Raw genomic sequence first — 72,089 nt, 5'->3', positions numbered from 1 at the left:
TTAATTTACAAAAGTCACTACATCTTTAAATAAGACCAATATCGATTCACAAAATCATATCTTAAATATATTTGCTCGATTGGATTTGGAACCAAATATGAAAGCTTCCACTTCGTACTGATCATTGTAGAAACCAAGACACTACACTAAAATAAACAAGCACCCAATGATGATCAAACACACATAAAAGATGCACACCTTAATCTCACATTCAATTCTAAGTATTCCAAAATCCACCATTTACAATATCATATCAAAACCTATATTATCACAATAGAGAAAAACTAAACCTCAGTATATTCCAAAAGCAAATTTTCAAGTATTTACTCACGCTCACCAGCATTGAACCTCACATCACATCTATCCCCCATCTAGCCTTACACCTAGGGATGCCGACCCAACCCAAAAATTTTACATCCTTTACCGACCCGACCTGAAAAATATATACCCTCCATACAACCCGACTTTTTGAGATAAAATCCAAACCCGATCCGACCCGACCCGAAATAATAAAAATATTATTTTTATTCAATAAAAATAGTGATTTAATTAAAATAATAATATATAGAGGGGTATTATTGTAATTATTCTTAAATATATAAGATAAAATTATATTTGTTTCGGGTCGGGTATTTTTCACCCTAAACCTGAATTTGACCCAACCCAAACATCACCTTTAAAAAAACTCGACCTGAACCCGATTTGTTTATAAAAAAATCTGACTCGATCGGGTCGAGTCGGAACCTATCGGATTTGAGTCTCATGCCTATCCCTACTTACACGTCCTTTAATAACATCATTTTTATCACTCGGAGTTTATTACATCTCATTTACATCTTTTTCCCACATCATGGACCACCTCTCCTTTGTTTATAGGGACCTTCCCCAGCCTTGACAATTTCTTCACTACTTCCCATTGATCGTCTTCCACCGGAGCGTGACCTTCACGGGTCAATAACTAGATGCGTAGGACTAGGGGTGGCATTATTAATAAAAACACCTATTTATTATTTTATTCAAACCCAAACAACATTAAGTGAAAAAATACTCCCAAATTGCCCATATAAGATGACTCTAGCGTTATGTGAAAAGCTAGCTCAAGCCTCGCGTTTTACGAAAAGTAGGTCAGATCTTGTGTTTTACTAAAAACGAGTTTTATGCATTTATTGTGCCCTTTATCCAAAAACTAAATGAAGTTATCAGAAAAGTTGATAGATCTCGCGTTTTGCATAACGCGAGGTCTGACCTCACTTTTTACATAATTCGAAGTCATCATATTCGTACTGTTTGAGGGTTTTTTCCTAATTAATATTGTTTGGGGTTCTTTTTGTAATAAAATAATAAATGTGGTTTTTATATAATAATGCTCTTATGACGTCGTTTTACAGTCAAATAAATTTCTTAATCTCGAAAAATATAAAATATAGTAATAGTGAGAAAAAAGGTCGATCCACAGTGACTTGGAACATCTGTTGATGTAGAAAGATTTTGATTTTTGGTGTTAGGAGAAAAAGTAAATTAAAATAAAAAAGCTTTTAATTGGAAGGAAATGGATAAAATAAAATAAAGAATTTAGTCTTAGTAATTTGAAAATAAATTAAAAATTGATATGAAAAGTCAATGTGGTAAAAACAGCCTCAATCTTCGCTTTGCTTCAATTTCCATCGATCATTGAATAAGATTTTCACTTCAGATTCATGTCGGTTACAGTCTACAGGGCCCAACCCTGTAACTTGTTTCTCTCTTTGGTAAATCGACAATCCAAAATCTATCTTTGAATTTTAGTCCTTTTGTGGACTAACCACGACTATCATCGCTAGCGCCAACCCAGTTTAAAGATTTGGAAAAACCCTACTCGGACTATGCTATCACAATGATAATAAAATCCGATCTCAATTTCCTTGGACCGCCGCTAAGTGTATACACATGAAGTCGAATGTGCTACAAGCCAACCCTTCCTCCCAACTTTAAATCGAAACAACTATCAAGCTAGCAAGCTCTTTTTTAATTCAAAGCGTTTGGATTTTTAAAGGAAATGTCGATTGCCAATCCAATTTTGCATAAAATTGAGAATGAAACACGAAGGGTATTAGGTTTTTTTTTTAATTCTCTCAATTAGGATTGAGTCATTGCTCCAGCCTTTGGCTTATGAGAAAATTAGCTAAGTATGATAGAAATCATACTTTGCATTTTTAAAAGAAAATAAAATAAAAGTAAAATGTAAAAATGTAAAAGAAAAAAAAAGGAAAACTTTTTATAAAAAGAAGAAAACAAAGAACAAAGTAATTCGAGAAATCGGATATATGTTTGGTGCTTACCCCAAGGGGACATTTATAGTTCTCTAAAACCTTAAAAATAAAGGAAGAATTACAAATATAATTCTTGAAAATATTAAAAGTAAATCCTAAAAATAAAATATAATTCCTAATTTGAATTTAAAAATTGTGGTTGTTTCATTCATCCTTTTAGAAACGCTTATTAGACCTTCTACAAGCTGTTGACTGGACGCCATGTTAGTCGTCTTCATGCTCAGAGTCATGCCCACTGTAGCACCCCAATTTGGGGTTAAATTTTAGAAATTATAAAATAAATTATTTGATTTAATTGGTATTTTGGAAGAAATTGAGGATTAATGTAAAATTTCAAAGTTGGCATACCATTTTATAAGGTGCATGAAATTTAGTGGCTAAACTCATGGTTTGCCCATTTTTCTTTTGGAGAGAATTATAAACCTCTCCCCCGTGTATTTCTGTAGAAAAATTTTCATTTTTCCTCTCCTCGGTTAATATTTTTAACTCCGATCTATGCACCGTTTGACGAACCGAAACCACTATCGTGTTCGTTGTCGACCGATGATCAAAACCCCTCAAACCTCTCATCGTGAATCGGCGCCGTTCATTGTTAATTTCAATCGGAAGTATCATCGGTTTTAACTCAATTTTCGTTGGTTTTTCATCGTTTCACGTCGATCCGACCATCTGTTTTCGACACCTCCTGCACCATCATGTTCCTTGGATCGTTTCGAGTCCACTGGTGTCCTCCGTGTCTCCGTCATCGCCGACATGTGGAGGGGTGAGGAAGTCAAAGTTTTCGATGTTTCGAAATCGAGCTCTCCACCGTTCAAAATTTTGAACCGAGCTTTGTAAGTGTCTCAAAATGCCTTGAAATAATTTTTAGAATTTTTTCGGGAATTTTTCAAACACCGTAACACTGTTCACACACCCCACGTGCCACCCCCGAGAGTGGGCTTCGTCTGGCAGCAGAAAAAAAAAGAAAAAAAATCGGTTTGAACCGATTTGACTGATCCGGTCCGACCCGACCCGATCTGACTGATCGACTTGACCCGTTGACTCATTGACCATCATTAACCATTGACGGTTGACCGCGTTGACCAGAACTTTGACCGGCGTTGACCGGCCATTGAACCGCCGTTGACTTTTTTTGGATATACATATTCTAACATTTTTTGACATACTGAGTCCGTTTTGGGGGTCTATTTCGCCAAATTCGAACCAGATAAGTTGTTTTTCATTGATTTATCAACCGATTTGATATATATTTTGGAATTAAACAATGTTTTTGATGAAATTTTTATTGTTATGCATTTGAGGAATTATTGGAAGTTGAAATAAAGATCAAAGGCATTCAAATGGAATTTTTTGGTCGATTAATATGACACAGAAATCGAGGTAATACATTACTACATTTTCATGCTTTATGGAACATGTTGGTATTGGTAAATGCATGAATGAACATATTTGGTCTCATTTGGATATTTAATTAATTCATACACACAATATTTGTGATTAGTGATAAAGGAATTAGAATGGATTTGTAACATATAATTTATTTCATCAAAGGTTAAATGTTAAAGGTACTTGGATGAGAAATTATTAGAATACTCTGGTAGGGTAAAATTATGAAAATACCCTTATGTTGTAAAATGACAAGATTTGTCCCTAGAAGTTGGTTAATAACTCTGAAAAGACATATTGATCCGATAAAACTACAAATGTGCATAAGAAATGCTAGTTTTGCTTGGAAAATTTGGATAACTGGTTTTTAACCCTAAGAGGGTTTGTGCAAGATGTTAGAAGTATGTTAAGAGAATGTTCGGGAAAGCAATTAACTTTACGATCACCAAATTATATTATATTTGTTAAGAGTTTAATACCGGAAGTTATCTGATTACGAAATTATAAAAATACACTTGAGAGGTAAAAATAGTCCAAATTGACCCTGAATGGAAAGTACTCAAGAAGTCATGCCTAAATAGATGAATTATTGGTTTCATCGTTAAGTTCACATGTTTATATAGAAAATTCCTGATAATCCGTAAATCTCCGAATTATGAGTAAATATCTTAGGAATAATTTATCGAGGATGATCTTTTGACAGAATTGTTTGAAAGGACTGAAGTAAATGATAAATTTGAATTACATAATAAGACCGGATGGAAGGAAAAGATTGAAATACCCTAGATCTATAAAATGACCAAAATGCCCTTATGGCCTAGATTAGTAAATGTCTTGGATTAATTAAGGAATCCAAATAAACATGGGTGTTGTACTACCTTAAAAGTATGGAACACAACTTAATTGAGCCGATCAACCCTAATGATATGTTAGTACCTGAACAAATAACTAAAATAGACTTAACTGCTAAATGAGCTCAGTAACCTCAATGATTGAGGATTAAGTAAGTGATTTAGATAAGTCTAGAAACTCTGATGAGTTTATAAGATGTATTGTCCTTATGGGTCATGAACTACAAATCAAGCACGCCAGTATGTCATGATATCGTGGAAGCATGGAAATTAAATAAAGACCATTGGAAGATCTATTCAGCGATGATTCTGAAGATGATCTATGGACAAGAATTTGTGGTATTAAAGAGTAAATACCCTAAAATAAAAATGAATTGACCAGTCGACAAGCATTTGTTCTGGGAGCTATTCATCTCAAGTTATTCGATAATCCGATCAATCAACCGTTTTTTATGAAATTTTTATTGTTATGCATTTGAGGAATTATTGGAAGTTGAATTAAAGATCGAGGGCATTCAAATGGAATTTTTTATGGTTGATCCATATGGAACAGAAATCGAGGTAATACATTACTACCTTTTCATGCTTTATAGAACATGTCGATATTTGTAAATGTATGAAGTAACATGTTTGGTCTCATTTGGATATTTAATTAATTCATACACTCGATATGAATGCGGTAAAAATTTGGTAACTAAACACAGTTCGGATGATTATTATAAGAAATTGAGGGATTGTTAGAATTAAATTACGAGTTCTGTGATTAGTGATAAAGGAATTAGCATGGATATGTAACATATAATTTATTTCATCAAAAGTTAAAAGTTAAAGGTACTTGGATGAGAAATTATGAGAATACTCTGGTAGGGTAAAATTATGAAAATACCCTTATGTTGTAAAATGACAAGATTTGTCCCTGGAAGTTGGTTAATAACTCTAAAAAGACATATTGATCCGATAAAACTACAGATGTGCATAAGAAATGTTAGTTTTGCTTGAAATTTGTGGATAACTGGTTTTTAACCCCAAGAGGGTTTGTGCAAGATGTTAGAAGTTTGTTAAGAGAATGTTCAGAAAAATAATTAACTTTAGGATCACCAAATTATATTATATTTTTTAAGAGTTTAATACCAAAATTTATCTGATTTTGAAATTACAAAAATACCCTTGAGAGTTAAAAATAGTTCGAATTGACCCTGAATGGGAATATACTCAAAAAGTCATGACTAAATAGATGAATTATTGGTTTCATCGTTAAGTTCAGACGTTTATATAAAAAATTCCTGATAATCCGTAAATCTTCAAATTATGAGTAAATATTTGAGGAATAATTTATCGAGGATGCTCTTTTGACAGAATTGATCGAAAGGACTGAAGTAAATGATAAATTTGAATTACATAATAAGATCGGACGGAATGAAAGAATTGAAATACCCTAGATCTATAAAATGACCAAAATACCCTTACAACCTAGATTAGTAAATGTCTTGGATTAATTAAGGAATCCAAATAAACATGGGCGTTGTACTACCTTAAAAGTATGGAACATAACTTAAGCGAGCCGATGAACCCTAATGATATGTTAGTACATGGACAACATATATATATGACTTGAATACATGTTCGTCTTCTCAAGTTGGTTCGATGATAATCTTGGAAGTACTCAGCTCAGCTCAACTCTAGATCGCATTCGGTACTAAAAATTGGATATTCGTTAGACAAATCTACCACAAAGACCAAATTGAACTGAACGGAAGTACAATATGTATCCGAAATTCAAAAACGTCTGAATTACGCTGAAAAACCCCGAAGTAACTAGAATGGACTTGACTGCTAAATGAACTAAGTAACCTCAATGAATGAGGATTAAGTAAGTGATTTGGATAAGTCTGGAAACTCTGATGAGTCTATAAGATGTATTGTCCTTATGGGTCATGAACTACAAATCAAGCACACCAGTATTTCATGAAATCGTGGAAGCGTGGAAATGAAATAGAGACCATTGGAAAATCTATTTAGCGATGATTCTGAAGATGATCTATGAACAAGAATTTGTGGTATTAAATAGTAATTACCCTGGAATGACAATGAATTGACCAGTCGACAAGCATTTGTGCTGGAGCTATTCATCTCGAGTTATTCGAGTATTCGATCAATCAACATAGTTGTAAAAGGATTCTGAATACCCTTCTGATTACATACATGTTCCGAAAAATGTCTGAATAAGATATGTTCCTGATAATTCATATTCTGAATAACTGATGATTCTGTCAGTTAATAAACTCTTCCAATAGTGATTCTAACTTCCGACATTCTATCGGTAAACTGAAGATCTATGTTTCTTTACCGATACGATTATTCAGTATCTCTGAATAACATTTGGAAACTCTAGTGTGTTCCTTAATCACATGAATATTTTATCTGATTTATGATTTGAATTATGTTCTGATTTTTTATATGAATTTTGTTCTGATTTCTGATTTGGATTCTGTTATGATATCTTATTTGAATTCAGTTTTGATTTCTGATATCTCCGTTTACTGATGGAAAATAAATGTTTTAATTGGGGGGTTTATTGTTGGAGGAAGAATATATGCAGGCTCCTCGACTTTGTGCTCAGGGTCTTACTGTTGTGCCGGGGTTGTATGGTTTTGGGGAACCTACACATTGATGTGTTCGGTTGGGGGATTTACTATGGTTTTTGATAAATGTTTTATTTGGGGGTATTGTTGGAGGAAGAACATATGCATGCTCCTTGGCTTTGTGCTCAGGACCTTACTATTGTGCCGGGGTTGTATGGTTATGGGGAACCTACCAGTATGGATGTGTACGGTTGAGAGAATTACTATGATTTTTTAATTTTAAAAATATGTTTTAAAAAGATCTTTATCTTTTCACTGGTTTTGCGGGAACACACTAGATAACCTATTATGATCTCCTGGACCTAGACATTCGAAATATTTCCATCTGAACTGAATACTGTCTATTACTACCTGAGATATCAATGGGATCTCAGCTCAGCCTAAAAAATCTGTAAATATCTTAATTAATAAGGAAATATATATGTTTATTTGTATCTGCGTGTTGTTCAACATCATCTGGTAGTTCTGTATTACTAAGCTTTCCGAAGCTCACTTTATTACTCAACAGTTCAGGTTAAAAGAATTGTACCTGTGTAGCTATCGACTCCAGTAAGGGAGTTCTTCTGGCGTTGTTCGCAGAGTATAGTACATGTGATTAGGGGCATGTAATTGTATTTTGTTTTAAATAAGAGTCTGAAAATCTATTTTATTTTTGAATACTGATAATTGATTTTATAAGTTTACATGTTCTGATAAAAAGTTTTAAATTTTCTAAGATTTTACAGTGGGTCGCTCCGGTGGCCCTAATGTGACATTCCAAATCGGATCGTGTTACCCGTATCGGTCTGAGGGGGTTATATTAGTGGCATCAAAGCTATGATTGAGTAAAACTTTTCAAGATAGACCGGTCGGTCAAGTCTTATTAGTACATGCCCCTAGACTACAATCGTACTTCTCTGAGCCGGAACTCTAAGGTTGAGTCCCTATCTGTAATGAGCAAACCTAAGTTTTCATCCGTTAGGACTCTATCGTTTTATAAAGAAATACCAGTAACGTCTATCTAAATTCTGTAAAGTACCACACAATCCATGTGAGAGTTACTCATCTGAGAAATTCTGACCCGACTCCAGAAATGAAATTGGGATATGCTACTGCTTTATGAGCCTATTTTCATAATCAACACTAAATTGATTCCTCAAGGAAAATTTTTTTTGGAATCTTTTATTGAAATGAGGAAAAGTTCTGATAAGAATGTATGCTCAACTAGTTAAGGATTAGTGGAGGATCTGTGTTTCTATAAAAACTACTTGAAGATATGGAAGAATTGATGGAATTTTCATTTTTACAATTATGTGACATGAATGAATTTCGAGGATGAAATTTTTTTAAGGAAGGGAGAATTGTAACACCCCAATTTGGGGTTAAATTTTAGAAATTATAAAGTATTGAATTTAATTGGTATTTTGGAAGAAATTGAGGATTAAATTGTAAAATTTCAAAGTTTGCATACCATTTTATAAGGTACATGAAATTCAGTGGCTAAACTAATGGTTTGCCTATTTTTCATTCGGAGAGAATTATAAACCTCTCCCCCGTGTATTTCTGCAGAAAAATTTCCATTTTTCCTCTCCCCGGTCAATGATTTTGAACTCCGATCTATGCTCTGTCCGGCCTCCGTTTGATGAACCAAACCCACCATCGTGTTCGTTATCAACCGATAATCAAAATCCCTTAAACCTCTCGTCGTGAATCGGCGTCATTCGTTGTTAATTTCAATCGGAAGTATCATCAGTTTTAACTTAATTTTTGTTGGTTTTTCATCGATTCACGTCGATACGACCATCCATTTTCGACACCTCCCGCACCATCATGTTCCTTGCATCATTCTGAGTCCAATGGTGTCCTCTGTGTCTCCGTCGTCACTGGCGCGTGGAGGGGTGAGAAAGTCAAAGTTTTCAATGTTTCATAATTGAGCACTCCACTGTTCAAAATTTTGAATCGAGCTTGGTAAGTGTCTAAAAATGCCTTAAAATAATTTTTAGAAAATGTTCGGGAATTTTTCGGACACCGTAACACTGTTCACACTCCCCACGCGTTACCTCCCGAGAGTGAGCTTCGTCTGACAGCAAAAAAAAGAAGAAAAAATCGGTTTGAACCGGTTTGACCAATCCGACCCGACTGACCGACCCGACTCGTTGACCAGTGTTGACCGTTGATCGCGTTGACTGTTGACCGACGTTGACTACCATTGACCAGAACTTTGACCGGCGTTGATCGCCCATTGAACGGCCGTTGACTTTTTTCAGGTATACCTATTTTGATGTTTTTTACGTCCTGAGTCCGTTTTTAAGGTCCGTTTCGCCAAATTTGAACTCAGTAAGCTTTTTTCACTGATTTATCATCCGATTCGATCCATATTTCGAAATTAAGCCCCGTTTTTTATGAAATTTTTATTGTTATGCATTTGAGGAATTATTGGAAGTTGAATTAAAAATCGAGGGCATTCGAATGGAATTTTTTATGGTCGATCAATATGGCATAAAAATCGAGGTAATACATTACTATCTTTTCATGCTTTATAGAACATGTCGGTATTGGTAAATGTATGAATGAACATGTTTGGTCTCATTTGGATATTTAATTAATTCATACACTCATTATAAATGCGGTAAAAATTTGGTAACTGAATACGGTTCGGATGATTATTATAAGAAATTGAGGGATTGTTAGAATTAAATTACGAGTTCTGTGATTAGTGATAAAGGAATTAGCATGGATATGTAACATATAATTTATTTCATCAAAGGTTAAAAGTTAAAGGTACTTGGATGAGAAATTATGAGAATACTCTGGTAGGGTAAAATTATGAAAATACCCTTATGTTGTAAAATGACAAGATTTATCCCTGTAAGTTGGTTAATAACTTTGAAAAGACATATTGATCCGATAAAACTACAAATGTGCATATGAAATGTTAGTTTTGCTTGAAAATTTTGGATAACTGGTTTTTAACCCCAAGAGGGTTTGTGTAAGATGTTAGAAGTTTGTTAAGAGAATGTTCAGGAAAACAATTAACTTTAGGATCACCAAATTATATTATCTTTGTTAAGAGTTTAATACCAAAATTTATCTGATTTTGAAATTACAAAAATACCCTTGAGAGGTAAAAATAATTCGAATTGACCCTGAATGGAAATGTACTCAAAAAGTCATGCCTAAATAGATGAATTATTGGTTTCATCGTTAAGTTCAGACGTTTATATAGGAAATTCCTAATAATCCATAAATCTTCAAATTAGGAGTAAATATCTGAGGAATAATTTATCGAGGATGCCCTTTTGACAGAATTGTTCGAAATGACTGAAGTAAATGATAAATTTGAATTACATAATAAGATCAGACGGAAGGAAAGAATAGAAATACCTTAGATCTGTAAAATGACCAAAATACCCTAATGGCCTAGATTAGTAAATGTCTTGGATTAATTAAGGAATCCAAATAAACATGGGTGTTGTACTACCTTAAAAGTATGGAACACAACTTAAGTGAGCCGATCAACCCTAATGATATGTTAGTACCTAGATAACATATATATATCACTTGAATGCATGTTCGTCTTTTCAAGTTGGTTCGATGATAATCTTGGAAGTACTCAACTCAGCTCAACTCTAGATCGCATTCGGTACTAAAAATTGGATATTCGTTAGACAAATCTACCACAAAGACCAAATTGAACCGAACGAAAGTACAATATGTATCCGAAATTCAGAAACGTCTGAATTACACTGGAAAACCCCTAAGTAACTAGAATAGACTTGACTGCTAAATGAGCTAAGTAACCTCAATGACTGAGGATTAAGTAAGTGATTTGGATAAGTCTGGAAACTCTAATGAGTTTATAAGATGTACTGTTCTTATGGGTCATGAACTACAAATCAAGCACACCAGTATTTTCATGAAATCGTGGAAGCGTGGAAATGAAATAGAGACCATTGGAAAATCTATTTAGCAATGATTCTGAAGATGATCTATGAAAAAGAATTTGTGGTATTAAAGAGTAAATACCCTGGAATGACAATGAATTGACCAGTCGACAAGAATTTATTCTGGAGCTATTCATCTCAAGTTGTTCGAGTATTCGATCAATCGACATAGTTGTAAAGGATTCTGATTACCCTTCTGATTACATACATGTTCCGAAAAATGTCTGAATAAGATATGATCATGATAATTCATATTCTGAATAACTGATGATTCTGTCAGTTAATAAACTCTTCCAATAGTGATTCTAACTTCCGACATTCTATCGGTAAACTGAAGATCTGTTTTTCTCTACCGATAAGATTATTCAGTATCTCTGAATAACATTTGGAAACTCTAGTGTGTTCCCTAATCACATGAATGTTTTATCTGATTTTTTATTTGAATTCTGTTCTGATTTTTGATGTAAATTTTGTTCTGATTTCTGATCTAGATTATATTATGATATCTTATTTGAATTCAGTTTTGATTTCTGATATCTCCATTTACTGATGGAAAAGAAATGTTTTAATTGGGGGGTTTATTGTTGGAGGAAGAATATATGCATGCTCCTCGGCTTTGTTCTAAGGGCCTTACTGTTGTGCCGGGGTTATATGGTTCTGGGGAACCTACACATTATGATGTGTTCAGTTGGGGGATTTACTATGGTTTTTGATAAATGTTTTATTTGGGGGGTATTGTTGGAGGAAGAATATATGCAGGCTCCTTGGCTTTGTGCTCAGGGCCTTACTTTTGTGCCGGAGTTGTATGGTTTTGGGGAACCTTCACATTATGGACGTGTGCGGTTGAGGGAATTACTATGATTTCTGAATTTTAAAAATATGTTTTAAAAAGATCTGTATCTTTTCACTAGTTTTGTGGGAACACAATAGAAAACCTATTCTGATCTCCTGAACCTAGACATCCGAAATATATCCATCTGAACTGAATACTATCTATTACTACCTGAGATATCAATGGGATCTCAGCTTAGCCTAAAAAAATCTGTAAATATCTGAACTAATAAGGAAATATATGTTTATCTGTATCTGCACTGGTAGTTCTGTATTACTGAGCTTTCCGAAGCTCACTCTATTACTCAACATTGCAGGTTAAAAGAATTGTACCAGTGCAGCTATCGACTCCAGTTAGGGAGTTCTTCCAGCGTTGTTTGTAAAGTTTGGTACATGTGATTAGGGGGCATGTAATTGTATTTTATTTTAAATAAGAGTCTAAAAATCTATTTTATTTCTGAATATTGATAAATGATTTTATGAGTTTACATGTTATGATAAAAAGTTTTAAATTTTTTGAGATTTTACAGTGGGTCGCTCCGGTGGCCCTAATGTGACACTCTAAATCGGATTGAGTTACCCGCATCAATCTGAGGGGGTTACACCCACTAAGCCAACCTTGGTTCCAGTAAATTTAAAAAAAAACTGCAGAATTGCACCCTTTTAGTGTAGTTTCTGGAATTCAACGTCTTGTATAAAAAATCAATAGAAACATCCAAATCAACAATAAAACCCAATCAAAAAGGAGTAATTAAATATAAAATAGTAACTAATTAAACAACTCATAAAAACCTTAACTGGTCTGAGATGAAAAATATTCTGTAGAAGCAGAAACAGAAGACGAAGATGCCAATGATGATGTTTTTGGCCCTTTGGAAATTTGACCTTCATTTTTCTCATTTTTCGCTCTCTTCCGATATTGTTAAATATAGTTTCGTTTCTCATTTGCTTCATAATTTCGAAGGTATGATAAAATGTCGAAATCAAGGTCAACAATTGTGATCTTGAAACGCATAGAGACAGATAAATGTTGCTCATTCTATTATTGAATGTATATAGTAAGCGTCCTTGACCAATTCTCTTTATGCTTCCAATGCGTATGAATTCCATGGAGCGCATCTATATCAAATATTTGCATAGGAATTGGTTGATGAGACACAAACTGGCACAACAGTCTATATGCGGCGTGCATCTCAACAATTACAAAATGAAGTAAAGACGTAATTGCTCACCACAACTCTGAACCTTTAAAAATTCTTGGTGACAGTTACCGGTAGATCTCATCGTCACGATACATAATTTTAAATTATAAACATTAATTAAATTATTAAAGTTAGTATAAAAAATTTAACTAATTTAATAAAATAATATTTATCGTATGTCGACCGACAATATCGATGCTCATTCATATATATTTTTTATTTGCACCTAACAATTTGGCCTCGGTAAATTTATGTCACAATATAAATAATATAATAAATAAAAATTTAAAAATAAGGGTGAAAATAATTTTAAACAATTACTAAAAAATAAAGTTAAAAAATTACCTTGCAACTAGAGAAAAACTCAACCGAAATTGTTGTAATTGACACAAAAAATGTGAACCGATACCTCGCCCAAGACTGTAGCAAGACTAGACAACCCACTACATTGGGTTTTTGACCCCTTTCAACTTTTGTAGCCTTGCAGAGTTCCCCATATAAAAATGCTAAAATCATCGAGCCCAACTAGGATTATGACACTCAGGAAAATTATTCAATATCGGAAGATATTGAGTGTGTGCCAAATTCTCGGATCTGCAAATATGAGAAGATATGTTATGGTTGCAAATATGACCTCATCCTCGGTAAAGTTTTTAGTCACATTAAATTCAAACTCCAACCAAGTTATCAGAATTTGGTACCCCTATAAAACCTCTAGTGGTGGCATCTTTCCCAAAACTTGTTCAACAATTTGGAATCGGTTGTAATTGTTTTGCCTCACTAGTGCCAAACCATTAATCGTAACACCGAGTTGGTAAATGACATCTTCCAACGTGATTGTTGCTTCACCATTCGAAAAATGGAAGTATGTGTTTTTTTCCTCCAAGTATCATTCATCGTTGACGAATACCCCGTTATTCTTTCGGAGTGTGTTTGAGCAAAGAAATATGGACAACATCAAGGCGTAACATCATCTCATATAGACGTTTTCAGGAATTTTTCAAAAAATACAAAATTTTCATAATTTTCTTCTTAATAATACACAATAAAAATCCTAAAACTCAAACCCTATTTATAACCCCAAACCCAACGACTATAAACAATTATATTTTTCAAAAAATCTATCGAACTCATCACGTCAAGGTGACTAGTTCCAATATGCCCATTCCTTTTGACTGTTTCTTTTGTCTGTTGCCCAAATGCTATAAACGGCTGGTTTATTGTAAATTTAGAGGAACACGTCACGTAGAGGAGAAGAGTTCCAAATTTTTTTATAATTTTAAAATTAATGAATAAATTAAAAAATATTACTCTTTATTGAGCTCAACGTGACGGGTTTCTGAAAATAAATTATAATATTGGTCCACATGAGGCTCACTTACCTAAGACCATTAAAAAAATATTTTTTTGGTAAACTTATTGCGTTGGTAACACGAATTTGTCCTGCATGATAGCTTTTGCCGTAGTTTGCAAAATAAAAAAGGAGATGACTCCTGACCTAATGGGCCAGAAAAAGCCACTTACAAATATGTTAATCCCAAAGCAAAAAGAATGCTTAAAAGCAAACGGGCATGATTAGAAGTCCATTAGCCCAGAACCTCAATAATTCTCCCAATTTCATTTTAAACGGTCTGAATAAAAACCGTAAAAATGCATATAACAATTATAGTTTATTGACAAACTAACATTATTATAACTCAACCGCGATCAATTTTCAGTGATTGAAAATGTCTATCAATATTCAATCTGAAGTTGAGATAAATCGATAAGATGATTACATAAGTGTGTACAATCCAACTAAAAATTTGAACTTTTTAGGGGAGGTTTACCCAACCCCATCAATCCTTGGCCAATTCTTGGGAAAATAAAAACAAACATTCAACATCATCATACAAAACTATAGAAAATAAATTATCTTTAATAAATGTTTCTACTAGCCTTCTTACATGAATCGCAAGTCCTCCAACCATCATCATTCAAGTGAAGAACATCACAAGACTTCCCTCCCGGCTCCCCCAAAAAGGCACTAAAATTACAGAGAGACCTTAATTCAGATTATAATACAACAAATAAACCAAACAGCTCGGATTAAGTAAATCATTCGTTAATTTCTAATCAAAGTTCACAAAATTTCCCAAATTAATCACAGGAATACACAAAAGAGGAAAAAAGTCCAGCAACTAAACTTAAATTTCATAATTAAAACCAAAAGACGGCTGCAAATGAAGTCAAACAGAGACCAAGAAAAAAAGTGAAATACGTATCGATCACAGAGCTCCGCCACCCCTCTAGTTCGCAACCATCATTTTTTCCTTGGTCTTTTTTATTTCAACTCGTTAATATTTGAATTGAAGCAAATCTTCAACGATGAAGTTTTCAGTGACGGCCAACAGTGGTCAACAAAGACATTGGTGAGTGATGATCGAAAATCTGAGATGTTGGTTGAATTCATGGGTCAAATTGATATTTTAACTAAAATTTAGAGGTTAAAATGATATTTTAACTAACATGAATTAATGACTAAGTGACTAAAATGTAACAATTGATAAAATAAGTAGCCAAAATTTAATAAATCGATAATGTAAGTGACCAAAATGTAACTTTTTAAATTTTAATGAGTAAAAGTGCATAGATATAAAAAGAAAATGATCAATCCGGTAGTTGATAAAAAATTATTTGATTCATTAAAATTCTGGAATGTGAGCTAAAAATGTGTTCATATTTCTATTTAAAAAATGTATTCATATTTGATAATATGTGAAGTATAAAAGAGATTTTTACACAAATTCATAATTCGTGTGTTAAAAGAAATATATGAGCCGCATATGGATATTGTAGACACCCGCTTTTATCTGGGTCTAAAAAATATTATTTAAAATATTATTTATTTATTATTATTATTATTATTATTATTCAAATCATATTTTATCGTTTTCCCCGAGAACAAATTTTTTTAATCTAACAAGTCCATGGGGAAACATTATGACAGCTGTTATTATCTTCCTGCAATTTTTGTTAAATGAAATAGAAGTAGAGAAAAAGACAAAGCTTGAAGCTTTAAAAAAATCCTAGCCTCTATCTCCTTCCACGCTCTTTTTTTTCTTTATAATTTGTGTCATTTTATATAAATCAAATTAAATTGTTCTTTTTTTATTTTATTTAGCTGACGGTGGTATCGATTTTGATGTTGGTTGCCGACTGTCGGTTTTTTTTTTCTCTTTGTTTCTTTTATAGTTTTTTAATAAGAATAATTTTATCTTTCTGACACGTTTATCTCTGTTTTTGTCGCACATTTATCTCTGTATTTGTGATACATTTTTCTCTCTTATTTGGTAGTTTTCAGTTGTTTGGCCTTTATTTTCGTTTATCTTTTATCTCAGGGTTGGACTTGATATCGTCACAATTGATCAATATGTCGCTTATCTATTATCATGTTGATCTTTCTTGCTTTGGACACTCGAATTGATTTGGATATGCATTTTGCATACATGAATAGTTTTCTCACGTCGTTTGACTCTAATTTGCGATTTTTCAATGGTCTTTCAGTAGTTTTATCCCCTTTTGTGGTTTATTTGCTGATGCATTCAGATTTGTTTGTATCTTTATTTTGTTCGAGCTTTTTGGTTAGATTTTTTATTCCTTTTCTTCTTTGTTCTTTGTGTGATATAGGTGGCTAATTTATGTGTCAACGGTTATAGGAAAATGTCCTAGTTATATTTTAGTTTACATTTATGGTTATACTTGTAAATTTTCATTATAATTCTAAATATTTTCCATTTTAATAAAAGTAGTTGGTTTCTAAAAAAAACATAGAAGTAGAGAAAGAGAGATAGTAGAGAAAGAATAAGAGAAAGGTATTTGGATAACAATTTTCAATGTCAATCCTCTTACAACCCTTTTCCTTATATATTGTAAAATCAAAATAGAGTAAAAACTCTAATTGATTGAGAAGAGGAAAAAAAAACTCTTTAGAATAATCTCACAAAATTGTAAAAGGGAAGAACTCTTAAGAAAGCTTTTAAATGCTTATAATTAAGCTTTGATTGTTGGATGATAAAACTCAAATACAAGTAGGGTATTTATAGGTTACAAGAAACAATCTAAACCACTCATTAAAATAAGCACTAAATAATCTAAACCATTGAAATTAAAACATGAGAAAAATACTTAATTTTCACCTAACTAAATTGATGTAAGTAATGACATCAAAACTAAATTGATGTAAGCAATGACATCAAATTAATTTAGGTGTGAACTTATTTAGGCTAATATTGAATTTTTAACACTCCCCCTCATTGTTAGCCTCCATTATTTGAATCACGCCATGCTGACGACGGAAATGTTCAAACTTTCAAACACTCAAGCTTTTTGTAAACAAGTCAGCAATTTGCTCATCTGTCTTGATTTGCCTCATCTCAATCTCTTCTTGCAAAACTTTTTCCCTAACAAAGTGGTAATGTACTTCCACATGTTTAGTTCTTGCATGAAATATAGGATTCTCCGCCAGCCGAATTGCCGATTGGTTGTCACAATACAACAAACTTGCATAATCTACTGGTTGATGTAGATTATTCATCAACTGTATCAACCATGTACTCTCTTGAGCTGCCATTGTTGCTGCTCGATACTCAGCTTCAGTGGTTGACAATGAAACCGTTGGTTGTCTTTTGCTACACCAAGAAATTGTTCCGGAGCCAAGCTTAAACACATATCCAGTTGTTGATCTCCTGGTGTCATGATCTCCTGCATAATATGCATCATAATAACCAACTAACTTGCAGTCTTCACCTTTCTTGTACAAAAGACCATAGTCAATTGTATTCTTCACATATCTCAGTATTTGTCGAACTGCTTCCAAATGAGGCTTCTTTGGATTTTGCATATACTGACTCATCACACCAACTGCATAAGAAATGTCAGGTCGGGTCAAGGTTAAGTAGATCAGACTACCTACCAATTTTCGATACATTGTTGCATCTTCCAAATCTTTTCCTTCATGTGCACACATTTTGATATTTGGTTCCATTGGCGTTGAAGTTGACTTGCATTCGATCATTCCAAACCTCTTCAACAAATCTTTAGCATATTTCTGTTGACATAGAAATATTCCTTCGTGTGTGCGATCAACCTCTTGACCAAGGAAGTGCTTAAGTTGTCCAAGTTCCTTCATCTGGAAACGAACTGATAAATTCTACTTCGTCTGAAGAATTTTTGCCTCATCATCACCGGTTATGATTAAGTCATCCACGTACACTAGTACGATAGCTAGCTTACCTTCATTGGCTTTGACAAACAAGCTAGAATCTGTAGGTGTTACTAAATAACCACTTTTCGTTAGAAATTCAACAATCTTACCATACCACGCCCTAGTGCTTGTTTTAATCTGTAGAGTGCTTTTCGCAGCTTACACACATATTCAGGATGATCTTGACTCTGAAAACCCATTGGTTGGGTCATGTAGATCTCTAGATCTAGTTCTCCATGAAGAAAAGCATTCTTCACATCCATCTGCCACAAGTTCCAGTCTTTGTTGGCTGCAAGTGCAAGTAAGTCTCGTACGGTTATAAGTTTCGCCACTAGACTAAATGTTTCATCATAGTCTAGTCCATACTGTTGAGAGAAACCACGAGCTACCAATCGCGCTTTGTACCTATCGATTGACCCATCTGGACGGCGCTTTATCTTGTAAACCCATTTGCAAGATATGGGTTTCACATCTTTTATCTTTGGTACAATATCCTAAGTTTGATTTTGCTGAAGTGCATCGATCTCTTCTTTCATAGCTGTCATCCACTCAGAACTCTTTGATGCTTCTTCGAACTTCTCAGGCTCCGTTGCTTCTTCGAACGTCTCAGGCTCCGTTGCTTCTTCAATTATGGCTGCATTGGCATATTTGGGATTTGGCCTTCGTATTCTTGTTGACCTTCGGAGTTGAGATTGTGGAATTGATTCTTCTGTTTCACTAGGCCCACCTTCTTCGTTTGGTTGTTGATACACGCCAGTTTGCCAAGGATTCTGAGTCACTCTTTGTTCGACATCGTCGCCATTTGGATCTTCTGATTCATCTGAACTTGTTTGGAGTTGTACATCATGCTCCCCCATGTTTTGTTGTAGCTTGTCTCGAAATTCTCTCGAATCTGACAACACCTCCTTCTCTGAGGACCACCAAGAAGATGTTTCATCAAATACCACATTTTGTGATGTGTAGCATCTTCCACTAATTGGATCACAACATTTCCACCCTTTTCTCTTGCTGTCATATCCCACAAAGATACATCTAACAGCTTTCTTGTCAAATTTGCTTCGTAAATGATCAGGAACAAACACATAACATACACAGCCAAATACTCGAAAGTAGCTAACTGTAGGTTTTATGTTCCATAGTTTCTCAAAGGGTGAAACAAATCCTAACCTTGGTTGAGGAAGTTTGTTGATCACAAAGGCTGCAGTCCTCATTGCTTCAGCCCAAAACCTTCCAGGTACATTCTTTGCATGTAGCATACTTCGACAAATTTCTACAAGATGCCGATTTTTTCTTTCCGCTACACCATTCTGTTGTGGCGTGTTGGCACAAGTGTACTGATGACGTATTCAGCATTCCCTTAGGTATTGAGAGAACTCATTTGATCTATATTCTCCTCCGTTGTCTGTGCGCAAGCAACATATCTTTTTTCACACTTCTCCTTCAGCTGAGTCTCTGAACTCTTTAAACTTTGAGAAAATATCAGATTTTTCTTTCATAAAGAAAACCCACACATACCTGGAGAATTCATCAATGAATGTTACCATGTACCGCATACCGCTAATTGATTGTTGCTTAACCGGTCTTAACACATCAGAGAGAACCAACTCCAACGGTTCTTTTGCTTTAAACTTCGACTCGTCATATGGTAATTGGTGTGCTTTACCATACTGGCATCCCACACAGACCGTGTTTGTTCTCACGTCTAGTTGAGGAAGCCCCTTAAGCATTGACTTTTTCACCATCAAACTTAGCTTGGAATAGCTAACGTGACCTAACCGCATGTGCCATAGATCTGATGTCTCATTTTTCCTTGTCCTGTCTACATATGCAGACTCTGCTGACATCACGTAAATTGATTCCAAACGTCGTCCCTCCATTGTTGGTGTTTCTGAGATTTTGACGTCACGATAAACCTTCACGTCTTGAGGACCAAATAAGACATAATGGCCTGATGATGTTAGTTGAGCCACAGATAGCAAATTTTTCTTCATTCCTGGGACATGGTAAACATCTTGAAGTTGCACCTGGTTAGTATTATATCGAGGCGTAACTATTGTCTTATCGATGTGAGTTATCGGTAACCTTGAGTTATCAGCTGTCACCACCACACGACCTCCATTGTACTCAGACAGGTTTTGCAACTTCTGTTTGTCACCCGTCATATGATTTGAGCAGCCAAAATCTACGATCCAATCATTCTTGTAGTCAATCCGTTCTGGTGTTGTTACCGTGAGAGCTAATTCTTCTTCCTCCGTAGAAAATAACGCTTCAGCATCCCAACCATCTTCACTATTCTCCTTTGAACTAGAAGTAGCAGTATTACTTTCAACATGCTTTTTCTTGGTCCAACAGTCTTTTGCCATGTGACCCATCTTCCCGCAGTTATAACACTTGCCATCGAACTTTCTACTATTACCGCGATTCTTGGATGTTCCCCCTGAATGAGGGCCTCATTTTCCTTGGTAATTTTTCACCTTGTCACCATCCTTTTTAGATCCATTGCCAGTATACCACTGAAAAGTGCCTCTGCTTTTGCTGGTGTAGAGCGCTTCCTCTTCACCCTTCAGCGAGACTCCTCCCATTTGCTTGGTCATGGCTTCTTGACCTACAAGTAAATTTTCGAACTCAACAAGCGATGGCTGTGTCGGCCATCCCAGTAAAATGGCAACAAACCCTCGATATTCGGATCTCAAACCATGGCCAATTATTCTTTTTATCCTGGCTTCCCAATAGCAGTTGTCGGATCTAATTTTGAAATTTCACGACATATTGACTTCACCTTGTGAAAGTATTGGGCAACCGCCATGTCGCGTTGCGCCATTGATAGAAGTTCATTCTCGAGAAGTTGCAATTTTGTATCGTTCCTATTCGAAAAGAGTGTAACAAAAGTGTCCCATGCTTCCTTTGGTGTTTTAGCATCCCGAATGTGCTCCAACATTTCTTCTTCAATTGTGGTCTTTAAAGCAAACATTGTTTTGCCTGCTTTAATTTTCCACTTTCACAAGATTCCATTGGCATCTTCTGTCGCCGGTTGTGTAACTTCACCACCACCGACAACCTCCCAAAGGTCTTGACCTTGTAAGTATGACTCCATACATGTTGCCCACGTATTGTAGTTTTTGTTGTTGAGCTTCTTGATTCTTCCAACTACTTGAAGATCACCCATCTTAACGGCAAGGCTTTGATTACACCGAACAAGCTTGAGTAACAAACGTGCAGAGTACTAAATTACTCTAAACACAAAGAAGTTCCACAAGGTTTGTAATAACCCCGACAATAACTCAAGAAATATTTTCTGATGTGGAAGATCAGTTAAAAACTGCAGCCACAGAGCAAACTCATAATTTCAAGAGACCTTAAAAACGTGGCTCTAATACCAATTGTAAAATCAAAATAGAGTAAAAACTCTAATTGATTGAGAAGAAGAAAAAAAAACTCTTTAGAATAATCTCACAAAATTGCAAAAGGGAAGAACTCTTAAGAAAGTTTTCAAATGCTTATAATTAAGCTTTGATTGTTGGATGATAAAACTCAAATACAATTAGGGTATTTATAGGTTACAAGAAACAATCTAAATCACTCATTAAAATAAGCACTAAATAATCTAAACTATTGAAATTAAAACATGAGAAAAATACTTAATTTTCACCTAACTAAATTGATGTAAGCAATGACATCAAATTAATTTAGGTGTGAATTTATTTAGGCTAATATTGAATTTTCAACATATATTGTGTAATTAAATCAAAATCATATAAAATCCTTCAACGTCCTTGGCCAGGACTAGTTTGATCTCTTGTAGGAGCAAGAATTTTCAACTCGAATCCTTCCAGGGAAATACAAATTTTGCAATACCATCTATTTTAGTATTTCCATTGTCACTTGTAGGAGCAACCTGAACTTGTTTTGATCTCTTTTCATCATAAAGTTGATCATCAAAATCTGTCTTTGATGCTCCCTTTATTAATCTAGCATCACTTAGCATTTCTTCCTTGCCATGACCAATATCTTTGACGATTTCTTGGTCCATTAAGTTCATTGCAACTCATTACTCGTAGATGAGTGTTGCCAAGACTTAATGTGATATCATTACCACTCAAACTCGTAGCGGCTATGGTTATACGTTTCCAATCAATAGCAGTCTAAACATGTCGGGACATCACCCTCGACAAGCTCTAGAGCATTAGTAAGCACTTTCGAATAAGCTCGGTCAAGCTTTCCACAATCATCAACACTTTTTAAGAAAGATATAGTTGTGTTTTCACTACATATAACGTTAATAGCTTCAAATTTATAGCCATTAACCAAAACACTGTTTTTTACTTCAAAACTATCACTATGTATTATTTTCATACCTTCGCCTACTTGTTCATGATGTGGAAATAAAGTTTTGCAGTTCTCAAAGAAATATGCTATGATGAGTGTTACCAAATGTCTCTCCCAACATCTCTACAAAATGCATATCTGCAACGTTAACCTCCAAAACTTGTAGAGGCTACAAATATATTACATTTCTCTAAAATAATTCCCACTCACAAATCTAATGGTTAAGACATACTTCATATTTATAGAGTCAAGTACTATGTCGTTAAGAATCATTATTCATTAACAATTCTAACTAAATAAGTGTAATCACCAATTAATCCTCAATCAATAGAATTACACTAATATTCAACTTGATTTCTAATTAGAATTTGAGTCAATATCTAACAATTTCTCAATTGACACAAATTTTATTAAAAATTTATCTTTAAATATTCAATAACTTTAATTTTTATCTAAACTAAATACACGTTGAATATCCACCATAAAGTACTCAATAACTCCAATTCTTACGTAAAATTTGTTTAGGTACTGTTGGATCAATTGAGAATTATTCCCCTGCAAATTGAAATTTGTTACATCAAGATTTTTCCAAGATTTTTCTAGTATATCTTCAATATCACTATCAAAATTCGCAACAACAAATTCTTTTAAAATTCCACAACTCGAAGTCTCGAACCATAACTACGGTATTACTTTTTAGACACTATATTACAACTAATTATTTACTCTATTTCCACGTAATTGATTATCTTTTTATTTAATTACAATGAATCAAATGTAACCTAAATTTGAATTCAACGTACGATATGAAAAAAATAATTGCGGTATTAAATAAATCTTAATGGCTCCAATTTACCATAAATTGCAAGGCGTTAAAAGAATGAGAGCATCCCGTTTTGGTTCAGAAAAACCATTTTATAAAGTTGAATGTCATTTTGGTGAGCGTTAAGAGGAGAAAACATGAATCCACGTGCGATCAGGTTGGTGTGGTTGCTGCTTGTAACGCTGGTTTTGGCAGCGGGCATAGAGGCTAATTGGGATCCTAATGTGCAAGTAACAATCTATAACGATTAGGAAAACTTGAAGGATCTGACCATCCATTGCAAATCCAAAGACGACGACCTCGGCTTCCATGTTCTTTCTTACCGGGAATCCTATCATTTTCAATTCATAACAAACTGGTTCGGTAGTACCTTGTTTTTCTGCAGCATGTCATGGAATGGAGAATCGCATTGGTTCGACGTTTACAGGGCAGATAGGGATTGGAGTCAAGGTTCGGTTACAGGTTGCTATGAGAACGGTAGATTCGCGTGAAATATAAGAAAAAACGGTCCTTGTACGCCAACTTTTGGTTATTGTCACCCTTGGAACAGGTAGGGGTTGGTTTAGTCACTCCCAAAATCTACAGTAAACACTTGTATTAATTAAACAGGCAAGTGAAAACTCAACTGCTGGTTTGCATGTCTACAGTGTTTTACCTTTAATCAATGCATGATGACATAAACACATAAATTGAACTGCTGGTAACAAGGTCGGTGCTAGACTAATACAATTTGACTGCAGTCTCGTTAGCATAAGAAGATGACTTGTCCAAATACACTTGCTGGGAAAGCTCTTTTAAAGCCTGAGGAACAACTCCCGGACGGACCATTTTGCCGTCCTAAACAACCATAGGAACATGTCAGATTAATTCTCATAAATGAAAGAATGACAGACACAGGCAAAAATCTCAAATTACATACCATTGTAAAAGTCTTCCCAGCATGCTTTGTGCCCATCAAGTGCGGATACGAGGATTGGTTCAACCTAGGGGTGCCAAATGAGTTGAGTAACTCGCGATTTGTTTAAATTTGATTTGGTCAAAATTTGGTCAATACATGATATGAGTTGACTCGACTTAAATTTGAGCTCGACTCGAGATCTTAATAAGTTGAGTCAACAGTCAAGCAAGATTCAACTTGACCCAATACATTTGTGAGCATATCGATAATTGTTTTTATAAATTTGTAATAGTCTTCTTAAAAATTATTTTATTAAAAAGTATAATAATAATTCCTAATTTTCTGGTACATAATAAGAAAGATGGTAAATTACTAATTAATAATTACTACTAATTTATTAATCTAATAATGTACTAGTTTAGTGTATTTGTCTATTGTTGTTTTACGCTTTAGACTTTGAAATTAATTCATTCACTTTTTTGATTTTTTTTAAAATTTATTTATTTATATTTATATTAAGTTCTATATAGTATTAGTAGATTTTACCTATAGTTAAAAATCAAGGTAAAAATTATGATGAACATAACGAGCAACAAGTTTTTTTTAATGAGTACGAGTGATGAATGATTTTTAGTTACTATTTGATCTTTAATTACTCCTTGTTAATCAAGTAATGTTGCTGATTTGGGCATTTTCGTTTATTTTATTTGCAAGGCGTTAAATTCCAGAAACAACACTAAAAATGTAAAATTATGTAATTTTTTATTTTTATTTTCTGGAATCAATTCTAGAGTAGTGGGCATGACTTAAAAGCATGGCAACTTTTGAAGGGGCGTCCATTCAACTTCTAAAAGATGATACAATCAGCATTTCTAGAAGCGTGGATGACTCAACTGCATTTTAAATTTAAATTAGGAATTATCTTTTGTTTTTATGACTTAACTTGAATATTTTTCAAAAATTATCTTATGTCATTTTTAGGTGTTTAGAGAACTATAAATACCTCTCCGGATAAACATGAAATATATCTCAAATTAGCTTATTATGTACTTTCTCATTTTATAAAAGTTGTCTTCTTTTCTTTTACGTTTTTTTACTTTTTAATTATTTACTTTATTTTAAATATATTTAAAATTTAAAATTTAAAATTCACCCAATAATTTAATGCTATATTACACTTTATTATTTAATTAATTTTCACCGAATTCACTATATTTTATTAAGTGGAGATGTTTTAAAGCAAACATCAAAATTCTAACCTTGCTCTTCTTCTTTTTTCTTTTTTTTAAATACCGAATTCACTACCTTTTACTTAATTACAATGAATCAAATATAACCTAAATTCGAATTTAACATACGACATAAAAATTAATTACTTAATTAAATAAATCTTAATTGTTCCAATTTACCATAAATTGCAAGGCTTTGAAAGAATGAGAGCAGCCTGTTTCACTTTAAAAAAATTCATTTATAAGATTGTATGGTATTTTAGTGAGCATTACGAGGGAAAAAAACATGAGTCCATGGACGATCAGGTGGGTGTGGTAGCTGTCTGTAATGCTGGCCTTGGCTATGGGAAGAAACATTTTTTGGGATCCTTACACGCAAGTAATAATGTACAACAATTTGGAAGACATTACTTTCTCGAGCAGAAAAAACTCTCTTGTCCAGCTGAACTATTCTCAGTTACAATCTGTGCACCCAAAGAATAAGAAGGCCCCAACTTCACTTGGACAGGTAGCAACTTTACCTCAGAGAGAACCTCCTTGCTCTTAGAAATTGCCATCACAAGAACCACACCAGGATCCACCTGACTAGCTTTAACAATTCTTGCATCCCCAGGAGTAGCAAGACAACTTCCCAAGTTTTAGGATCCCAGATTTGAGCAGCCCTCTTATGCTCACAAAATTTGTCACTATAACCAAAAACACCACAATGAGAACACCTCGGGGCAACCATGGAATCTCAACACCAATTGAAAAAAATAGAATCATCACTTATCTGAACCTGAATAAACTTTATCCATTTGAACCCAGCTGCAACTTCTACACAAAATTTAGCATAAGATGAACGTTTTCTTCTACTAGTAACACTATCCGTATAGAGAGGAGATCCAAATGCACTGGCTAAGTGGCTCAACCCCACCTTCGTGAATAGCTCTAAACCCAAACCGGCAGCTTCTCCAAATTGAATTCTAATAATTTAAGGTTCGGTTCTCACTTCCTCAAAATAACATGCTTATTTTGAATGTGCGTAGGGCCATTAGCCAAGACCCAATCCCTAACATCCGACTTAACAAATTGAATTAGCTACAAATTCTCCCCACAACAAAAATCTCAAAATCCCCCATTTTACCCCAGATCGAAACCAGCAAACTTTCGAAAGAAGAAAATTTAGGTCGCCCACCTAAAATTTGAGCAACCAAAGAGTTACTTCAAAAACTTCCTTGGGAGGCCGAACAATAATTCCACCATCCTCGAGGAGGAAAGAATTTGAAAGACTGATCTTCCCTTGTAGCTAACAATCGACTCCACTCGAGCCGATCTGATCGGGAGCCGTCACCCAAAGAACCCCTCAATGCCGGAGACCAGCTAATTGTTGGAAATAAAACACTCACACAAACAACTTTTATTGAAACTCAAACAAATATTACAAGAGCACTCTCACTCAAAAACAAGAACTACAACTCACTCTTATAAGACTTTGCTTCTTCACTCACTTAGAAGCTCTTAATTTTTCTTGATGCTTAAAACTAAAATAGGGAGGGGTATTTATACTACTAAAAAATAATCCTACACCACACAAATAAACTAATTTAAACCATTACAAATTCAACAAATACCTAACTCTCACCTAACTAAAATGATGTAAGCAATGATGTTAGGTATGACTCATAAATATACCAGTAAAGAGGACAGGAGATGGAGCGGAGTGAGCGAAGCGAATATCAATTGTCCTTACAAAGAAAGTCTCATTGTGGGGTTACAAATTATGTGGGTTGGGGGTGCGGGGGCTGCGCCCCAGCGGTACGGTACAGGGTTGATTTTGTAATTATGTACCAGGGTTTTCTATTATAAATAGAGATGTAACCTAGACCTAAAAAAATCATTGAATAAAACTTCTAGCGCCGCCTAGGCACTGAGGACGTAAGCACATTGCTGAACCTCGTAAAATTCTCGTGTTCTTTTGTTTTCTTTACCTGTTTTCGTCAACAATTGGTATCAGATGTCAGGAGCAAAATTCGAAGTTGCGAAATTCGACGGTCAGAGTAACTTCGGATTATGGAAAACGAGGGTGAAGGATCTATTGGTGCAGCAAGGGATCTTGAAGGCTTTGCGACCTACAAAGCCAGCGTCGATGGATGAGGAAGAATGGGAAGAATTGCAGCAGCGAGCGGCAGGAACCATACGATTATGTTTGGCAGACGAGGTCATGTATCACGTCATGCATCTATCGTCTCCAGACGAAATTTGGAGGAAGTTGGAAAGTCAGTTTATGTCCAAATCCTTAACGACAAAACTGTATCTGAAGCAGCGGCTGTATGGGCTGAAGATGCAGGACGATCACGATTTGGCGCAACACGTGAATGTCTTCAATCAAATCGTTTCTGATCTGGCTCGGCTTGATGTGAAAATTGAGGATGAAGACAGAGCGATGATTCTGTTGTGTTCGTTGCCTCCCTCTTACGAACACATGGTGACTACTCTTACATATGGGAAAGAGACTATCAACGTTGAGGAGATTACTGCAGCCTTGTTGGCTCACAACTAGCGGAAGCAGAATACAAGGGGAAAGCTCTCAAGCTGATAGCTTATATGTCAAGGGTAATCGAGATCGTGGACGGAAGCTAGAGAAGGCAGGGTCCGAGAAGCGGAATTACAGATCCAAATCCAGGGATAAGAAGATGATTCACTGTTACAAGTGCAAGGAGGTGAGACATATGAAGCGAGACTGTCCGAAGTTGAAAAAGCATACTGATGAGAAGCGTGATGGCTCATCCAAGTCTGTGAACGTGGTCGAGGATGATAATTCTGATTGCAGTGAGGGTGATATGCTTTCTATTTCAACGACACAATTGACGGATGCTTGGATTCTTGATTCTGGATGTTCTTATCACATCACGCCAAATAGGGAATGGTTTTCGACATACAGGCCGGTTAATTATGTTTCGGTTTATTTGGGTGATGATCGATGTTGCAATATTGTTGGTATTGGTGATGTCAGAATTAAGATGCACGATGGCTCCGTTCGGACGTTGAGTGGTGTTCGACATATCCCAGACTTGAAGAAGAATTTGATTTCCTTGGGCACTTTGCACAAGAATGGTTTATCCCTAAGGCTGACGAGGATAGGGAAACCATTCGGATTGTTAAAGGAGAATTGACTGTGATGAAAGGCAAGATGACTACAGGGAATATCTACAGATTGTTAGGGAGTACCGTTGCAGGTGGAGTTCACTCTGTTGAGTCCTGTGATGATACGACAAAATTATGGCATATGCGTCTTGTTCATCTTAGTGAACGTGGTATGGCAGAATTACACAAGAGAAACTTGTTGCATGGTGTCAAAAGCTGTAAGCTCAATTTTTGCAAGTATTGTGTTCTTGGTAAACAGACTAAAGTCCGTTTTAAGACTGCGAAGCACACAACTCAAGGGATTCTTTATTATGTGCATTCTGATGTATGGGGGCCTTCCACGACATCGTCTTTGGGTGGATCTAGGTAGTATGTTACTTTTATTTATGATTTTTCACGGAAAGTTTGGGTGTATTTTTTGAAACACAAATCTGAAGTTTTTGAGAAGTTCAAGCTATGGAAAGCTGAGGTAGAAAACCAAACAGGACGAAAAATCAAGTGTTTGCGGTCTGACAATGGTACGGAGTACACAGATTCACAGTTCCTACAATTCTGTAAGGAGCATGGGATTCAGAGGCATTTTACAGTGTGCAAGATACCACAACAGAATGGTGTTTCGGAATAAATGAACAGGTCGTTGAATGAAAAAGCCAGATGTTTGCGGTTGAATGCGGGGCTTCCCAAACACTTCTGGGCTAAGGCTGTTAACATGGCATGTTACCTTATCAACAGATCGCCAAGGGCATCGCTGGCTGGGAAAGTTACAGAAGAGGTATGGACTGGTCATGATGTTAGTTTTGATAACTTACGGATTTTTGGTTGTCATGCTTATGTGCATGTACCTGCTGATGAGAGATCCAATCTTGATGCAAAATCGAAGGAGGGCATTTTTCTAGGTTACAAAAAAGGTGTCAAAGGATTCAAGTTCTGGGATCCAGTTGCGAAGAAAGTTGTGATTAGTAGAGATGTCGTTTTTTGATGAACAATCCATGTTGCAGCAGAAGCAAGACATGACAGTGGTGGATTTCGAGCAGTTTCCAGTTGAGAAACCAGAAACTTCTCAACCGACTTCTGGTGGTTCCACTACGGATGATTTGCAGGATTATAGTCTCGCCAGAGATAGGGTGAGACGGACGAATATAAAGCCTCCGAATAGATTGGGTTTTAAAGACTTGGTATCTTTTGCACTTATTGTTACCAGTGATGATCCGGTTACTTTTCATGATGTCGTTGCTAGTCAGGAAAACGACAAGTGGATGGCAGCCATGGTTGAGGAGATGGAGTCTTTGAATCACAATCGCACATGGGAGTTAGTTCCCCTTCCTGAGGGTAAGAAGCCGATTGGTTGCAAATGGGTGTATAAGAAGAAACCAACAGTAACAGAAAAAGAGGGGGAGAAGTTCAAGGCTCGTTTGGTAGCAAAGGGTTTTTCACAGCAGAAAGGAGTTGATTATGATGAAATCTTTTCTCTTGTGGTCAGGCACACTTTAATCCGAGAAGTACTTGCATTGGTGGCTAGTTGGGATTTTCATTTAGAGCAGATGGATGTTAAAACTGCTTTTTTGCATGGTGATTTAGAGGAGCAGATCAACATGCGGCAACCTGAAGGTTTCACTCAACCTGGAAACGGGCATTTAGTTTGCAGATTGAAGAAATATTTGTACGGGTTGAAACAGTCTCCGAGACAGTGGTATAAACGGTTTGACTCCTATATGATCAAGATTGGCTACAACCGATGTGAGTATGATTGTTGTGTCTATGTTAAGAGCCTTGATGATGGTTCTTTTATTTTTCTATTACTGTATGTTGATGATATGTTGATTGCTGCGAAGAACATGGATGATGTTATCGGTTTGAAAACTTTATTGGGTCAGGAATTTGATATGAAAGATTTAGGTGCTGTAAAGAAAATTCATGGAATGGAAATTTGCAGGGACAGAGACTCAAGGAAAATGCGGCTATCTCAACGGGGTTATGTTGAGAAAATGCTAGAAAGGTTTGCGATGAGCAGCGCGAAACCAGTTAGCACTCCATTGGTGAATCGCTTTAAGCTCTCATCAGAACAGTGCCCTAAGACAGATAAGGAAGCTGAAGATATGGCAAAGGTTTCGTATTCTAATGCTGTTGGCTGCTTGATGTATGCGATGGTATGTACTCGTCCTGATTTAGCTCATACTGTTAGTCAAGTTTGTAAGTACATGTCTAAACCTGGTAAGCAACATTGGGAAGCAGTCAAGTGGATCTTTCGGTACTTAAAGGGTACTGTGGGACATGGAATTGTTTTTGGGAGTCAGCGGGATAATCATTTGGTTGTAGGATATGTGGATTCAGACTATGCAGGTGACTTGGATAATAGAAGATCTACGACAGGGTATGTCTTTACTCTTGGTGGAGGGCCTATTTGTTGGAAGTCTACTGTTCAATCTGTTGTGGCTCTATCTACAACTGAAGCTGAGTACATGGCGGCGGCTGAAGCTGCAAAAGAAGCTTTATGGCTTACTAGTTTAGTGAAGGAGTTGGGTGTTCAACAAGGTGGAGTTCAGTTGCTTTGTGATAATCAAAGTGCTATTCACTTGGCTAAGAATCAGGTGTATCGTGCTAGAACTAAACATATTGATGTAAGGTTCCAAAAGATCAGAGAGTTGGTTGCATCTGGAGAGGTTTTGTTTCAGAAGGTACATACTGATGAGAATACCGCTGATATGTTCACCAAGCCAGTTACGACAGACAAGTTCAAGCATTGCTTGGACTTGTTGAATGTTTCGAGTTGTTAAAGAAGCAAGGTAACCCAACCCACATTGAAGTTTCCAAGGGGCAGGATATTCGCCAAGGTGGAGATTTGTTAGGTATGGCTCATAAATATACCAGTAAAGAGGACAAGAGATGGAGCGGAGTGGCGAAGTGAACTTCAACTGTCCTTACAAAGAAAGTCTCGTTGTGGGGTTACAAATTATGTGGGTTGGGGGTGCGGGGGCTGCGTCCCCGTGGTACGGTATAGGGTTAATTTTGTAATTATGTACCAGGGTTTTCTATTATAAATAGAGATGTAACCTAGACCTAAAAAAATCATTGAATAAAACTTCTAGCGCTGCCTAGGCACCGAGGACGTAAGCACATTGCCGAACCTCGTAAAATTCTCGTGTTCTTTTGTTTTCTTTACCCGTTTTCGTCAACAAATGACATCATTACTTAAATGATGTAAGCAATGACATCTTTACTTAAATGATGTAAGCAATGACATCAATTTAGTTTGGGTTTGGGTTTAGGCTCCCATAATGGATCAAGTTTATGATCCAACACCCCCCTTTAAACTTGATCTTGTGACCCCTAGTAAGTTCCTTAATCTTATGAAGTCTTCACTTTTCAGTGGCTTGGTAAAAATATCGGCAACTTGATCTTGTGACTTCACGTATTCAACTTCCACATCATTTCTTGCAACACACTCCCTTATATAGTGGTAGCGAATGTCGATGTGCTTGCTTCGATCATGGAATACTGGATTCTTTGATAAGGCAATGGCTGATTTGTTATCGACGCAAACCTTGGTAGGCTCTTCTTATATCAAACCTATCTCATTCAATAGATTTCTAAGCCAAATTGCATGACAAACACATGAGGTAGCAGCAACATATTCTGCTTCACAAGTGGACAATGTGACAATCGGTTGTTTTTATCCATGTGAACGCAATATCTCCCATGAAAAATACGAATCCAGTAGTGCTCCTTCGATTATCTATGTCTCCACCCCAATCACTGTCGCTATATCCAACAAGCTTGTAATTATTAGAAACTGAATAGAACAAGCCAAAGTCAATTGTACCTTTCAGATAGCGAAGAATTCTCTTTGTGGCTTTAAAATGGGTGGTTGTTGGAGATTCCATGTAGAGACTAACCAATCCAACTGCGTGAAGAATATCGGGTCTCGTGAAAGTTAGATAGCGTATACTTCCTATCAAACTTTTGAAGAATGTTGAATCTACACTTTCGCCTTCTTCATGTTTGGTCATCTTGATCTCGTATTCTGCTGGTGTGCTTATTGGCTTACAGTTCTCCATCTTGAACTTCTTCAGTATCTCCTTTACATAGCGTTCATGTGAAATAAAAATTCCATCATTTTGTTGCTTAACTTCAATGCCAAGGTAGTACGCCATGAGCTCCATGTCTGTCATCTCGAATTCTTTCATCATCACATCCTTGAATTCATTAAACATGTTTGGGTTGCTTCCGGTGGAGATCAAATCGTCCACATAAAGACACACGATCAAAATATCTTCATCTTTGATCTTGATATATAGAGCATGCTCGTAGGGACATTTGTTGAAGCCATTCTCTTGGAAGTACTTGTCGATTCGGCTATACCATGCCCTTGGTGCTTGTTTTAGCCCGTAAAGCTCACTGTTAACTTCCTAAGAAGGCTACTTTTAAAGCCTTTTTCACTTAAGTTATTGTTTGTTTAAAAGCTCATTTTAGTCATTTTAGGATCATGTAGTTGCATATAGTTGCATTTGTGGTGGTTGTGCTATTTTATTTCTTAATGGTGCTGTTTGAGGGAAAGGTGCAGTTTGTCTATGGTGTGCAGGGAATAGCAAGAAAAAGGATTCTTTGGGAAGTAATGCCGCGGCATCACACGTTGCTAAAGCATATTGAAATGCCTTGGCATTTCTGGCGCAGAAAAAAAGACAAAAAGATATTTCTGCATAAGGACAGTTGGCACTAGACAGCTGTCTCTGCACGTGAAGGACTGCTGTAACCGCCTGCTAGAGCTGCCAATGGACCACTGCCACTTTGAGGATAAGGTTCATGCACAACATGTGATTCTAGGGGTATGAGGGGTATTTTGCACCCAACAACCTCATCATTACCCCTAGATATTTTTATTATATATGACACCTCATGGGAGAGAAGAAAAAAGGACAGAGAGCACACGCATAGAGCAGAGAAAAATCACATTTTTATTTTCTCTTTTCCTTTCTTCTTCCTTGGGATATTCCTCCATTGATAAAGCTCCAAGGAGTAGCAAGCTAGGCGCCGAAAGGAGCTAGCGAGCTAGGTGGTTCGTGGTGGCATAGAGGAGACCTCCGGTGGCGCGTCGAAGGCTTCTTCTCACTTCCCTTTTTGCTGTTATTTTTATATTATTTTGTGGGTTGTTGGAACGAATATTTTCATGACTTTGTGTTTGGATATTTCGAACCCCACCATGAACTAACTTATTTGGTAGTGGTTGATTTAATGGTTGTTTAAACTTTATTTTTAATGGTATATTTAAGTTTATTTTGGTTCTTTATTTGCTTTGCTTATGAATGCTTCACCATCTAGGCTTGTAAGAGGCATGGAAATGTCCATCTCTTAGATGAAGGTTAGGTATTCGGAAGAATCCTAAGCTAAAAATACTTGTAAATATTCGAAAGAAACGCAAGATAAGATCCTCATAAGCAATGGGTTATGGTATTTTCAAGGGGCTTTGAACCGGCCTAGGAATATTATAACTTAATCCCTTAGATCTCGGAAGAGACTAGGATAGGATTTCAACGACTATAAAGGGTGTCTTTATCAATAGGGTAGGCTGTCCAACATCGTTGAGTGAGAGCAGATGCCTTGGCATCCTATTCTGTTAGGTTCTTTTGAACACCTTAGGAAAGCCATGTCGAGTAAGTAAAGACAAGATAGCTTAAATATACTTGAGAAATAAGTTTAGCAACCTTAGACCAATCCTTACCATTCATTTCATTGGAAGCTTGTCACGTGAGGATTATTTTCTTCTTATTTTATTTATTTTTTTACTGTCTTTACCATTTCTCATTGCCTCAACATTTCACCATACTCAACATTAAACATCCATCATTGCCACTACATTTCCATTTGCTACACCATCACACCATCAATCCGCATCCACCAGCATACACATATCCATTGCCGTGACATTTGTATATATCAAGACTAACTATACTTAGATAGAATATTGCATTGCTTTGGTTAGACTTTTGTGATTTCACCCAATCCTTGTGGAGACGATACTCACTCATCATTATATTACTTGAGCGATTGTGTATACTTACACATTATTTGCGTATATTTTATAGTACTCACAACACGCGAACAAGTTTTTGGCACCGTTGCCGGGGATTGGCAGCTTGAAGTTATTTAGTTTTGCCAGAGCATTTTATTTTGTTTTGCATTTTTATTTTTGTAAAGTTTACTTGATATTTTTGTTTTATTTTTCAGGTTTATTTAGTGTATGCCTAGAAGAAATTCTGAAGAGCCTTTGGAACCAATAGAACCTGAGATTGAAAGACTCTTTAGAAGAAGAAGACGTGCTCAAGGAAATATGTATCAGATTGGAAACCAAGGCATTGGTCAAGATGACGGAAATCAGAATGCCGCGGCATTAAACAATGCTGAACCTGCTATCAGGCCTCGTGTTATTCGAGATCATTTAAATCCAATGCTGGATGATCTGAATCCTGGGATTGTGGCACCCAAAATTCAAGCTGCACATTTCGAGCTGAAAGCAGTCATGTTCAACATGTTGAATTCCATTGGGCAGTTTGGGGGTATGCCAACTGAAGATGCTAGGCAGCACATTCGCAATTTTCTGGAAGTTTGTGATTCTTTCCGCCAAGAAGGAGTGCATGAGGATTTTCTGAAATTAAAGCTTTTTCCGTATTCATTGCGCGATCGAGCAAGGGCTTGGTTGAGTGGTGTACCAGCCGGTTCGATGGAATCATAGGCCGATCTTTGCAAGAGTTTCTTATTGAGGTACAACCCACCAAACATGAATACGCAGCTAAGGAATGAAATATCATCTTTTCGCCAGGGCGATGACGAATCCATGTATGAGTATTGGGATCGTTACAAGAGTTTGCTTCGAAAGTGTTCAAATAATGGTTTTCATGATTGGACTCAAGTAGTCATGTTCTATAATGGAGTCAATGCACCCACGAGGATGTTACTGGATGCCTCGGTAAATGGGACATTGCTGGACAAATCACCTACGGAGGCGTTTGCTATCTTGGACAGAATTGCTAACAATGATTATCAATTTCCTTCCTCAAGACTTGGGAGTGGGAGGAGAGCACCTGGAGCATTCGAGTTAGAAGCCAAAGATTCGGTGTCCGCTCAACTCTCCGCTATTACTAATATTTTGAAGAACTTACAATGTTCTACTGATGTGAAGGAAGTGAAAACAACTAGTCTGGCATGTCTGTTATGCCAAGGCAATCATCACGAGAGCGAATGCCCAACCAACCATGAGTCCATCAACTTTGTAGGCAATTACAATCGAGGCAGCAACAATCCTTAGTCCATGAGTCTGGATGGCGTCAGCATCCTAATTTTTCATGGGGAAATCAAGGAGCCCACAATGCTAATCAACCTACTAGGCAGCAGAATCACAATGAGCCTCAAGGTTACCAAAATGCTATATCATGGGATAATGCTAACAAAGGAGCTTCATCTTTAGCGAGCATAAGTTCCTTAGAAGCTACAATTCAAGAATTCATATCTACTACGAAGACAATGCTGCAAGACCATTCTACTTCAATTAAGAATCAAGGAGCTTTACTTCATAGTCAAGGCGCCTTACTTCAAAGCCATAGCTCGTCTCTGAGAGCTTTGGAAGGTCAACTTGGTCAGATTGCTACGGCATTGTAAGAGCGTCAGCAAGGATGTTTGCCAAGTGATACTGAAGTCACTAAAGGGCCTGGAAAAGAACATTGCAATGTGTTAACTCTTAGGAGTGGAACACAAATCAATCGACAAGTCAAGGATAGTGGGCCATAACAAGATGATTCTAATCCCACTACTGAAGCTGAATTACAAGATAATAGAGTTTCTGAGAAGGACAAGGAGGAGGATTCTGCCAAGGTACCAGATTCTGATGCCAAGGCAAAAGAAAATTCTATTCCTACAGCTATGGAAGCTAGCCCTCCCCTACCCTTCCCGCAAAGATTGAAGAAGCACAATGATGAAGTTCAGTTCAAGAAGTTCGTAGACATTCTTGATCAGCTCCATATCAATATACCTCTCTTGGAAGCTGTTGAACAGATGCCGATGTATGCCAAATTTCTGAAGGACATCTGTACCAAGAAAAGGAAAGTAGAGACTGTTGCCACGACAACAGAATTTTGTTCTTCATTGAGTAAGTTGCCGCCAAAGAGAAATGATCCGGGCAGCTTCATTATTCCTTGTTCAATTGGAGCTAATTTCGTTAGAAAGGCTTTATGTGATATTGGTTCAAATGTCAACTTAATGCCGAAATCGATATTCTTGAAGCTTGGCATAGGAGATGCATGACCCACCTCAGTTATTTTACAACTTGCCGACAAATCCCATGTTAAACCTGAAGGGAGAGTCGAGGATGTCATAGTAAGGGTGGACAAGTTTGTGTTTCCAGTCGACTTCTTAATTCTGGACTGCGAAGTTGATGCCAAGGCACCAATCATTCTGGGAAGACCTTTCCTAGCCATTGGACGTATCTTGATAAACTGTGAAAAAGGTGAACTCACCATGAGAGTGGCTGATCAGTGTGTGACTGTCAATGTTTTTAGAACGCTCAAATATGTTGATGACACTGAAGAATGCCAAGGCATTTCTGAATTGAACTCAGTGATTGAAGAAGAGACTGGACATCTTTGCCAGGACAACTTCATTCAGCTAACAGAAAATGAATATTGGGTGGATGATGAAAGCTTAGTGGAGTCCGACGACTTTCCAATTTTGGAGGAGCAATCTAGCTTAGTACAAGTTAGATCAGTTATGAATTTTGAACCTCTGTATTTTGATGAATTCATTTCTCCTAAGCCTTCATTATTGCATGCACCCAATCTAGAGCTTAAGACTTTGCCAGGGCATCTTAAATATGTTTACTTAGGTAGCGATGAGACTTTACCGGTGATTATTTCCGCTAACCTTACTGCTAACCAAGAGCAAAGTTTGTTAAGTGTTTTGATGCAGCATAAGAAAACAATTGGTTGGACTATGGCCGATTTGAAAGGCATTAGTCCCACGATCTGCATGCACAAGATTCTGCTAGAAGATTGCCACGGCAATTCAATTGAACCACAAAGAAGACTCAACCCTGTTATGAAGCAAGTGGTGATGAAAGAAATTCTGAAATGGCTTGATGCTAGAGTGATCTACCCTATCTCCAATAGCTCATGGGTGAGCCCTGTCCAATGTGTTATGAAGAAAGGAGGCACGACGGTGGTTACGAATGAGGATAATGAGCTATTACCCACTCGCACTGTGACCGGATGGAGGATATGTATGGACTATAGAAAACTCAACAAAGCTACGAAGAAGGACCACTTTCCTCTACCTTTCATCGACCAAATGTTGGATCGATTGGCCGGCAAAGCATTCTATTGCTTTCTGGATGGGTACTCGGGGTACAATCAAATTGCCATCGCACCAGAGGACCAGGAGAAGACTACATTTACTTGTCCCTATGGCACTTTTTCCTTTAGGAGGATGCCTTTTGGACTCTGTAATGCCCCGACAACGTTTCAGCGCTGTATGAAAGCTATATTTTCAGATATGGTTGAGGATTTTCTGGAGATCTTCATGGACGATTTTTCTGTTTGTGGGGATGATTTTGAACGATGCCTCGGCAATTTAGCAAAAGTTCTCAAGAGATACGAGGAGGCTGAATTGGTCTTAAACTGGGAAAAATGTCACTTCATGGTGACTGAAGGTATTGTATTAGGCCACAAAATTTCACACAAGGGTATTGAGGTGGACAAGGCAAAGATTGAAGTGATTGAAAAATTGCCACCACCAACTTCGGTCAAGGAAATAAGAAGTTTTCTTGGACATGTTGGATTCTATAGAAGATTTATCAAAGATTTCTCCAAGATTTCTAAACCCTTGTGCACATTGCTTCAACAAAAGCAACCCTTTGTGTTTGACAAATTATACCTCGGCGCGTTTACTGAGCTAAAGCGGCAACTGATCTCGGTACCCATTGTAGTCCCTCCCGACTGGACATCACCATTTGAACTGATGTGTGATGCAAGCGATTATGCCGTAGGAGCTGTTTTGGGGCAACGCCGAGGTAAAATCTTTCATGTTATTTATTACTCTAGCCGCACTTTAAATGAAGCACAATTGAACTACACCACCACTGAGAAAGAATTACTTGCCGCAATATTTGCTTTTGATAAATTTAGACCTTACCTAATAGGCACTAAAGTTATTGTTCACACTGATCATTCAGCTATAAAATACTTAGTGAACAAAAAGGATGCCAAGCCTAGACTTATTAGGTGGAACTTACTTTTGCAAGAATTTGACTTAGAGGTGGTAGATAGAAAAGGAACTGAAAATCAAGTTGCTGATCACTTATCTAGGCTAGAGAACAATTCTGAATGCCATGACACTGTAGATATCCAAGAGGAATTTCCTGATGAGAAAATTTTATATGCTGCTGCAATCCCGTGGTAGGCTGACCTTGTTAATTTTCTTGTTAGTGGAATTGTGCCTTTTGATTTGAATAGTCAGGCTAAAAAAAAAGTTCAAGCACGATGCAAGGCACTATTTTTGGGATGAGCCATATCTGTTCAAACATTGTGCCGATCAGCTCATTAGACGATGTGTACATGAAGAGGAGCAAAGTGATATTTTTTACCATTGTCATTCGGCTCCAAGTGGAGGCCATTTTGGTGGAGCAAGGACTGCTGCTAAGGTCCTGCAATCAGGCTTTTACTGGCCAACTTTGTTTAGAGATGCCCAAGCATTTTACAAAGGATGTGATCGATGCTAACGGACTGGAAACATCTCCAGACGACATGAGATGCCGCTGTAAAATATTTTGGAGATAGAGCTGTTTAATGTGTGGGGCATTGATTTCATGGGACCATTCCCATTTTCTGAAGGAAAATTATATATATTGCTTGCTGTGGATTATGTGTCAAAGTGGGTGGAAGCAATAGCAACTTCAAAGAATGACTCCAAGACCGTACTCAAGTTTTTGCACAAGTATATTTTCACTCAGTTTGGAGTACCTCGTGCTATCATCAGTGATGAAGGAACCCATTTTGATAACAAGTTGATTGCCAAGGCATTGCTGAGATATGGAGTTCGACACAAGATTGCCACGGCATATCATCCGCAGACAAATGGCCAAGCTGAGATATCTAATCGAGAGATCAAGCAGATTTTAGAGAAAGTGGTGAACCCAAAGCGAAAGGATTGGTCGCCAAAGTTGGATGAAGCACTTTGGGCGTACAGAACAACATTCAAAAATCCTTTGGGGATGTCACCCTTCAAGCTAGTATATGGGAAAGCTTGTCATCTCCCGGTTGAGCTTGAACATAAAGCTTATTGGGCTATCAAGCGTTTGAATTTCGATGCTCAACTAGTTGGGGAGCAAAGATTATTAGAACTTAATGAGATGGAAGAGTTTAGAGCACAAGCATATGAGAATGCTCGGATATACAAGGAGAAAACCAAGAAGTGGCATGACCAAAAACTGATGCCACGGCATTTTCATGTGGGGCAACAAGTCTTGCTTTACAACTCCAGACTTAAACTCTTTCCTGGGAAGCTAAAATCTCGATGGTCAGGGCCATTTGAGGTGCATTATGTCTATCCCAATGGAGCTGTTGACATCAAGAGAATAGATAATGGGAAGATCTTCAAGGTCAATGGCCAGCGTCTGAAAGCCTATAATGGAATTCCACCACCGCACAACAAGGACGTGTTACGGCTGCACGATACTGAAGCGTGCCCAGAGGAGAACCAAAATTCGATGCCTCGACATGGAATTTGTGTCTGTGCAAAATAAAATTTAACATTCAAGTTTTTTTTTTCTTTAATTTTATTTTATTTTATTTTGTAATTAATTTTTGATCTGATTTGTAGGGACCACATTGCTGCAAACCGTACAAGGAGCGGTTACCAAAGGGAGGAAAGGACAAAGCATTAATTGGAGATATATTCTTTTGATTTGTTTCTTTTTATTTAATTTAATTTCTGACATTTCTTTTTCTCTTTCCACAGACTTGTCCTATCACCATCATTACCTTTTGGCAGTTTTTTTCCTTCCTTATACATGCACAACCCCCACCCACTAATTCCTCTCTTAACCGTCCTACTTTTCCCTCCCAAATTTTTAACTTTTTCTTTTATCTTTCATTATTAATTTTTCTCTTTCATTTTAACTTTTACCTTTTCTCTTTCTTTCATTCATCTTCTTTCTTTGATATTTCTCCATAGCCGAAATACATCCAAGTTTTTAAAGCTTTCAAAAGCTTCTTCCTTTTTCATATTTTCTTACATCAAAAACACTGAAAATGGTGAGCTCAAGACCGGCTCCAACCGACACGACCGCTTGGCAACAGTTTGAGAACGATGAGGCTAAGGCTCGATTCCAAAACTTCAAGAACCGAAAACTTTTTTTTTGAGTTAGGATTTATTTTTACTGAGGAAACCGATGGTGGTTTTGGACCCGAAGTTATGGACATCGTGACGCCACTCAAGTGGCAGAAGTTTGCCCGTCATCCTGGTTTGGTGAACGCCTCATTAGTTAAGGAGTTCTATGCGAATATTTCCAAGCCCAAGCAACACTCCATCTTCATTCGAGGAAAGCAAATCCGTTTTACATCCACTGCTATTAATCGTTATTTTCATTTGCAGAATGTTGTGGATAACCATGCCACGTTCGAAGAGGAAGCCGATAGCAACACATACGATGGGGTCTTGGAGGACATTTGTTTCGAAAACACTGAGTGGAATGGTCGCCAGACGAGCCGATACTCGGTCAACCGGGAACGTCTTCAGCCGCGTGCCAAATTATGGAATCACTTCCTCAAGCATAAACTCATGCCCACCTCCCACAATACTACGGTATCACTTTCATGCTTATTGCTTTTACATTCTATAATGGTATCCCGTCCGATCGATGTGGGTCGTATTATTATTCATCAAGTTCATGATTGTTTGGGTAAAAAGGCAAGTTCTTTGGTGTTTCCTAATTTAATTACCGCTTTATGTCGTAAGAAAAAGGTTGAGGAAAATGCTTTTGATGAAATTTTACCTGGATTATCGGGCATCACTAGGGCTAGACTTCCACTATTGTTGGGACTTGAAAATCCCAAGTCTAAAGACCTTGTTCATAAGCAATCTGCAGGTACTACAGAATCGAATTCCGAGGCAAGGTTACTTGCTCTCGAGAAAGCTGTGACGCAGACTCAAGCTCAAATGCATGCTTTACACGGTGACATCCGTAATTTCTTTGGATACGTGAAGCATAAAGATGCTATGGTGGAATCGTTGTTTCAAGAAATTATTCCCCACGGTCAATGGAATTTCCCTGGTTTCTCAGATGAAATTCTACCGGCATTCAATGCCGAGGCATCTCCAGAGCCTGAGCATGATGCACCCGATCCTCCTGCTGCTGACCCTACTCCTGATACACACCGGTCCGAGACTCCTGAATATCCGCCCACTGTCACTGTCGAAGAAACACCCAGCCCCGTCCCAGCACCCAATCCTTCTCATGCATAACGTAGTGGTCGCCGCACCAAGACCACGGCTGGACATATTGCGCACTATTACTCCACTTCTTCCGAGTCCAGCCCAGCACCTATCCGAAAGCGCACCCGACGAGGAGCTGCTAGCACCTCTAAAGCACCACCACCACGTAAACATTGAGGTACCTCTCTTGCATCCATTTTCATTTAGTTGCATTTCATTGCATAACATATAGTTTATAGTTAGTTTAGTTCTCTTTAAAGCATTGAGGACAATGCTTCCCTTAAGTTTGGGGGAGGTATTGTTCTTGGTAGGTCATATGCATGATAGCATTAGCATAGTATTATGCCATGGCATCAGTAAATGGTAGGACAGTTAGATGAAATGTTTTGAGGATACCCGATGATGATAATTTTGTTAGGCTAGAATCTGAATGTAAATGAATGTTGAGAATGATAGAACTCACTCTAGGCCTTGATGCTTTGTGAAAAATATTTACACGATTTGTATGTTTTCTATACTTAGAAAATTTAGGAAATTTTTATGAAGGAACTTTAGTTAGTCTTGGCATTGAAATATAGTATGGTGTTTAAAAGAAAAATCAAAAACAAACTCCCTTAGAAATGAAACTGTGAATAAATGCCTAAGCATAGCTGTAGAGGGACACTCCTCTTTGCCGTGGCATTTCCTGGAACTTTCTTTAATAAATGGAAGCCTTGTGCATATGAGTGAATGAAAGAAGTCACGGGATGACTCTACTTAACTAGCTCGGGGATGGAAGGTATGCTCCCTTTCATCTAGAGTGTGGGAGAGTAGGTGTGATGAGCTGACTCCCTTCGTAACAGCATAAAAAAATCAAAGAAAATGGAGTAAAAATGTGCTTAATGATAAGTAAATGCCTTGACAAAAACTAGGGGACTTGATTAGAAATTTTCTAAATTTGCTAAGTATAGATTGGATACAATCACGCACACACACTACCACAAAGGATTTTGACCTAGGGAAAAGTACTTGAATTCTTGATAAGTCTAGCATGTTAAAGCCTATCGTTCTGAGGGTTGAAATTCAATTTTGTCCTACTGTCTTACTATCGAACTTTGCCATGACATTATGCTTATGTAACTGCTATCCATTGCTTGAGGACAAGCAATAGCTTAAGTTTGGGGGTGTGTTAACTTCCTAAAAAGGCTACTTTTAAAGCCTTTTTCACTTAAGTTATTGTTTGTTTAAAAGCTCATTTTAGTCATTTTAGGATCATGTAGTTGCATATAGTTGCATTTGTGGTGGTTGTGCTATTTTATTTCTTAATGGTGTTGTTTGAGGGAAATGTGCAGTTTGTCTATGGTGTGCAGGGAATAGCAAGAAAAAGGATTCTTTGGGAAGTAATGCCGCGGCATCACACGTTGCTAAAGCAGATTGAAATGCCTTGGCATTTCTGGCGTAGAAAAAAAGACAAAAAGATATTTCTGCATAAGGACAGCTGGCACTAGACAGCTGTCTCTGCACGTGAAGGACTGTTGTAACCGCCTGCCAGAGCTGCCAATGGACCACTGCCACTTGGAGGATAAGGTTCATGCACAACATGTGATTCTAGGGGTATGAGGGGTATTTTGCACCTAACAACCTCATCATTACCCCTAGATATTTTTATTATATATGACACATCATGGGAGAGAAGAAAAAAGGACAGAGAGCACACGCATAGAGCAGAGAAAAATCACATTTTTATTTTCTCTTTTCCTTTCTTCTTCCTTAGGATATTCCTCCATTGATAAAGCTCCAAGGAGTGGCAAGCTAGGCGCCGAAAGGAGCTAGCGAGCTAGGTGGTTTGTGGTGGCTGAGAGGAGACCTCCGGTGGCGCGTCGAAGGCTTCTTCTCACTTTCCTTTTTACTGCTATTTTTATATTATTTTGTGGGTTGTTGGAACGAATATTTTCATGACTTTGTGTTTGGATATTTCGAACCCCACCATGAACTAACTTATTTGGTGGTGGTTGATTTAATGGTTGTTTAAACTTTATTTTTAATGGTATATTTAAGGTTATTTTGGTTCTTTATTTGCTTTGCTTATGAATACTTCACCATCTTGTCTTGTAAGAGGCATGGAAATGTCCATCTCTTAGATGAAGGTTAGGTATTCGGAAGAATCCTAAGCTAAAAATACTTGTAAGTATTCGGAAGAAACACAAGATAAGATCCTCATAAGCAATGGGTTATGGTATTTTCAAGGGGCTTTGAACCGGCCTAGGAATATTATAACTTAATCCCTTAGATCTCGGAAGAGACTAGGATAGGATTTCAACGACTAAAAAGGGTGTCTTTATCAATAGGGTAGGCTGTCCAACATCGTTGAGTGAGAGCAGATGCCTTGGCATCCTATTCTGTTAGGTTCTTTTGAATACCTTAGGAAAGCCCTGTCGAGTAAGTAAAGACAAGATAGCTTAAATATACTTGAGAAATAAGTTTAGCAACCTTAGACCAATCCTTACCATTCATTTCATTGGAAGCTTGTCACGTGAGGATTATTTTCTTCTTATTTTTTTTTTATTGTCTTTACCATTTCTCATTGCCTCAACATTTCACCATACTCAACATTAAACATCCATTATTGCCACTGTATTTCCATTTGCTACACCATCACACCATCAATCTGCATCCACCAGCATACACATATCCATTGTCGTGACATTTGTATATATCAAGACTAACTATACTTAGATAGAATATTGCATTGCTTTGGTTAGACTTTTGTGATTTCACCCAATCCCTGTGGAGACGATACTCACTCATCAGTATATTACTTGAGCGATTGTGTATACTTGCACATTCTTTGCGTATATTTTATAGTACTCACAACACGCGAACACTCACTAGTTCACAATCGGCAAACAGAAAAAATAATGTAAGATTATCTTGTCGTTCAGTTACCTCTTAGAGATCTCTAAGGCTTCTTGTACGTTGCACAACTCTTTCACTTTGACTCCCACTTGACGATGACGATGGTGATGAGTCTCCTTGACTGGTTGATGTTGGTGAAGTGGGTGGAGTTGCAAGCTCTTATTTAGATTCATCTAGTTGTTCCCTCATTGTCTGTTCATCTTCTTCAAACTGAGGAAAGAAATTGAAGTCATCTGTATGAGAGTTAAATCTCATTCTTCTTCTTCGTTGAAGACCACATCTCGACTAATCACAAACTTCTTATTATTTAGATTGTACAACTTGTATCCCTTTGAATTAGCATCATAGCCGATGAAGATAAAACTCTCGCTTTTATCATCAAGCTTCGTTTTTCTCTCGTCTAGTACATGAACATGGGCTATACTTCCAAAGGTTCTAAAGTGGGAAATGCCAGGCTTTCTTCCACTCCAAGCTTCTTGTGGTGTCTTTCCCCATATACTTCTTGTTAGAGATCGGTTTTTCAAGTAGACGGCACACGCTACTGCCTCTGCCCAAAATTCCTTGAGTTGTTTCTTGCTTTTGAGCATGCTTCGTGCTATATAGAGGATTGTTCTGTTCTTTCTTTCTGCCACACCATTTTGCTAGGGGGATCTAGGAACTGTCATTGGTCGAAGAATTCTATTTTCTTCACAGAACTCTTGAAACTCCCTGGAAGTAAATTCTCCACCTCGATCGAATTTCATGGCTTTGATCTTTTTACCGCTTTCTCTCTCCACTGCTGCTTTGAACTTCTTGAAGACTTTAAAAACTTCTGACTTCTGTTTCAAGAAATATACCCAGGTTTTTCTTGAAAAATCATCAATGAAGAGAAGAAAATAGTTACTGTTACCGAGAGAGCTTGGCTTGATCGGTCCACACACATCGGTAAGGATGAGCTCAAGTGGCTTCATGGCTCTTATCTCTGACTCCTTTGAAAAGCTTTTCCTGAATTGTTTCCCGACTAGACACCCGTCACAGAGCTGGTCAGTATGGTTGATGCGAGGTAGTCCTTTCACCATATCCTTCTTAGATAACAGCTCTAGACCTCCAAAATTGAGATGCCCAAATCGAAGATGCCAAAGCCATGATGCATCTTTGTAGCAAGATTTCAAGCACTTTGCAACATCATTTTGTATATTGATCAAGAACATTCTATTATTTGACATCGACACTTTAGCAATGAAGTTATTCTTATCATCTTTTATAGAAAGATTATAATTATTCATATGAATATCATAACTTTCTCTACTAGTTGCCCTAAACTTAAGATGTTACTTTTCATATTTGGCACATAGTAGACATTTGAAATAAATTGATGTCTCCCATCTTTTAAACGGATAAGAATGTTACCTCTCCCTTTTACTGCTATTGTGGAATCATCTCTAAATGAAAAATTTATGCTTACTGACTCGTCTAGCTCCACGAACATGTCTTTCCTTCCACACATGTGATTGCTTGCACCACTGTCAAGATACCAAGAATTTGCTTGGCCACCATCAGTTTCCTTTCGTCCTAGAAGAAGAGTTTCTTTGCCATCTGTCTTTTCCTCCACGTAATTGGCCTTCTCCTCAATTTTGTTGTTGGGAGCTCTACATTCTGAAGCATAATGCCCAAACTTCTGAAAATTATAACATCGAACTTGAGATTTGTCGTGCCTTGAGTTCAGATTGATTCTTCCACGGCCTCGTGTTGAGCTTTCTCCTTTCTCATAGTTGTTTTGGAATTGTTGTTGTTGTAATTCCAGCCTCGTCCACGACCTCGACTTCCACCTCGTCTATGACCTCTACCTCTGCCTTGGCCACGTTGGTTTATATCATTGCGTTGGCTCTCATGCATATCCTTGAGTTGTAGCTTGAGGAGTTGCTTAGTAAACTCATGCTTCTTCTTATGCTTCTCTTCGTATGCTTGCAATGATCCTTGGAGTTGCTTGATCCTCATTTCTTCCAAGTCTTTAGTTTCTTCAATCGTCATGAGGATGTGCTCAAATTTGGGATCCAACGAACGGAGTATCTTCTCTAATATCCTCACATCTTCTAACTTTTCACCATTTCTTTTTAATTGATTAGAAACAACTACTACTCTTGAGAAATAATCTGAAATAGACTCAGATGCTTTCATGTGCAAGGATTCAAATTCACCTCTTAATGTTTGGAGACGAACCTTCTTCACTTGCTCGGATCCTTTGTAAGAGGTTTGCAGCTTCTCCCATGCTTCCTTGCTAGAGTTTGCACTTGAAATCTTTTCAAAACCATCATCATCTAATGCTTGGTAGATGAGGTAGAGAGCCTTCTTGTCTCTCTTTCTTGAATCCTTCAAAGTTGTCTTTTGATCTGGTGTAAGAGTAGCAAAAACAACATCATCCACAATCTCGTTATAGCCTTTCTCTATGATATCCCACACATCTTGTGATCCAAGAAGTGCCTTCATTTTGATACTCTAATTGGCGTAGTTGTTGTTGTTGAGTGTCAGAAATTGGAATGGTGCCATACCATTTGCCATATCTCTTAATATAATGAGATTTTGTAAAATCTGATTACACGAATGAATCCGGAACGTCGAAAAAACCTTGGGAAGGACTTGGACAACTCGGTCAAGGGCTCCAACTCGGCTAACTCGGCTCAACTCGACGAGTCAACTCGATTTTCTAGCAGCAGTCTTCCGACGGTGCGTCAGAACTCAGATTGAGAAAATTCTGGCGGCGGCGGATTCTTCTCGTCGAGACCTTCGATCTTTCCAACTCTCTCTGATGCCACTTTGTTGGAAATAAAACACTCACACAAACAACCTTTATTGAAACTCAAACAAATATTACAAGAGCACTCTCACTCAAAAACAAGAACTACAACTCACTCTTATAAGACTTTACTTCTTCACTCACTTAGAAGCTCTTAATTTTTCTTGATGCTTAAAACTAAAATGGAGAGGGGTATTTATACTACTAAAAAATAATCCTACACCACACAAATAAACTAATTTAAACCATTACAAATTCAACAAATACCTAACTCTCACCTAACTAAATTGATGTAAGCAATGACATCATTACTTAAATGATGTAAGCAATGGCATCATTACTTAAATGATGTAAGCAATGACATCTTTACTTAAATGATGTAAGCAATGACATCAATTTAGTTTGGGTTTGGGTTTAGGCTCCCATAATGGATCAAGTTTATGATCCAACACTAACATGCACCGAGAGATCTTGGAATTTTTTATGCAAATAATTTTTATCTTTTTAGATTTCCATATTAATTAATTATATCTTTTAAAAGGAATTTTGTCTTTCAATTCTGAATTCAATGATCCCGTTACGCATATGTCAATCCCAAAACCAAAAAAAAAATATGCTTAAAAGCATGATTAGAAGCTCATAATCACAATGATTTTCTCAGTTTCATCAAATTAATCCACTCAACGTACGAACAGTATTTAAAATCTAAATCCAATTTAAACGGTTCAAATAAAAATTGGGTATTACAACATCAACGCATACATAAAAATGTATATAACAATATAGTTTATTGACAAATTTATATTGCCATAACTCAATTACAACCAATCTTTAATGTTTAAGAGCGTCTATTAATATTTAATATGAAGGGGTGGAATCGAGATAGATTGATAAGATGACTATATTAATGTTTTCAGTCCAATTAAAGTTAAAATTTTATGCATAATTATACTAAATCATAATATACGTAACAATTACATATTAAATTATTCAATCAATTTTCACCAAATTCACTATTTTTTATTAAGTACAGAGGTATTATATTTTTAAAATAAATGTCTAATATTCTTACCCAAACTAAGTATTACATTTTACAGAAAGCATTTGATTCGCCACATTCTATTTAATGGGTAAACTACACAAATGGTCATTAATGTTTAAGAAAACTTTTATTTTCTCTACTGAAGTTTTAAATATAACAAATTAATCACTAAAGTTATTGATTTTTAACAAATTAATCATTTGATGTTAACAACTGTTAACGTGGACGACGAAAAGTTTATTTGGCCCGTGAACTGCTTTCCTGACTTCTTTGTCTGTTTTTTTTTTTCATTATGCTCTCTCTCCATTAACTCCTCATCTCAAGTCTCTCTCTCTCTTCAGTAATATCTGTATTGTACTATTAAGATTATGTATATACGTGCAATTTGATGCAAATCCTTAAGGTAAATATTGTGGAAGAAAAGAAAATTTTAACTTTGTTTCTTGAACGAGTAATAAGAATACCATAATTTGTCTTATTTCAAGGTGCTTATAGTAAACTGAATTATCTTAAATGTAGAATCTTTATGTGACTTTTACTTTTGAGGTTGTTGATGGTGATCAAGTTTCCCCACTAAAAAAGAAGAACGCAAGACTATATATTTCCTTTTGCAGCTTCCATTATGGTCACACGATGGATTGTAGAGTGTATTCTTCCATTCCTCTATGCCAAGAATGCATCACTAGCCATGATGAGGAACGTAGAATCGGAGGGCTCGACACCGATCCAATCACCATCCTTTGTTTTTACCTGCAAACTTGCAACTTCATTGTCATGGAGAATGGCCGTGAAGGTCTTGTCAGTGTGATAAGGACATGCATCTCTCTCATATTCATCTTCATGTTACATAATCAGATTTCCTTTCTTGTAAACTGTCATTTCAAAAACTTAGGACATCATCTTCTTTTATGTTGCTTTAAGGCCATAGTAACATTGTAAATAGCTCATATTCCCAATCAATATATCATAATTCTCATTTTCATTACGTTTAACTTTCATACCAACTTGACGATTGGAGGAGACAAAAAGATTAATGGCTGGATGAATGTCTGACAATTCTTGTTGTTTCTTAGCTGCTTCTTCTAGTTCTTATTACTTCTTATACAAAATAGGATAATAAGCTTTAAGATACTTATCCTTCAATATAGCAGGAAAAAAATTATTGTGAGTTAAACACTTAGTGGGGCAAAGTGAAGGAAAAACAAAAGAAGTGAGAATAATAATTCATCTCATTGTACATACATGAATATATATATTCTTCTGTGTACTTATTGTCATATGAAAAAGCATGTTGTACTGAGATGCCATCTGTCTTTGAATACTGCTTGACCTCAATAAATTGTTCTGCAACAACTATAAGAGTTAATTGATCGTTGGGTGAATGAACATTAACAGCAGAGTTCACAACCAAAGCAAGATTATAATGTACGGCTCCATGGCTTCAGCAACCTCCACGTATTGCACACAACTACTAACACTGTTGAGAAAGAAGAAGAAGCGGAGGTGGTGGCCGCAATAATAGCTGTTGTGGAGGAGGCAACTACAGCGACTGATATTGTGTGGAATTGTGCATTGTGAGCTTTGATTTCTTGTTTCTTTTTTCTTTCAATTCCTTTAACCATCTCCTACTCATATTGCCCCATTGGGTGTATTGACGCCATTGACAGCAATTGTGCAACCTCTGTCATTGAATAAAGATTGTTATTTCCAATAACGTATGCTAAAGTCCAGTGACCGATTTATTACAAATCAATAATGTTAGTAACCAATATGTTAAAAATCGTTAACATTATTGACCGATTTTTTACTTTTTAAATTTCAGTGGCGATAACATTATGAATCAAATATAACCTAAATTAAACTTAATTAAATAAATCTTAATGGTTCCAATATACCATAAATTGCAAGGCGTTAAAAAATTGAGAGCAACCCGTTTCGCTAGAAAATTTCATTCATAAGGCTGTATGGTGTTTTGGTGAGCATGAAGACGAGCAAAACATGAATACGTTGGCGATCAGGTTGGTGTGGTTGCTGTCTGTAACGCTGGTTTTGGCTGCGAGTATAGAGGATTTCTGGGATAGGAGTGTGGGAGTAACAATCCGTAACGATTTGGAAAACAGGAAGGATCTGATCATCCATTGCAAATCTAAGGACGACGACCTCGGCGTCCATGTTCTTTCTTACAAGGAATCCTATGACTTCCGATTTGTACCACACTTGTTAGGTCGGACCTTGTTTTTCTGTCGCATGACATGGAATGGAAAATCACACTGGTTCGACGTTTACACGGAAGAAAGGTATTGGAGTTGGGATAAAGGTTGCTTTCATATAGATAACTGCGTGTGGAATGTAAGACAAAACGGTCCTTGTACAAAGCCTCTTAATTTTTGTTATCGTTGGGACAAATAGGGGTTGCTAAATCACTCTCAAAATCTACAATAAACACTTGAATTAACTGGTGTCGGCAACTGAAATATCAACTGCATTTTACATTTAGTCAATGCATTATTAGAATTCTAGGATCGGAGAGAAGTCCGGTGACAGACAAAGATAAAACTAAAGCCCAACTTGGGCAGTTACACAGAACAGTTACAACAGCTCAATAACAAACACTTGAACCAGAGACCAAGTACTAAAGACTAAGTACTCTAACATACGTTACCAGATAAACACATAAATCGTTAGAAGGATGGATGTAAGATTTTTTTGTTAGAGAAATGGACTTTTAAAATTTTAGGAAGAGACCACCCCTTCGTCTCATCCCTGTATCATCTTTTTTCACGAGAATCGCTTTATCTTTTTTAAATTGATTCGTCGTCAGTAGCATAATGCCTTTACTAATTGTTTTATCTACTAATTTATGTTGGAAAATAAGAAAGAAATCGATTTTTTTTAAACTTAATAGATCAAAAGTGCATAAAACTGTGTAAACTTGATGGTTCAATTCTTAAGGTTCGATAAGAAGATGTGACCTCCTTGCTTCTTGGCATGGAAGTTGTCTTCAAGGAAGACTGAGACATTGCATTTTCCACTCTCTATGGCTTGTCCATTTATAGTATCGTTGAACCGGCAACTCTTTTTTTAGTGCCGTAAAAGTGATCGGAAACGATTGTCCGAAAAGCTAAGGGACTGAAACCTGGGACCTGCTTTGAACATCTGGCTCCTAGTCTCTCTTTCGGTTGTACTTTGCCTTCCTCGACTAGTCATGGTCGAGGTCATGAACCGAGGGAGAGATCGATGAGTACTTTCAAATCGACACCTATACGAATTCCATGTAAGAGTTAAAAAAACTTTCAAAATAACATTAAGCTAGAAAGCCTTTCTAATCCTCTATTAACGCAAAGTGTCTAAAGCATTGAAAAAAAACCATAATTGAAGGAATATTTCTAATGAAGTTCCTGCATCTGCCCTCTGTATGTAAGATAAATCCCAATACGACATCTGCATGAAGATGTTATACATTCATTGTATAAACACTCAATGAGTCTCATCTCATCCAGAGAGAACAGTGGAGATGGAGAGTTCATCCATCTCAGGTTTCAAATGCTTAAACAACAATTCTGACGAAGTGAAGATGACCATTTGCTCAAGATTCAAAAGTAGAAAGTGAAGATGTCAGGTGTTAACAATCAGGCGACTCATAACTATCAGACAAGAGAGAGAACGAGAGGAAGTTGTCTCACGCTGATAGTGTTTGATCTTCCAGAGAATCTCCACTATCAAGGGTTGTGACTTATCTTTGATAAATATGGTGAAGTTGTTGATTCTTTCATCCCAGCAAAAAAAAAAAAAAGAATAGGGGGAAGCAGTTTCGGCTTTATTCGATTTGCACATATGGAGGATGCTAAAAGAGCAATGGGCCATCTTGACAGTTTTAGAATTCACGGTAACAAGATTAGAGTCTTCATTGCGGGATTTCAAACGCGAAATACTTTTTGGAGAAAAAACGCATTGATGTGCAGCATCTTGAAGGTAAGAGTAGAGTTGACGATAAACTGCATCCAATATCTTACATCGAAGGATCCATTGATGAGGAAAAACTGATGGTTTTTAAAGACAGTCTTGTTTGGATGGTGCAAGTACTTCATGAAGATAAAAGATCTTGCAAAAATTTTACATATGGATGGATTTAAAGGTCCAACAATAATGAGATTAAGTGGTTTGACAGTTCTTTTAATCTTTGAGGATTAAACGAGCAGGGATAAAATTTGGAAGGATAATATAAGCTCGTTGGAAAAATTGTTTGAGAAGGTGGAAGTTTGGTCGGAGGAGATAGATGTTGAAGCTGGGTTAGAGCTGAATCGATGGAGTGAGGCTGTCATCCATGCAGCCTCCATGTTAGTGGGAGATGGAATGGCTGTCTTGGACGATTCTTCGTATCTCTGCAGGCCCGAGGAGAGCCAGCTGGGCAATCGGCGAGATTAGGGGTGTACACGAGTCGAGTCGAGCTCGAGTAATGCTGAGCTCGACTTGACTCGAAAACCCTTGAGCTTAAAATTTTCAAGTTCGACTCGAACTCAATATCTTAAACTGAAGCTCGTGAGCAGCTCGAAATGAAAAAAATCTTAAATTTAACTCGATTAAAGCCTCAAACTCGAACCTGAACATTAAATACATAAAAATCTTATTATATTTTAAAAAAATCAATACATAAATGATAATATTATTAATAATTTATTTTAAAAAATCTTAATATATTTTATTTTCGAGCTTCTCACGAACTTTTCTATTCGAATATCAAGTAGCTTGTTTCGGCTCGTTAAGAACTAGAGTCGAGCTCGAGTCAATTCGATCTAAGTATTTATTGTTAGGACCGTCGGCGCACCCCATGGCACAGCAGAAACAAAACTCGACGGTCTCACCAGCGATCCAAGTACGAAAAACTGAAATCGGGAGGAAGAGATGCGAATTCTTACAGCGTGTTCCTTGAAAAACAGCAAGGAAAGTAGTGAATTCTGGTGGTGTAGATCGGTTCGAATCGTAAGCCTCCACGAAATCACGTCTCGGCCTCTACTTAGTTCACCCGATTGAGAGCAATTTTGTTTTCCCCCAAAACAGTTTTGAGAGAAAGTGACTGAAGGTTTTGTGTGTGTTCTCCCTAAAACGGCTGCTAGACCTAACACACCCTTTTATAGCCAAGTTACCCTAGTCATTAGGGATGGCAAACGGGTACAGTTTCATGGATTCCGCACCGCATCCGCTCCAATTGGAGCGGGGATGGGTATAATTTTAGCGGGTAGTGGGCGGGTGTGGATTTATAAAATGGTACCCATTGTGGGTGGTGGGCGGGTAATGGGTTTGAGACATTACCCGCCCCGCATCCGCCCGCCCCATATCCGCCCGCCCAGCTAAATATCTATTAAATTTTGGACCATTATGAATTTAGGTGTAATTTTAGAGACTAATTTATAAATTTTAATATTATATAATATATAACATATAATTTAACCAAATATTAAAAATATTTAGTCTTTAATCTGGTATTTAATTAGGAAAATATTCGACTCTTTGATTAAATCCATAATCCCACTAACCACGTCAATTTTCATGTTCTTTAGCCCCTCAAAACCCATATTAGGTACACTATGAGCATTAACATCGAAAGCAACACAACAATCCAGCTTTGCGATTACATTCTTCCTATAATCTGTCTCCATAACATTCGTAGAGTCACTCCTCTGACAAATTGAAGCATGCGCTGCTACCCCATCACGAACTGTCTGGGAACCAACTCCAACATCTCATTAGTTTGTTGTCAGGCGGGTCTAGATGGGTATGTCACTAGTGGGTAGTGGGTGTGGGGATGGATTTGAAAATGTACCCGCGTGGGCGGGTGTGGATTTGAAAATTTGTACCCATCATGGGTGGTGGGCAGGTGGTGGATTGAAAAATAGTAGGTGGGTATGGGGATGGGGGAGGAGGTATCCGCACCCGAGCCGCCCGTTTGCCATCCCTACTAGTCATATTAGGGTTTTTATTATTTCAAATTAATTAAATCTATATTTAATTAATTAAAAATTAATAATCCTTTTATATCCAAGTTACCCTAATCATATCAAGGATTTTATTATTTCAAATTAATTAAATCTATATTTAATTAATTGAAATTAAATATTCGGGATTATTAAAATATATATACTTAATTAACTCTAGATATATTTTAGTAACGAACAACAAATTGTACATTTTTGCTCATTTCAATCTTAGGGTGTGACCATGTAGGTTCTTGTAACATTAGAAGTAATTATTAGAACAATTCTAATATTACATACAATGAGTGACATCTAGCTATATATCATTGTCACCTAAGTTACAAGAAAATATGATTCGATATATCATCTTGGTGATTAACTCTTTTATGTATTATATCCTTATGTCCTTTATATCTAGAATAGGCACAAGTCCTGGAATAGTCACACTTTAATTAACGAATAGTTTATGATATCTCATATCAACTTATTCGAGCATGGCCATGCGTTTCTAGTCTTACTCAATCAAGTGGCCTATGATATATTTCCTATTATGTAGGAAGGACATATCCTATCTTAATCATACACACCCACTACATATATTGAGATATATTCAATAACAGTCTTTATAGAGCAACCAGTTACGGAGCTTGTTTAGCTGCATCAAAACATACAACAATATATGTTGGGATAGTATTGATCTCAAGTCTGAGGATCATACATATAGCCATCACCATGAGTAATGTTATAACTGTCACATAATAATCCAAGACATATGCTCATGGTGGGTCAATTCAATACATTGTTCTCTAACAATATAATCATGTATTAATTCTGACATCTCTATGTCAATGACAACTCGTTGTCATCAATCAATAACATGTTAGTCTTGAGCGTATTATTATTGTCCATGCCTATAATAATACTTGACTAGGGATCTTTTAATAATAACAATTATGTCATTATATGGACTTTATTATCTTCCAGTTTATGTTAAACATATATATATATAACTGAAAATAATAGCGGCAATGCCTTTATTCAATAAAATCGGTAAATAAAAGTATTATTACAATCATCATATGATTGGTCTTTGGGCATACTCTAACATTTATCAAATCTTGATTGAATCGATATCAAATAGCTTACGATTTGTCTCGTTTTCTTATGCGAGATGTTAATGGTTCTTTGCAAGGGAACTGCGGCACACCATTTTCATTTGCTGTGGAAAATGTTGAAGCAGACCGTGTTAATGATATAGATTGTGGGTCCCAAATTTTAGATACAATTATAATATTGCATGCGACGTTATTTGGGAGAGTGCTTCAACGATAGTGTCTCAATAATTGTTCGGGTTGTAACGTTTTTGCAATTCCAGATTAGGAGTTTATTAGTAGATCGTTATGGGGCAATGTTAAAAGTCCAAGGCAACCAACTTTGAAAATGGTTTTCATGGTAAATATTTCTTTGAAAAATGGTTTTCAAACTTTGGTAAATATTTCTTTGAAAAATGGTTTTTCAAAGTTTGGTAGATGTTTGTTGAAAATTTGTAATGGGGTAATTATAATTAGTCATTGGATTTTAGGGTATTTATAAGATTAGTCCTTAAGCTTCAACTATAAATACCCTAACCCATTTAGCTTTAAAATCATCCCAAAAATTATTTCTTTCTCCCAATACTAGAGAGCTTTCTTGTGAGTAGTGAGTGTTTTGTAAACACCTGTAAATTTTCTCTCTTAGTAAAAGATCTGCAGCAGTCCGGAGATGTAAACAAATTGGCTGAACTCTATTATCAATTCCGGGTATTATTTTTTCGCTTTTATTTCACATTCTCACTAATATAGTTATAAGAAAATTACTCGTACTCGGTTTATTTCCCAACAATTGGTATCAGAGCTTTTGGTTGTGAATTTTGTCAATTTTTTGCGAGTTTACTATTCATTACTATTCATGTGAATAGTGAATTTCGTGGATAGAAAAAAATTTGTCAGGGATACGAATTTGTCGACGGATGTGTTCTAATACACGGTGGTACGCAAGAATTGTCAGAAACGATCCAAAGAAGCCAGATTCGAGTGGGAGCGATGGCTGCAGATGAAGGGAAGGTGAAAATTGAAAAGTTCGATGGTGCGGACTTTGGCTTTTGGAAGATGCAAATTGAAGATTTTTTGTACCAGAAAAATCTATATCAACTCCTCTTAGGAAAGCAACCAGAGGGCATGAAGAATGAAGACTGGGCTCTTCTCGACAGACAAGCCCTCGGAGTTATCCGACTGACGTTATCCCACAATGTTGCTTTCAACATAGCAAAGGAAAAGACCACGGCGGGTCTTATGGCGGCTCTCTCCAGTATGTATGAGAAGTCATCGGCCTTAAACAAAGTTAATTTGATGAGGCGATTATTCAATTTGCGGATGGCGGAAAGGGCATCAGTGGCTCAACACCTAAATGAACTCAACACAATTACAACCCAGTTGAGTTCCGTGGAAATTGAGTTTGATGATGAAGTTCGAGCTTTAATTCTCTTATCATCTCTACCAGACAGTTGGAATACTACTGTTACAGCAGTCAACAGCTCGTCGGGAAACAACAAATTAAAATTCGACGATGTTCGGGATCTGGTATTGAATGAAGAAATTCGACGGAGAGAATCGGGTGAAGCATCAACCTCCTCAGCCTTGCACACGGAGTCCAGAGGGAGAACTTCATAAAGAAATTCAAATCGTGGTAGATCCAAATCCAGAACGGGAAAATCAAGAACGGGAAAGAAAGATTTTACCTGTTATAACTGCGGCAAGAAGGGTCACTTTAAAAGAGATTGCAGAGCACTGAAGAAAAATACCGGAGCATAGGAATCTGCCAACGTGACAGAGGAGACAGGTGATGCCACGATTCTAAGCGTCAACAGTCTGATTAAATCATGAATCTTGGATTCAGGGGCATCTTTCCACTCCACCCCATGTCGAGAAATCATGGAGAACTATGTCAGTGGTGATTTTGGGAAGGTTCATCTAGATGATGATTTGAAGATCGTCGGAAAAGGAGACATCCGATTAAAGTTGCCAAACCAGACCACCTGGACGCTGAAAGAAGTGAGATATATTCCTGGCCTCAAAAGAAATTTGATTTTTGATAGACAACTTGATGGAGAAAGATATAGTACAACCTTTTCAGGCTGTGAATGGAAGATTACCAAAGGAGCACTCATCATTGCTCATGGTAAGAAGACTGGTGCTCTCTATGTAACCTCAAATTTAGAGAATATCATTATAGCCGTAGATGCTAATGGAAAATCAAACCTATGGCACCAAAGGCTTGGCCATATGAGCGAGAAAGGGATGAAGACGCTTTTGTCAAAAGGAAAGCTGCCATATCTAAAGAGTGTAGATGTCGGACTATACAAGGATTGCATATTTGGCAAAAAAAAGTCAGTTTTGCAAAGATTGGCAAGACACCCAAGGTAGAAAGGTTAGAGTTGATTCATACTGATGTATGGGGACCATCTCCAATTCCATCTCTTGCAGGCTCATTATATTATGTCACCTTCATCGATGATTCTACAAGGAAGGTATGGGTTTATTTTCTGAAGAAGAAATTAGAAGTCTTTGATACCTTCAGAAAATGGAAGGCCATGGCGGAAAATGAGACTGGTCTGAAAGTCAAGTGGTTGAGGTCTGACAATGGAGGAGAGTACAGAAATAGGAGATTCAGAGATTTCTGCGCAAACAATGAGATCAAGATGGAGACAACAGTTCCCATGACATCGCAGTAGAATGACGTAGCAGAGCACATGAACATAACTCAGAATGAACGTGCTAGAAGCATGAGGATACATGCCGAACTACCCAAATTTCTATGGGCTGAAGCTATCAACACTGCAGCTTACCTGATTAACCGTGGACCCTCAGTTCCTTTGGATGGTAGAATAACTGAGGAAGTTTGGAGCAAGAAAGAAATAAACCTTTCACACGTAAGAGTGTTTGGTTGTATTTCTTATGTACACATAGACTCTGCTAAAAGAAGTAAACTTGATGCTATGTCCAACAAATGTGGCTTTGTTGGTTATGGCGGTGATGAGTTCGGTTACCGGTTTTGGGACTATGAAAATCGGAAGATCATCAGAAGCAGAGATGTCATTATCAATGAGAATGTGATTTACAAAGACAAGTCAACTGTAGAATCAAGCAGCTCCAATACCAAAGCTGAAACAAAGGAATTTGCTGAGTTCGAGGAGATTTCTAGAAATGATGTTCAGATCAATCCTGAAGCAGATCAAGAAGAACCAGACACACCAGAACTGAGACGCTCCTCCAGAATTCCTAAACCAACCCAACAGTATTCTCCTTCTTTGCACTACTTGTTGCTAACTGAAAATGGTGAACCAGAGTGCTATGATGAAGCAATGCAAGTGGAGGATTCAGTCAAGTGTGAGTCTTCCATGAAAGATGAGATGGACTCACTTATGTCAAATCAGACATGGGAATTAGCTGAATTACCACCAGGCAAGAAAACGCTCTATAACAAGTGGATCTACAGGATCAAAGAAGAGCACTATGGGAGTAAACGTTATAAAGCGAGATTGGTTGTCAAAGGTTTTCAGCAAAAGGAAGGTATTGACTACAATGAAATTTTATCTCCAGTTGTAAAACTGTCTACAATCAGACTGGTGTTGAAAATTGTAGCTGTAGAGAATTTACATCTTGAGCAGTTATATGTAAAGACAACTTTCCTTAATGGTGATTTGGAGGAAGAAATCTATATGAGGCAGCCAGAAGGCTTCATAGAGGCATACAAGAAAAACCTGGTATGCAGGTTGAAGAAGAGCTTGTATGGTTTAAAACAAGCTCCTAGACAATGGTACAAGAAGTTTGATAGTTTCATGGGTAGTAGTGGTTTTACCAGATGCCAAGAAGATCATTGTTGCTACATCAAGAAGTTCGACAACAACTTCATTATTTTATTGTTGTATGTTGATGACATGCTTGTTGCAAGTTCAGACATGCAAGAGATTATAAACTTGAAGCAAAAATTGTCGAAGCAAATTGCAATGAAAGATATGGGTGCTGCAAAGCAGATTCTAGGGATGAGGATCAAGAGAGACACAAAGTCGGGGACTTTGATGTTATCACAGGCTGAGTACATCAACAAAGTACTCTCTAGGTTCAACATGCAAAATGCTAAACCAGTAAGTACACCTTTAGGTGTTCATTTTAGACTCTCCAAAGAACAGTCACCAAAGACGGAGGAAGAATGTGCACATATGGTTAAGGTGCCGTATGCTTCAGCAATTGGAAGTCTGATGTATGCCATGGTTTGTACCAGACCAGATATTGCTCATGCAGTGGGAGCTGTTAGCAGGTACATGAATAATCCGGGCAAGGTACACTGGGAAGCAGTCAAATGGATCCTCAGATATCTGCGGGGTACTACAAACAAAGCACTTTGTTTTAAAGGTGGAGATACGACATTGACAGGCTATGTATATGCTGACTTAGCCGGAAGCGTTGACATCAGAATGAGCACTACAGGGTATGTCTATACTCTAGGAGGTACTGCAGTGAGTTGGGTTTCTCAACTACAGAAGATAGTTGCTCTCTCTATAATTGAAGCAGAATATGTTGCTGTTATAGAAGCCATCAAGGAGATGATTTGGCTCCAAAGTTTCTTGGAAGAGTTAGGCAAGAAACAAGAAAATAATGTCTTGTATTGCGACAGTCAAAGTGCTATCCATCTAGCAAAGAATCAGTCTTTTCATTCCAGGACGAAGCACATATAATTGAGATATCATTTTATACGGTCTCTTTTGGAAGATGGAATTTTGAAACTTGAAAAGATTAGTGGAGCTCAAAATCCAACAAATATGTTAACAAAGACGGTGACTACAGACAAACTGAAGTTGTGTTCAACGTCAGTTAGCATGCTAGAAAAACAAGACTAGAAAAGCTACTGCATTGATCGAGGTGTGAAGACAAATTAAAATCAGTCTTCAAGTGGGAGATTATTAAAAGTCCAAAGTTTGGCAACCAACTTTGAAAATGGTTTTCAAAGTTTGGTAAATGTTTCTTTGAAAATGGTTTTCAAAGTTTGGTAAATGTTTCTTTGAAAAATGGTTTTCAAAGTTTGGTAAATATTTCTTTGAAAAATGGTTTTTCAAAGTTTGGTAGATGTTTGTTGAAAATTTGTAATGGGGTAATTATAATTAGTCATTGGATTTTAGGGTATTTATAAGATTAGTCCTTAAGCTTCAACTATAAATACCCTAACCCATTTAGCTTCAAAATCATCCCAAAAATCATTTCTTTCTCCCAATACTAGAGAGCTTTCTTGTGAGTAGTGAGTGTTTTGTAAACACCTGTAAATTTTCTCTCTTAGTAAAGATCTGCAGCAATCCGGAGAAGTAAGCAAATTAGTTGAACTCCGTTATCAATTCCGAGTATTATTTTTCCGCTTTTATTTTACATTCTCACTAATCTGGTTATACGGAAATTACTCGTACTCGGTTTATTTCCCAACAGGTAATAGAAGCTATATTAAGGAGTTCTTTGGAATTGTTTTTACATTTTTTGGGTTGATTGAGGTATAGATCTTGCATGGATTCCTTTGGAATCTTGAAAGGAATCTTATTATATCCACTAGATGTTGAATTTAAATAAAATAAAAATATTAGACGTGAAAAAAAAAAGAATATTTATAAATTTTAAAGCATCTAAGTGGTTATTACAAACATTCCAACAACTTGACCGGATTCAATACCGATATCTTGCCTGTAGGGCACATGGCCCCACTTCATCAATGGTTTGTCTGTTGGCAACTTGAAACTCTTATAAAGTAAATAGAACAGACCCAAGTGCAATTTGCTTAACTTCTTCTATAGTTAAGATAGGGATGGCACGGGGCGAGGTGGGCTGGGTTTTTGGCCGTCCCGACTCCTACTTGAAAACATATATGTAAAACTTAACCCTGTTCCGTCTGAGGAATTTTGGATTTTTCCCACCCCGAATCCGTCACGATTATTAGATTAAAATCCCGACCTTAATCCGATCCGATCTGAAAATATTAATATTTTAAAATAATTAAAATAATATATTTTATAATTATTTATTATATTTAAACTGTTAAATTAATATATTTTATATATTTTATCTTTTTAATAATTATATAATATAAAAATAAAAATTCTTTAAAAAAATTAATTATATATATATACTCACACAAACACAAAATGATCGGATCGAATCGGTGTTTTTTTACCTTAAACATGTCCCCACGTTTGCTACATAACCCGCCCGCCTCGTTCCGAGCCCAAAAAAAAACCACTCCTATCAGGTCAGATAGAGTCGAGACCCATCGAATTCGTCTAGTTTGATCATCCCTAAGTTTAGATTGCATTTCTTATACAAATTAAACCAAAACCTCTTATAGAGTCCAATTAAAATCAAGCAAATTAATATTTGTATAAAGTTCCCTAGTCAGATACATTAAAGTACACAAGTCTACACTTTCTCAATCCCACCACACTTCTTCACCGGTGCATCTTAACATAAAAGCTAGCAAATAAAACTTAGGATAAACTACATGTTTAGTCTTCACTATCCCTTTTGTTATGTTTTGGTCACTCACTAGTTTTTTAAATCATACTTAACATTTAGTTTTGACTTTATTTTAGTCATTTATCTTTAAAATTTAGCAGTGACACGGATGTGCCACTATAAGATAATACAATATTATTAAAAAAGTAAAAAATATCATGTTAGTGGTTCTATTAATTTTTTTAATGGTAGGTGACCAAAATAAAACCAAAATTAAAAGCTATGTATGATTTTAAAAAATAATAATTATATGACTAAAACGGAACAAAAATAATAGTTAAGATACTAGATATTAAGTTTACTTGATACATATAGTCACATAATATAAAATGTTTCGTGAAGAATGGGAGCTCCGTTGAAATCGCTTGTAAATTTAAACAGAAAATCAAATAATTTAAATTTACTCTAATTTCATAAACTTGATTAGATTTGAAAATTTTCAAATAAAATTTAAATTACAAAATAAAACTCATCAATTCTATTAATTTAAAATTTGTAAACTTAACTTAATATAATACTCAACCCTATCAATATTATTTATATTACATAAAAAGTGGAAAAATAAAATAGGATGCAGGAAGTAAGTCTGCTACTTCGAATTTCGATTGCCTTTTTCTTTATTATATGCTTTGGTATTATTTGATTAATATAGATTTGGCTACCCTAAAAATAATAATTTATACTACAGGGTTTTCAATATTAATTTTTTCTCTATTCTCTTATGCCGTCGTCAATCGTCAATCTTTTTTCTTTCATCTTTGTGATTGACGAAGACACCAATCTTAATGTTTATCGGTGACTGTTGATATTCATTTTTTCTTTATTTTATTCTGTTGTATCTTTTCTCTCTCTATCTCTCTTTTTAATTTTTAATAACTCTAACTTTATGATACATTTTCCTCTGCCTTTATACTACGTTTCCAATACCTTTGGGTATGTTTTTGGTCGTTTGGCTGTTATTTTCGTTTATAATTTTTCTTAGGGTTGGATTTGACATTGCTATGATTGATTAAGATGGTGTTTATTTATTATCATGCTGATTCTTCTTGCTTTGAACTCTTGGATTGGATTTAGATATACGATTTACGTTCGTGAATAATTTTTCATGTCAATTGATTCTGATTCGTTTTTTGTCGGTGGTCTTTCAATAGCTTGATCTCCTTTTGTAGTTCGTTTATTGTTGCAGTTATATCTATTCGTTCTACATTTTATTCGAGTTTATTTGATTATAATTTTAATATTTTCTTCATTGGTCCTTGTGTAATCTAAAATAACAAGAGATTGGAGAAATTCATTCATGTATTTATCATATATGCATAAACTTACCAGTCATACATTCATATACCACTATTGTATCTTACAACTAACTTTCAGCTAAATATCACTAGATTAACTACCCTTAACTAGTTATCAATTAACTCTCTTCAACACCCCTCAAGTTAGAAGTTAAAAATGTCTTTTACCCCCAACTTTGAAATCAAGTGATTGTGTTGTTGAATCTCGGTGTATTAGTCATTACATTAGCCAATTGTTCTTATACAGTCAGTCGGGTTCATTCACCCTAATAACTTACGAGTAAACATTATAATCTTAGGCATGACACTAATACTAAGACATGTATATTACCCACCATGCATGGCTAAAAAGATGAGACTCTCTCTCTCTCTCATATTCTTCAATTCTTTTAAACCAGACGACATTCAATAGTTGAACTTTCACTATGGATATACCTCACCCTCATTCATCTCTTTTCTATTTCCTCATGTAGACATAATATTTTGGCCTCTACCATCAGTCGTCTAACCATCCACTATAACTCCCCATCTGCATTAGAATGAGTGAAATGTCTATAGTACACATTTGTTCTCATTAACAAAACATTATCGAACAATTTCGTTCTATATTACAATTAATTATTTACTATATTTTCATCGATTGGATTATTGATGAGTGTTTAATTTTGTTATTATTCTATTGTTAATTACTCCTTGATTCGTCGGTTTATGTTGCAAATTTGGACGTTTTCTCTTGTTTTTTGTGCAAGACATTGGATTCCAAAAACTATGCTAAAAAGAGCTATTTTTTGAAGTTTTTATTTTTCTGAAATCAAGGCTGGACTACTGAGCATGACTCGCTGACGTGGTGTCTAGTTAACACCTTCTAGAAGGTTCAGTCAGCATTTCGTGCAAGCAGAAAACTCAACTTCAATTTCGAGCTTGAATTTAGGATTTATCTTTATTTTTGAGATTTTATTCAAACAAATTAGAGAATTATCTTTTATAATTTTAGGGAATTATCTTATATGATTTTTAGGAATTACCTTGATTATTTTTAAGGTTTTAGAAACCTATAAATATCCAATATGGTGAGTTTCAAACACAACTTTCACCTTCGGGTTTTACTTTGTTCTTGCTTACTTTAGTTTTATAAAAGTTCTTTCTTTGTATTTTTTCGTTTTATTTATTTTAAAATCTTTCTTAATTTTAAAATGCTAAGCATGATTTCTATCATGCTTAGCTAAGTTTTTCATAGCTAAAGGCTGAAGCGATAGCTCAATTCCAATCATGAAAATTAAAAAGCACTCAATACCCTTCAGGTTATATTTTTAGTTTTATGGAATCAAGGATCGATAATCGACCATCCTTTTATAATCAAAAACATTTTCTTTTCAAAAAGTGAACGTTGGATTGATTGTGTTTTTGATTGATAGTTGGGTGGAAGGATCGGCTTGTAACATATTCGACTTCCTATGAACACACTTAGTGGTTATCCACTAAGGAAAACTGAGATTGAATTCAATTCTCAGCGAGACATTAAAATCAGAGTTGTGGTTTTCCAAAGCTTTTAAATCGAGTTGGCGCTAATAACGATTGTCGCGATTAGTCCACATAAATTCTTACAATCAAATATTGATTTAAATTGTCGGTTCAATTGAGAGAAAAATAAGTTATAGGGGTTGAGCGCTATAGACTGTAAATGGCAAGAATCCAAAGCTAAGATCTATTTCAATGTCGAAGGAAATTGAGGCAAAGCGAAAGCCTGAGGCTGATCTTTATTATTGAATTTTACTTTAAATTTACTTTTTTCAATTTTTGCTTTCTCTTTACCTCTCGACAAACCCCCCATTTTTACTTTCTTTTGCAATCCACGCCTAGCCCTGAAGCAAGACAAGTTCATCGTCAATTTCATTATTCCGTGCGGATCGACCCTTACTCTCTCTATAATATTCTTTATTTTATTTTTATTAAGATTAAGGATAGATGATTTGACAATTAAAACGACGCATTGTCAATTATCCTTTTATTTAATTACAAAGAATCAAATGTAACCTAAATTCAAATTCAACGTACAATGCAAAAAATTAATTGCTTAATTAAAAAAATCTTAATGGTTCCAACTTACCATAAATTGTAAGGCGTTAAAAGAATGAGAGCAGACCGTTTGAGTTAAGAAAATCATTTATAAGTTTGTATGATGTTTTGGTGAGCATGAGGAGGAGAAAACATGAATCCATGTGCGATCAGGTTGGTGTGGTTGCTTGTTTTGGCTACGAGCATAGAGGCTGTCTGGGAATGGGATAGGAGGGTTAGAGTAGTAATCTATAACGATTTGGAAAACAAGAAGGATCTGACCATCCATTGCAAATCCAAGGAAGACGATCTCGGCGTCCATGTTCTTTCTTACAAGGAATCCTATGATTTCCAATTCACACCACACTTGTTAGGTCGGACCTTGTTTTTCTTGTTGGGGAAAACAGGTTATTTTCCACACGAATGTAGTTTTAAAATTGACCTAAAATGTCAAGATTAAAACCACCAAAGGTTGCCCAGCGGATAAACCTGTCAAACTATTGAATATTGAATCACAATGGAAAAGAACCGAATAAAAAACAATAAAGGAGAGAACACACCAAATTTACGAGGTTCGACGAGAATATCGTCTACTCCTCGGGCACCACACCGGATGATAACTTCACTATATCGCCAATATTACAACAAATAGAATTCTTTGGAATTCCCAGAGTGGGAGAATGAAGAATACAAGAGGAAGAGAGAACTTGTTTTTTGGGATGATTTCTAATGGAAATACTTAGGCCTATTTATAGTTGAGTTTCAAGAACAATATGTTCAAAGTTTTGCCACCTACCAAAGAATTTTCCAATGTGTACAAGTTAGCCACCAAATATGAAATTCACATGTTCAAAGTTTGGCCACCAACCAAGATTAAATTTCCAATAAGTTGGCCACCAACCAAGATGAAATTTCCAACTTGTCAACTTAATTTCTAGACAAATCTAACAAATCTCCACCTTGGCTTGAAATTACCAAGCTACTCAACTTCTTCAACTCCCCAAATTTGTAGTGCCTCTAATTACGCTCACAAGCGCCACACACCCGAAGGTGTTCATACTTTCAGGATTTTAATCAAGTTCAAACAATGATTGAACTTGATTACTGTTACCACCTTGGTCATCATATCTGCAGGATTTTCTGATGTCGTAATTTTCTGAAGTAGAATCTTTCCTTCTTCAAAGATCTCCCGTACAAAGTGATACCTCACGTCGATATACTTAGTCCTTGAATGGTAGACTTGATTTTTCGCTAAGTGAATAGCGCTCTGACTGTCACAATAGAGACTAATGTGACTTTGAACAACTCCCAAGTCTTCCATCAACCCGTTAAGCCAAATTGCTTCCTTTACAGCCTCTGAAACTGCCATGTATTCTACCTCTGTAGTAGACAAGGCCACCATAGATTGCAATGTAGACTTCCAACTTACTGGGGCTTTAGTAAGAGTAAACAAATACCCAGTAGTTGATCGACGCTTATCCAAATCACCAGTATAATCGGAATCAACATATACAACCATAAACTGACCAAGTGCTTCATCCTGTTTAAAAACTAAACCAACATCCACGGTTTGTTGGAGATACCGTAGAATCCATTTCACAGCTTGCCAATGTCCTTCTCTAGGATCATGCATGTACCTGCTCACAACTCTAACTACTTGTGAAATGTCAGGACGCGTACACACCATTGCATACATCAAGCTCCCAACTGCATTAGCATATGGAACTTTTGCCATATACACTCGTTCTTCGTTAGTTTTAGGAGATAATTGAGAACTAAGTTTCAAATGAGAAGCCAATGGGATACTTACATGTTTGGTATTTTCATTCATGCCAAAACATTGTAATACCTTTCTCAGATACTGCTTCTGTGTTAAACAAAGCTTCCCTCTCTGTCTATCTCTGCTTATCTCCATACCAAGAATCTTCTTGGCCTCACCTAGATCTTTCATCTCAAACTCTTGATTCAACTGAGCCTTTAATTTGTCTATCTCCTTTTGACTCTTCGAAGAGATCAACATATCGTCAACGTACAAGAGAAGATAAATGAAAAATCCATCTTTGAGCTTTTGCAAATACACACAATGATCATATTTGCTTCTAGTATACTTTTGCCTCCTCATAAAGCTATCAAATCGCTTGTAGCACTGCCTCGGAGATTGCTTCAATCCATATAGCGATTTGTTCAGCTTGCAAACCCATTTCTCACAACCACCATCTTTGTATCCTTCTGGCTGTGTCATATAGATCTCCTCTTCTAAATCACCATGCAAGAAAGCCGTCTTTACATCAAGTTGAGCTAGCTCCAAATTCAACTGTGCTACCAAGGCCAACAATATTCTAATGGAGGAATGCTTCACAACAGGAGAAAATACTTCATTGTAGTCGATTCCCTCCTTTTGAGCGTAGCCTTTAGCTACTAACCGTGCCTTGTAGCGAACATCTTTCTTGTTATGAGATCCATCTTTCTTTACAAATACCCACTTGCATCCAATGGCTCTTTTACCTTTCGATAATTGTGCCAGTTTCCAAGTGTCGTTCTTTTGGAGATATTGCATTTCTTCATCCATGGCACTTTTCCACTTATCACTTTCCAAGCTTTGTATTGCTTCTTGGTAAGTGATAGGGATATCATCATCAGTAACTGGAAGAGCATATGCCACCATATCAACAAATCGAGCAGGTCTACGAATTTCTCTCCTTGGCCTTGTAACTGCAAGTGTTTCTAGTGTCTCCAATGGTTCTTGGGTTTGAACCTCTTCATCTTCTGATTCTTCTATTGGAGTTGAAGAATCAGTTGCATCAACTTCTAGGATCATCATCTGCTGAAACTCCACCTGTTTTGGAGTATGCTCCACCTGCTGCGGAGTACTACTTGTCTAGACAGCTTCACTTGTTACCTTCTTTACTAGGGCAGATTCATCAAAGGTAACATCTCTGCTACAAATTATCTTCTTGGTGTCTAAACACCAAAGGCAGAATCCCTTCACTCCATGGGTGATTCCCATAAAGAGAGCCTTCATTGATATCGGATCAAGCTTGGATTCCTTCACATGATAATAAGTAGTGGATCCAAATACATGTAAGGAATCATAATCAGTAGCAGGTTTTCCAGACCATACCTCCAATGGTATTTTTCCTCCTATCGCTGATGACGGCAGACGATTAATGAGATGGCCAGCATATGTCACAGCCTCAGCCCAAAATGCCTTGCCTAACCCAGCATTAGACAACATACATTGAACTTTCTCCAATAGTGTTCGATTCATACGCTCTGCCACCCCATTCTGTTGTGGTGTATGTCTAACAGTGAAGTGTCGAACAATACCATACTCATGGTAAACGTCAAAGAATGGGTCACTTTTATATTCCCCTCCATTGTCCGTCCTAAGAAGTTTGATCTTTCTACCAGTCTGGTTCTCGATCATATTTTTCCATTTCAGGAAAATTTGAAGCACTTCATCTTTAGACTTCATCGGATACACCCAAACTCTTCTGGAAAAGTCATCTACAAAAGTTACAAAATAATGGTTTCCCCCCAAAGACGATGTCTTTGAAGGACCCCATACATCTGAGTGAATATAATCTACAATACCTTTTGTATTATGTATAGTGGTGTCAAACTTCACTCTCTTCTGCTTTCCCAGAACACAATGCTTGCAAAAGTTCAATTTGCAAGCCTTTGCACCTTTCAACAATCCTTTCTTTGCCAGAATTTGCAAGGATTTCTCTCCAGCATGTCCCAACCGCATATGCCACAACTGGGTTGCGTCCAAATCATCACCTCCATAAGCTGCTGCAACTGCTCCAATAATTGTACTACCTTGGTAGTAATACAAATTATTTTTCCTGATGCCCTTCATCATCACAAGTGCGCCATATGTGACTTTTAAAACTCCATCTCTCATAGTGACTACTGAGCCTTTGGATTCTAAGGCTCCCAACGAGATGAGATTTTTCTTCAAACTGGGCACGTATCGGACATCCGTCAGAACTCTAGTTGATCCATCTTGATTCTTCAATCGAATTGAACCCATCCCAACAGTTTTACAGGCATTTTCATTGCCCATATAAACAACTCCTGCATTTAGTTCCACTAAATCGGAGAACCACTCCCGATTAGGGGATATATGATAGGTGCAACCCGAATCTAATATCCACTTATCGGAATGGAATGTTGTTGATGAAGTAACCAATGATATGTCAGAGTCATGTGCATCATGCTCTGCAACACATGCATCTGGAGCAGCTTTTCCTTTCTTCTTCAGCTTCGGACAATCTTTCTTCCAATGGCCTTTCTCATGACAAAAGGCACATTCATCTTTTCCCAGTCTGGACTTCGACTTTGATCTCTCTCTCCACTTTGGCTTTTGACTTTTCGAGCGACCTCTTGCCACCATGGCCTCTGCTGCTTCGTACTTGCTCTCCTTCTTGGTTTTCTTCCTGAGTTCATAACTATACAAAGCAGCAGTTACATCTTTAAGGGTAACATTATCCTTACCATGAAGTAACATTGTCTCAAGGTGCTCAAATTCATCTGGAAGAGATGACAACAACATCAAAGCCAAATCTTCATCTTTGAAGGTTTCATCCATGCCCAATAAGTCTTCCACTAGCTCATTGAACGCAGTGATGTGTTCATTCATATTGGTGCCTGGTTGATAATCAAATCTGAACAATCTTTTCTTCATGTGGAGACGATTCTGAGAGCTTTTCTTCAGGAATTTTTCCTCCAAAGCTTTCCACATCTTACTTGCAGAAGTCTCGTTCTTATAGCCATATTTCTGCTCCCTGGAAAGACAAGATCGAATCATGGTGCACGCCAAACGATTGATTGTTCCCCATTCTTTCTCCTCCATATATTCGGGTTTTCTTTCCTCAATGGCGATGTCTAGACCTTGTTGGAATAAAGCGTCTAACACCTCGCCTTGCCACATGCCAAAATGACCAGATCCATCGAACAACTCCACCGAGAAATTTGCATTTGACATCACCCTCCTCACCGGTCCAGATGAAGAGCTTGATGTCTCAACTGATTCGTATTTTGGCATTTTAATTCTAACGAATAATATTCAATATCACAAACTGTATCTTTTCAGCAACAGAATCTCCAGGATAACCTCAACCGAAGCTCTGATGCCAATTGTTGGGGAAAACAGGTTATTTCCCACACGAACGTAGTTTTAAAATTGACCTAAAATGTCAAGATTAAAACCACCAAAGGTTGCACAGCGGATAAACCTGTCAAACTATTGAATATTGAAACATAATGGAAAAGAACCGAATAAAAAACAATAAAGGAGAGAACATACCAAATTTACGAGGTTCGACTAGAATATCGTCTACTCCTCGGGCACCACACCGGATGATAACTTCACTATATCGCCAATATTACAACAAATGGAATTCTTTGGAATTCCCAAATTGAGAGAATGAAGAATACAAGAGGAAGAGAGAACTTGTTTTTTGGGATGATTTCTAATGGAAATACTTAGTCCTATTTATAGTTGAGTTTCAAGAACAATATGTTCAAAGTTTGGCCACCTACCAAAGAATTTTTCAATGTGTACAAGTTAGCCACCAAATATGAAATTCACATGTTCAAAGTTTGGCCACCAACCAAGATGAAATTTCCAATAAGTTGGCCACCTACCAAGATGAAATTTCCAACTTGTCAACTTAATTTCTAGACAAATCTAACATTTCTGTCGCATGACATGGAATGGAAAATCACATTGGTTCGACGTTTACACGGAAGAAAGGAATTGGAGTTGGGATAAAGGTTGCTTTCATATAGATAACTACGAGTGGAATGTAAGACAAACAGTCCTTGTACAAAACCTCTTAATTTTTGTTATCGTTGGGACAAATAGGGGTTGCTAAAGCACTCTCAAAATCTACAATAAACACTTGTATTAACTGGTGTCGGCAACTGAAATATCAACTGTTGGTGTGTCAACTGTATTTTACATTTAGTTAATGCATTATTAGAATTCTAGGATCGGAGAGAAGAAGTCCGGTGACGGACAAAGATAAAACTAACCGATTGTTAGATCAGTTATGAAGAAGAGAGAAGGAGCGAGAGAGAAAAAGGAGGAAAGAAGAATATCATTGCACTTTCATTAAAAATGGATTAATCATCCTCTGATCCAAACAGGTCAGACAACTATTTAAAGCCCAACTTGGGCAGTTACACAGAACAGTTACC

The 72,089-nt window shown here is 36.6% G+C and overlaps 1 protein-coding gene across 1 annotated transcript; it reads left to right on the top strand.

The window, feature by feature from the left end:
* Positions 1–50,972: 50,972 nt before the first annotated feature.
* LOC120189791 (S-protein homolog 3-like) lies at positions 50,973–53,399 on the top strand. Its single transcript, XM_039192980.1, has 2 exons — positions 50,973–51,271; positions 53,174–53,399. Exons 1-2 carry the CDS (start codon positions 50,973–50,975, stop codon positions 53,397–53,399), a joined length of 525 nt encoding a protein of 174 aa, XP_039048911.1.
* Positions 53,400–72,089: the final 18,690 nt, after the last annotated feature.

The sequence above is a fragment of the Hibiscus syriacus genome, unplaced genomic scaffold (assembly GCF_006381635.1).
Source record: "Hibiscus syriacus cultivar Baekdansim isolate YM2019G1 unplaced genomic scaffold, ASM638163v2 tig00116959_pilon, whole genome shotgun sequence".
NCBI lineage: Eukaryota > Viridiplantae > Streptophyta > Magnoliopsida > Malvales > Malvaceae > Hibiscus > Hibiscus syriacus.
This window is presented reverse-complemented; position numbering and strand designations above follow the sequence as displayed.

Excerpts from the sequence above, each read along its gene's own strand:
- LOC120189791 (XM_039192980.1), top strand. The coding sequence starts at position 50,973 with ATGAATACGTTGGCGATCAGGTTGGTGTGGTTGCTGTCTGTAACGCTG. Across the intron at positions 51,272-53,173 it reads GACGTTTACACGGAAGAAAG|GGATAAAATTTGGAAGGATA; the intron begins GTATTGGAGTTG and ends TTAAACGAGCAG.